This window comes from Perognathus longimembris, chromosome 23, assembly GCF_023159225.1.
Source record: "Perognathus longimembris pacificus isolate PPM17 chromosome 23, ASM2315922v1, whole genome shotgun sequence".
Classification (NCBI taxonomy): domain Eukaryota; kingdom Metazoa; phylum Chordata; class Mammalia; order Rodentia; family Heteromyidae; genus Perognathus; species Perognathus longimembris.
In genome coordinates, this window is record NC_063183.1 from 29,964,227 (window position 1) to 30,025,174 (window position 60,948).

At 44.5% G+C, this 60,948-nt stretch overlaps 1 protein-coding gene across 1 annotated transcript; it reads left to right on the top strand.

Annotated features, from left to right (window-relative positions):
* Positions 1-18,193: 18,193 nt before the first annotated feature.
* On the top strand, positions 18,194-37,036 carry Slc30a4 (solute carrier family 30 member 4). The gene is made up of 7 exons (XM_048332598.1): positions 18,194-18,687; positions 26,638-26,784; positions 28,734-28,887; positions 30,846-31,044; positions 31,676-31,781; positions 32,818-32,952; positions 33,522-37,036. Exons 1-7 carry the CDS (start codon positions 18,234-18,236, stop codon positions 33,674-33,676), a joined length of 1,350 nt encoding a protein of 449 aa, XP_048188555.1. The 5' UTR covers positions 18,194-18,233; the 3' UTR covers positions 33,677-37,036.
* The last annotated feature ends 23,912 nt before the right edge of the window (positions 37,037-60,948 follow it).

Consider the following 60,948-nt stretch of genomic DNA (forward strand, 5'->3'; position numbering starts at 1 on the left):
AGCTGAGGGGCCTCAGTGCCTCGTTCCCAACCCCTCCCCCAATCAGAACGCACTATTCACATTTCTGTGCTTCCTTCTCTCCCCTGGTCTCATTCTTTTCCCTGCAAAAAGAAAAGAAAAAGAAATCAGAGTCTTTAGAGGAGAAGTGAAGTCCACCCTGCCGATATCCTTGGCAAATATCTGACGGGCGAATAAGCAAATGCCAGTTTGATTTATAGAAGACAGGTTAAACATGAGGGGAAGGTGTAGTCCATAAACATGTGCAGAGAGCTGGGGGTGGGAGAAGCCAAAAGTAGAAATGTTGGGTGTAGGCTGCAAAGGATGTTCGTGGAAGGAAAGCCGGAGGTGGTGATGAGGAGGAGTTGGAGCCATATGCTGATGCAGTAGTGGAAAGATTTGTGCAGATATCATATTAGAAAAGGTTGATTTCCAAGCAGACACAGAGGACAATGAGGGGAGTGAACATGTCTGTGGATTTTTACATAAGCAGTGGGTTTCAATCCTACCCTGACCCTATCCCAACTCAGACCTTATCTAATTTTATCTTCCTGCCCCACTGTTCTGTTCTTCAACAAACAATTTTTTTCTCACAAAAGTGAAAACATCCCTAGGAAGCATTCAGGGCTCATCAGTGACACTTGAGTTACCAGTTAAACCAACACGTGCAAACAAAATCGACTAGGAAAACAGTGTGATGGTCAGTGTTGCTGTGTCAATATCGCTAGACTATAGCTCCCAGTTATTCAATGGAACACTACCTTAAGTATTACCGTGAAGGCATTTTGCAGCTGGGGAGAGAATTAAATCCATAGTCAGATGACTGTAAGTACAGTAGGAGACTTGCAGCCCCTGCACACGTGGACATTAGTGTCTAAGCAGCGGTCTTCTCATCCAGTGTGACTCTCCGTTACTATATCACACAGGGAGATGGCTCAAAGGAGACCCCAGCTCCAAACCTAAGAGCTAGAAAACATTTAGAAGAAAATAGAGCCGCAAATCTTTATGCCATTAAAAAATGATTTCTGAGATACCATACCAAAACACAAGCAACGAAAGAAATCATAAACTAAACTCAGCTGAAATATGATGGGAAATAAAGTAAAATAGACAATACCTGTCGTGGCTTGGTTAAAGCTTCTATGTGTCTCTAAGGGTTCATGCCCCGGAAACCTGGCCTCCATTGGGGCACATAAAAGGTGCTGGAATCATTAAATAAAAGGTAATTAGGGCATTGGAGGCATTGCCCTTGGGAGGATTTAATTTAGTTCTAATGGGACTCCTGAGAGAGAAAGAGAGAGTTAGTTAGGTTTTTTCTTTTGGTTGGTTGGTTGGTTGGTTTTGTTTTCTCAGAGCTGAGGCCCTTGCCCTTGCTAGGCAAATACTCTTACACTGAGCTAAATCCCCAACCCCAAGAGTTATTTTTTTTTAAAAAGCAATCCTAGCCTCCGAATGGCTCCGGCTTCTTGTCTTGCCATGTGGTCTATTATTCTGCATAACTCTGCCAAGAGGCCAGTACTGTAAGCCAAAAAATGGATGGGGCTGCCTAATTTCAGACTTTCAGCCACCAAAACTGTAAGCTAAATAAACTTCTTTTCCTTATAAGTGACTCAACCTCAAGAATTTTGTTACAGCCACAGAAAATAGACTAAAACAATACCAAATGTTGGTGAACTAGAGTGACCCTTTCATACTTCCCTAATAATACAAATAAAGTACTTACAGTATGAGCACTTTGAGAAAATTGGAAGCTCCTTAAAACATTAAACAAGTACGATATGACATCACATCACAAGAAGAACACAACATAATATAAGCCATAGCCACATCCCATAATTCAACAATTCCACTCCTAGGTGTTCACCTAGGAGAAATGATGAACACCGACACAATTCATTGTTGCTTTGAAGAATGCGGTTGGTTCAGTAGGTCCAGAGCAAGGAAATTCTTCAGGCAATGAGACAACAAAGAATTCCCGTGCTTCATTATTGGAAGCAGAGTCAAGTTCTCTTTTCGGAAATTTGTAGCTTTAACCCAGCTACCAAGAATGATTAATAAAGTTGTTGGAGAAAACATATTTAGAGCAGGCACTATGTTGGATGGCTTAGATCTTGTTTAGATGCGAGTCCCTTAGAAATGTTAACAGTAATGCTGCCCTCAATTTGCAAGTGAACTACAGCTCACACCTTGCTCGCTATCAAATAGTACATGATTGTCTAGGAAAGAAGTCAGTCGGGGCTGGGAATATGGCCTAGTGACAAGAGTGCTTGCCTCGCATACATGAAGCCCTGGGTTCCATTCCCCAGCACCACATATATAGAAAACGGCCAGGCGCTGGGGATATGGCCTAGTGGCAAGAGAGCTTGCCTCGTATACATGAGGCACTGGGTTCGATTCCCCAGCACCACATATACAGAAAACGGCCAGAGGCGGCGCTGTGGCTCAAGTGGCAGAGTGCTAGCCTTGAGCAAAAGGAAGCCAGGGACAGTGCTCAGGCCCTGAGTCCAAGGCCCAGGACTGGCCAAAAAAAGAAAAAGAAAAAGAAAATGGCCAGAAGTGGCACTGTGGCTCAAGTGCTATCCCTGGGCAGAAAGAAGCCAGGGACAGTGCCCAGGCCCTGAGTCCAAGGCCCACAACTGGTGGCAAAAAAAAAAAAAAAGTCAATCAGTCTCGTTTATCTTTTCATTTTCAATATCTAACACATATACAATATACACATGGATAAATGAACTAATGGATTATAGAAAGACTTGGCCCGGTCAGAATTTCAATACTCTATACTAACTTTAAGAGCTCTGTTGGTTTTAGTAACTCTGTTCTGTGATAACTGAGTGGTCTTAAAAAAAAAAAAAAAACACACAACTCTTTTCTATTATTTTATTTATTTATTTATATCTATCTATTTATTTATTTTGTCAGTGCTAGGGCTTGAACTCAGGGCCTGGGCTCTGTCCCTGAGCCTCTCTATACTCAAGGCTATTGCGCTCTACCACTTGAGCCACAGCGCCACTTCCAGCTTTTTCTGTTTGGTACTGAGGAATCGAACTCAGGGCTTCATGCATGCTAGGCAAGCACTCTACCACTAGCCACATTTCCAGCCCCTCAATTTATTTTTTAATTCACGTTATTTATTCAAATAATGAGTTTTATTGTGATTTTCCATACATGCATTTAAGGTACTTTGATCATATACATATAACCCATTGCCTTCACCCTCCTACTGATAGTGCCTGTTAAATTTTTTCATATCTTTTAAGAAAATCTAAATTCCATATATGATAGAAAAATTCAATATTTGTCTTTCTTGTTCTAGCTTATTTCTCTTCATATGATAACCCTTACTACTCACTGTCAATGCATGCATGGAAGTGTCATAATTACTTTGCACAATAGACACTCGTTTTTTTTAATTCATTTTTGTTACCAAGTAATAGACCAATCCCCTACAATAAAAAAAAAGCAATAGGAGATTCTAACACCTGACTCTAATAGACAATATAATTCACACTTGGGTTCTTGGGTTCTTCCATGAAAAAGAAGACACTTAGAATGTCAGGTGAGGTGATACAAAGGGCCCAAGACAGTTTCTCCTATAGTTCTGGTATCTTGGGTAGAATTCTAGCCTAAAGGGGGCACCGGGCGCAGGGAGAGGTCTACTGACCGCACCATCTACACAAGGCTTGTCTAGCACATTGGCTCAAGCTAGCTGGTGGTGTTCCATGGAAAGTAGTGCTCCACAGGCGAACAGGACACAAGCTGCTTCGGTCTTCCGTGACTTCGCTTTAAAATCCACATGGTAACACTTCTGTCAGACTTCATGGGTCAGCCAAGGGTTTAGTCCAGATTCAGAGAGAGGAGTGTCAAAAATTAACAACCATCTTATTAATCACTACATCCCTAACTGGAAGATCCTTTCAACAACACTGTATCAGCCATGGGCACAACTCAAGTAGGAACCATACATGAAAGGAAAAAGGGATACAAATTGGATGGAAAGAGGAAGTGAGGCAGAGAATTTCCTTTTTTTTTTTTAAGGTTCATAGGGAGGTTTATTAGTGGGGCCATAGTCCCCACCGGAGAGGGAGCTACATGGTATCTGCACCTTATCCAGGTGGCAGCTTCTCTTTCTGGGGGAGAATTTCCATTTTTTGAGCCTCTAACCAGTAGATATTAAGTATCTGTTTTGTTACTAGGGCAAATAAAATAATAATCCTTTCTACTTATTTGTAGAGTGCTTATCATTTTCATAAGCTCTCTTATAGATTATGGCCTTTGATTTGGGCAATAGTCCTGAAGAAGGATTATGAGTTGCCTCACCATAAACTTTGTGTCCCATGGTCATTTTCTTAGTCACCAAGTCATGAAAGGATTCTGAGTATTAGAGTTAGTCCTGGGTTAGTGCCTCGCCCAGGACTACAAAGTAGGGGGGGGGGAAGATATCTGGGGCTGGGGATATGGCCTAGTGGCAAGAGTGCTTGCCTCTTATACACGAAGCCCTGGGTTCAATTCCCCAGCACCACATATATAGAAAATGGCTAGAAGTGACGCTGTGGCTCAAGTGGCAGAGTGCTAGCCTTGAGCAGGAAGAAGCCAGGGACAGTGCTCAGGCCCTGAGTCCAAGCCCCAGGACTGGCAAAAAAAAAAAAAAAAAGCTATCTGGTCACCCAAAACAAGTACTGGATTAAAGGGGCTTAAATTTCACATTTTCTTGGTGATAAATGCTCATAAAAACAAGCAGAAACAATAAATCTGACCATTTAAAAAGAAACACTCAGCTCAGTGATAACATTATGGCATGAGAGTGGAATGATTCAGCTTACAAACTTGCCTTTTATAACAATACTTTGGAGCAGAGAATCGAGCAATTTCCTTACCGGTCAGTGTAAGATTGACCTTCATACACAAAGCAAAACAACTGTACTTGGGTTCTTTCATGACAATTAAAGGAAACACTCAGAATCACGTCTGCTTTGGCTCTGCAGAATACTCTATATACATGTATTCAGTGCATACTCCATGAAAAAATTCAAATAGTATACAGAAATGCAGAAATGAAATATGCATCCTTCTAGTTTGGGATACTGGTATACACACACACACACATACTTGAAATAGTATTCTAGCCATATCATTCTGAAAAATGTGCTATTAACTGCACAATATTTTATATGACTAAGCAGTCATTCGTTTGGTAGCATGTTTTTTATTTCATTGACATTTCCTTTCTCTAAGTCTAATTTTTATGACTCATGGAAGTAATATTTGTACAGAAGTTTCCAGAATGAAGAGCAGAACAGTCCACCACCCACCCCCACCACTTCCACACCTATTCCTCAGAGGTTTTAACTATTTTTTCTTCGAAGTTCTACCATTGAATCTATCTCTATACATATACACACATATTTATTGATCATAATTCTTTTCCTTGACTTTTTTTTTTTTTTTTGGCCAGTCCTGGGGCTTGGACTCAGGGCCTGAGCACTGTCCCTGGCTTCTTCTTGCTCAAGGCTAGCACTCTGCCACTTGAGCCACAGCGCCACTTCTGGCCATTTTCTGTATATGTGGTGCTGGGGAATCAAACCCAAGGCCTCATGTATAGGAGGCAAGCACTCTTGCCACTAGGCCATATCCCCAGCCCAACTTCTTAACTTTAGATATTATCAACTGACCCATCACTATGAAAAACTAGAAATGTCTGGGCTGGCTTGGTGGCTCGGATCTTTGCCAGGTAGAGATCAGGAGGATGGTGGTTCAAGGCTTGCCTAGGCAAAAAGTTAAGTAAAACCTCATTTCAATCACTGCACCAAGCACGGTGGCCTGAGTCTGTAGTTCCTGCTACATAGGGAACAGGGGTCGAAGGATTTCATTGGAGGCTGGTTCCAAGCAAAAATGCCAGACACTACCTAAAAATAAATGAAGCAAAAAGAGGACTGGGGACATGGTTAAAGTAATAGAATGGCTGCCTACCAAGTAGAAGGGCCTGAGGTCAAACCCTAGTACCCCAAAACAAAAACAAAAACAAAAAAAAGAAAGAAAAATATCTGGATAAAATTAGTAAGCTCAACACAAAATGAAATATGGCATTTGGTTACAAACAGTCTCAGCCTGCTGTTAATAATGAGTCATTTGTTGTGGTAACATAATGTGGTTGCTAAAAAAAAAAATGTTTTACTTCTGCACAAATAAAGTGGTTTAGTAATAACTTGGATTTAGATACAGATGGACTCCACCCCCGCTCCCAGAAGATGGAATACTTCAGTTCCCATCACAGTCTCGATGCCAATCAACTCTGTGACTGAACTTATCACTTAACCTCCCTGGTGTCCTTGTTTATCATCTCCTCAAGGAGAATAACTGTCTGACAGATCTAAAAGTAGATTAAAGTAAATCATGCCTGTGAAAACAATTTGCAAACCACAGTGGTGCTCTTCTTGCATTAGCCATCTCTTGTCATTCCTGGAGGCTGGCGCTGGCTACACAGTCCAAAGAGGCTGAGATGCCAACTCGGGAATTCTCGTCTGGCCCTGCCTGTCGTCTTAGCCCTTAAGAGATCTGATAGAACGGAGGGGGCTAGCAATTAGGTTATAAGTTTTCTCATGAGAGTTCTTAATACAATTGCTGGAGAAATGGATTCCTGATGTCATTGGCAACAGCAATAGAAACACCACTCCCTTGGCCTGGAAGATAACTTAAGTGCCTGACACAGGGCCCGGGATGCCACGGGAGAAGCCTAGGGGTGTAGACAGCAGATACCTAAGTCTTTGAGGCAGTGCCTGGAATGAGATCTTGGGAGAAATGAGCACAAGGGGGAGAGAGTAGCTCCTGGTCGCAGTTAGAATGCCATTCTCTTTGTCTATCTGTGTGTGTGAGACAGAGACAGAGAGAGACAGAAAGAGAGAGAGAGAGAGAGAACACGCTGGGACTTGAACTCAAGGCCTCATGTTCCCACTTGGTTTGTTTTGGGTTTTTTGCCAGTCCTGGGGCATGGACTCAGGGCCTGAGCACTGTCCCTGACTTCTTTTTGCTCAAGGCTAGCACTCTACTTCTTGAGCCACAGCACCACTTCCGACTTTTTTCTATATATGTGGTGCGGAGGAATTGAACCCAGGGCTTCATGTATACGAGGCGAGCATTTTACCACTAAGCCATATTCCCAGCCCTCATGTTCCCACTTGGCTTTTGAGTTCCAGGCTTCAAATAGTAATCCTCAGATCTCAGCCTCCTGGGTAGCTAGGATTTAGGTGTACGCCACCAATGCCTAGTGCGTTCTCTCTCTCTCTCTCTGTCTCTGTGTGTGTGTATATATATATATGTATATCCCATATATATGCCCCATACATATGATTGAACAACATCTATAAGGCCTTCTCATATGTATAAGTCTACATATACTTGTATACACACTTACACATTGTGTACACACACACACACTATGAAAAAAAGAAGTAAAAATATTTCTGCAAAATAAAACACTTTTCCAAAAAGTATCCTGAATCTACTGTAGCAATTCTAGTGTGCTTCTGAGATACATGGGGGGCGGGGGGGGGGGGGCGTGTGCTACTTACTCAGAGAAGGTGAAATTCAAAGGTGACATCTATGCTGGAAATTTCCTAAATTGATTTTGAAAAGAGTAAATGAGATCATCAGAGAACTCAGAAAGTACCCACCTGTGGAGAAAGGAACTGAAAATCACAGTGGACCACAAGAGAAGCAGTCTTTCATGTAAGAGCAAAATTCTGCTGGCTCTACCTTGGTTTCTAAGAACCTCAGGAATCCCCCCCACCCCACCCCCGCCTTACCCATCATTTCCCACGTTCCAGGGCAATGTCTTCATACGAATCCCTTCCCACCCTTTCTTATCCTATTCTCACATACCCCAGCAAATGCCTCTTCTACTAACTGCCCAGTGCATGAAGTAGTACACAGATTCTTAAGCAATACTGACTGGATGGATGGATGGATGGATGGATGGATGGATGGATGGATGAATGGATGGATGGACGGGTGGGTGGGTGGAGACTGCCTAGGTTCTGTTGGTAGTCCAATGTGACACGGTAGGACCTTTAGCTGAAATGATCGGAACAATAGGTTGCTCATCGATATTAGAAAAGTGAGAATATGACATGAATACTGTAATGGGTCCTCCAAGGGAGGGGACCACAATGTAATGGGGTCCGAGGGTGGGGGGATCCCCCATCCCTCCAAGAGTCCACCACCCAGAGACAGTCTCAAGTAAAAAGATGGATTTATTGAGGAAGTAAAAAGTATACTGACCGGCCAGGGTCACGGCCCAGACTCAGGAGCTAGAATCGCAACCAGCCACACTTGGGGTTGGGTTTTAAAGGCAAATACCACATGGTCAAGCCTGCGACACACAGGTGGCCAATGAGGTTACAACACTTACAGAGCAAGCCAGGTCACACGCAGGTGACCAATGGATTTACAATCTGCCTCATGGCAACTGTTTGAAGTAACCTATCATTTTAGATAGGGATTTAGCAGGGATTTGGCGGGGCTCACACAATGCAGGTGGATAGGCCCACTCATGGGAGGGCACAGGTTTAACATTGAACATTCCACTATTCAGGTAGTCAAGCAGTTTACACAATCTTATCACAGCGAAGGGGAACTTCCTTGGATAGGGTGGGGGAGATCTTAGTGAAGATGGAGTCGGCTTCTGCTCTCTTTAATCTGAGATGGAGTCAATCTGACACCCCTCAATAGCGAATGATGGCACTGGCCAGATCTGACCTCCATATTACAAATTCCTTCCCGCCCATTACCATCATGCCTCAGGTCATAGGAAAATGTCAGAGTGGGGAAAAAAAATAATGGATATCTGGCTCAGCAAACCTAATGTAAATCTTGACTCGTCTGTTTCCTAATTGTGTGACTTTGACCCAACTATTCACTTATCTTGGGCTGGAGGTGTGGCTCAAATGGTACAGTGCCTGCTTAAGAAACTATAGGCTCTTGTATCCTAGTATTGCCTAAATAAATTAGACAAATAATAAAAAGAATTTTCATTTACTCTATATACAAAATGGTAATGACAATGTCTAGTATGCAGAAGTGTTATAAGGATTGAATTAAATAATGTATGTAAGGTTCCTAGCACAGTAAGCTCAAAATATTATAATCTTAATTGGTATATATATATATATATATATATATATATATATATATATATATGTGTGTGTGTGTATAAACTGGTCAAGTTCTGTGAAACAGAACCTGTTTGTGAAACAGGCAGGCTAACCACTTCGATAAAACTGAGTTTCTGAGGAGGATGCTTTCTTTAAGGAAGAAAACAGACAATTTAATTTCCGAGGAAGTCAGTAGTAGGTAGATAAGGGCATCAATCTGGAGACCTTATGAGGACCTTTGATCGGTTCCAAAGGAGAGGCTGACCATGAAAGGTACAGGACACTGGAATGTTGTGTGAAGCAATAAGGAACTAGCTCAGAAGCACAAACAATGGGTGGGGCTTTTTGCTTCCAGCTGTGGGGCGGGGGGGGGGGGGGGGGGGGGGGGGGGACTAGAGGCCAGGAAGTGACAGCTCCTGGGCATGTGGGCGAGGCCATGGCTTTTCAAATTGCAGTTTCTCAGCAGAAACAGCCTGAGCCTGGGAAATGTGGACGTGTGGTCTAGAGGTGTTAGGCAACTATGAATTTGGTATCCATGAAAGGAAAAGTTGGGAAGGGGACTAACACCATCCAGCAGTGTCAGGGACATTATCTCATTTCAATAGTCACAACCCAAGGACACTAGTTCTTACCATCATTTTACATAGGACACAGATGAAATCTTATCATTTATCCAAGTTCCATCTGTCATAGGCATCAAGTGTAGGACATACAGTGGTGAATAAAGGATATGCCGGCTGGCTCTCAAGGAGCTGAGCTATGAGGAAGAGAGTTGGGGGCAGCCATTCGTAAAATAATGCAAGTCACAAAGATAAACGTCACACAGTGAGATCTGTGTGCAGGTAATCAACTACTCACTGGACTTAGAATGTGCTACCTGGAATGAAATAGGTAAAGGAACTGTGAAGGAGACCATTCCAAACAAGCAAGCGGCGTGTGGAAAGACCTATGGCAGGAGACACCCAAACCGACAAGTTTATTATGGCTGCAGCCCGGAGGACAGAGGCAGTGTCTGAGCTGAGGGTGGAGAGTAAAGGTTAAGACACAGTCACCTCTGCTTTGAAAGCTCCAAGGTAATTTTAACAGGAGCCACTAAGAGTCTTAGACGGCTAGAAGCAGGGTATTCTGGGAGATCACAGGTCCCCGGCTACATCCCACCTAAAACAATTGAGCAATATAAGTATCACTTAAATAGTATTGTGAGAAGCCATGATTAAGAGAACCAAGAAGAGTACAGAGCCCGAATCCCAGGACACCTGTGCTAGGAAGGAGCCCAGCAACATGGTCGTAAGTATCCTGAGGAGAGAGTAAACAGAACTGTTGACAACATTTCTAACTAGCTCTGGGGATACCTCAAGATCAGCACAGGATAGTCCTGGAGTCAGATCCAGCCACTGCCTGTTTTTTGAAACAGCCTGCAGCTAAGAATGGTCTTTACTTTTTTTTTTTTAATTAAAAAGGAGACTAGTATTTTATGACAAGTGAAAAAATACATGAGATTCAGATCCTAGTTTCTTTATATATTTTATTGGAGGAAAGACATATCTCATCGATTTACTCACTTTCATAGCTGTTCTCATTCTACCATGTCAGAGAACCGTCAGTGACACTCAGATACCACCCCAAAGCTGAAATGATTATCTGGCCTTTTATGGAAAAAGCTTGCCAGTCCCGAGGCTGCATAATCAGAACAGCCTAGAAATCTAACCATGTGATCAGCAAACTGTGCTTCTATGGTAGCAAAGATACAGCAATGCACTTTGGGGTAAAAATAACCCAAAACGATTTGTGAGATAAAGATAGGACTCTAGGTTTTGAGAGATTACAACTCAGGGCTATACCAAGACTAAAGGCAGCAGGAGGCATAATAAGCAAACTTTGGGCCCTCCATTGTAACAGTCGGTATGCAGTGAATGTGACTGGTTGCCTGAGGTTTGTGTCTGATGGGAGATGGGTGGGAATTTCTGAGATGACTAAAAGTCAATGGAGAATGAAAGATACATACTATTTTGTGTTTTCATTTAAAAAAAAAAAAGATAGCCAGGCACAGTGGTGAACACCACTAATTGCAGTTACTTAGAAGGCTGAGGAAGGAGTATCACTTGAGCCCATCAGTTCAAAGCCAACCTGGGTGACACAGAGTAAGATCCCGGACTGGAAAATAAAATAATATTGATATAGATAGCAGCAATCTGCATTTAGTTGGAGAAAAAAAAAACTCACCACAAAGATTCAGAATGCACGCAAGACTAGTAGGAGGGCAAGATAACATCTAGGTTTCTCTTTAGCTCCAGATGGCAGGTTTCATAAATGAGATATGTCAGGCATTCGAGTAATATCTGTTAAAGAAAAGAAAGAAGGAAGAAGAGAGGAAGGGAAGGAACAACAAAGCAGAGAAGGAAAGAAGAGAGAAAAGGAAGAGAAGAGGAATAAGGAAGGAGAGGCAGACAGGGAGTGTAAGAGATGGGCCAGAACCCACAAGGGTTGGGATTCAGACTTAAAGGCTGAACAGGAGTGAGCTAGATGAAGAAGATTACATCGAACACCTCAGCAGGAAAACTGGCACAACAGGAAGCAAAGGCCTTTAAAGTTCTCGCCAACCTTTGCTCGAGCTCTCAGGTAAGTTGGCTCCTGCTATCACTTGTTCCTTGAAGAAGACCTGAGGGGCAACAGGAAAAGTATCTATGCCCAGGATAGTTAAGATATCAACCTTACAGGGATGGAGGGAGGAAGGGCAAGCAGATGCAGTCATTATAATCAATGTACATTATATTAAAACCATGTAACGTAAGGGTAGGGAGTGGAGGAGGGAAATGAGGGAGAAGGAAGGAAGAGGTGACATTGTCCAAGAAGCATTTTACTCATAATCTGACTTATAAAATTGTAACTCCTTTGTACAACAACTCCTACTACTACTACTAATAAGCATCAGCCTTAGTAGTACTGTTTGCAAAGATACAAAACTGACCTAGGAGCTGATGACTCTAACAGGGGCTCTGGTGCCGTGGGCATTGCACCTATATGACCTCTTCCATTTCAATATAAGAGGGGTCACATTCAGAGTCTCCAGAAACAAAGTGTCTTCCCACGTGAAGTTCCCCCCCACACATTCAGCAACGGTTCAGCCATTACCAAGCTTGCAGAATCTGTACTTATTGCCAGGAAAGCAAGAACCCAGTAAAAACCCAAAGTCCCAAGTCCCAGGAAACCCCTTCACAGCCCCAAGCAAATCAGGCTGGACACCTGCCAGAGAGGTTCCATTGTCTGTACAAAGGGCCTCTTATCCCCAGGTCTCATTGGAGCCTGGTCCAGAGTGTCTGTAATGTCAAGCCTTCTACTCAGAATATTCAGAGTGACTCTCTGAGCATGGGTGTAGACAGCAAGGACTGCAAGGAGGGGTGTCACTAGGGACAGGGTTAGGATAGAGAACAAGGGACAAAGGTGAAGGGGTTTCCAAGAAACATCAGCTGTAGTTTAAATTCTAAGCTCTAGGACTCCTAGCTCTATCCCAGTTGCCTGTGTGTGTTTCTGTGGATACATTCAACAGTACCTGGTACCAGGAAAAGACTTCAGCATTTACACCGCATAGAGAGATAAGGGGAGACTATTAAAGGGGAGGCTGCTTTAAGCCTTATTTGTAAGTGAGCAGAATATAAGTCATTATACTCTAAATATACAATGAGGACAGTACATCTTTGTTCCTCAGCATAAAATAGCTATAATAATTACAGTAGTTTATCTCTAACTACCATTTGCTACCATGATAATGAAGCATGATTGTTTAAGTATAAATCATACACCAAGATCTTTGTGATTAGAGGCAGTAATTTTGACTCTATCCCATGTGCTCCTATAGTCAACTTAAAACATACTAAGGGTAATTGTAGGTTTGGTTTCAATCTGAGCTTTTTAAAAAAAATTGCTTTTCTTCAGGAAACACAGGCAGATGAACTTGTTACATTTGATTCTAAGACAACCAACATGAAATTTTTTTTTGGGGGGGGAGTTAATACTACCATTATTTATGAAGGAATTCTGGGAAAAGCTCAAAGCACTTGGCAGATTTTAATCTAATTAAATCTCACAATAACTTCTGGAGTATGTATGCACAAAGGACTTCATTGTTTAAAGCCATCGGTGTTTACAGGCTACAAGAGAGTCACTTGGGCAGTTGCTTCTTTGTCCTGGCTTAATTTGTAAAAGTTACAACAATGTTCTTTGAAAGAGATCTAGTATAAATATTAACTGTTAGTGAATCAACCATCACCAACCATTTAGAGGCACATTGTCGTAGGAAAGTCCTAATGCACCATTGAAAGATATTTATGTTGGAGGAAAATGTAAAGTTATGAATGAATGCTCTATAATTAAGATATTTTCATATGTGAATCCATGAGTATTTTCAGGGCTGCACAGCTTAGGATAGAAATGGTAACAGTCATGTTAGCAAGATCTTAAATGGCTCACAATGTGTCATGAATAAAACAAAAGCAAGCGTCAGCCATCCTACATGTTGGATGCTTAACCGCCAGCACTGCTCATACTTTGCTTTGTAGTTTCATTCAGGTGGCAGAGTCTCCAATAACTACTGGTAGTTAAGCTCACAAGGAAATGCTTAATGCTTGCAATGTCTCTCTGAGAGAGAGAGGACAACTATCATTTTCCATTTCTGGTTACAGACAAGAATGGATCAAGAAAGTGTGGTATATAGTCACAATGGAATTTTACTCATCCAATAGAAAGAATAATATTGTACCATTTGGAAGGAAATGGAAAGACTTGGAAAAACCTATACTAAGTGAAGTCAGTCTGTCCCTTACCTATATTCTTCCTGTTTCTTCTCTTGGGGGAACGCACTAAACTGAAACTCAGTCTACTCAGAGGATATGAACTATTTCATGGAATTAAGGACCAACACATGCATAGTTGCACATCCTATCATGCACCCTTGTCCATATACAGCCAGCAGCTCCCGTCCCCTCTGAAAAGGCTAAGGGAGTACATTCCAAGATATCATACGGGACCTGTACTGCCACGTGCCCTGAAAAACAGAAAAGCATTGTGAGGATAGGGAATACACGACATTTGTACATGTCAACTTCAGTTATTTAAAAAAAAAAACAACTGTTAGGGGCTGGGGATATGGCCTAGTGGCAATAGTGCTTGCCTCGTATACTTGAAGCCCTGGGTTCGATTGCCCAGCACCACATATACAGAAAACAGCCAGAAGTGGCGCTGTGACTCAAGTGGCAGAGTGCTAGCCTTGAGCAAAGAGAAGCCAGGGACAGTGCTCAGGCCCTGAGTCCAAGCCCCAGGACTGGCAAAACAAAAACAAAAACAAAAAACTGTTAGACATTTTATTTTCACTTGTTTCCAAGGGAGGGGGGGATTTCACAGGATGCTGCTAAGATCTTAAGATGCTTGCAAATTCTTTATCTATGAAACAAGAGACTCTGTCTCTCTTAGTACCCTTGCTGGAGTCTAGATGCTTTTTTCTGGAGATCATGGGTAAGGAAAGAAACAGAGGGAGACAGTAAAGAAATGATTGGATTTGAGCTCTGAAACCATCTGGAATCCGAGTTCCTGCTGTGTTTCTTGGCTGCATAACCCTGGGCAAGACACTTCACCATCCTGAGACTGTGTCTATATCTTCATCTACATAAATAGCTGGCTTTGACTGAGCACTTCCTATATGCTAGGAAGTGAAGTTTTGCATGCCTTGTGTGCATAATGCTTTTTGTTCTTTACTGCAGCCCTGTGAAGTGGGTAAGTTACCATCCCCAAGAAAACTGAAGTGAAAAGAGGTTACGTACGTGGTTTGCGAGAAAATCTATGACGGTGAGTGGTAAAGGCCGGATTCAAACACTCTGACTCCATGATCCACGTTTTTACTCACCACATTCTTCCCAGTGATGTTGTAAGAATTAAATGAGCAATGGGAAGTTAGGTCTCCCGCACAGTGTGTGATACATAAACAAGCCATCAGTAAATGTTAGCTGTGGTATAATGTTTAGCTTTGTTATTTTTTGTTTTGTTTTGTTTTTGCCAGTCCTGGGCCTTGAACCCAGGGCCTGAGCACTGTCCCTGGCTTCTTTTTGCTCAAGGCTAACATGCTACCACTTGAACCACAGTGCCACTTCTGGCTTTTTCTATATATGTGGTGCTGAGGAATCAAACCCAGGGCTCCCAGTCCCAGCTGTTTTTTTTTTTCCCCAAAGAGTTATCTGGACCAGAAAATAGTCTTTGTTTGGTATAGGGTATTTTTATGTCGTAGTTAACTGCCCCAAGGTATGTGCCTTTCAATTGAACTGGCAAGCCTTAGCAATTACCTAAACTATCTGTATATTATGGGTCACCTAGTTGAGAGATGGGCTAAATGGCTGGTGACATTTTCTGTCTACCATGCAGAAAAAGTTCTTCAGAATGGAAAGAAGTAGGAAGTCTCATAAAAGAATGTATCCTGAGTGAAGGCTAGCAGAATTACAGGCAGTGCTGAGATTATAAATGGGTCATGTTTCAGAAGTTCGTTTGTCTATTGTTATAAACTCCACAGAGAAATAAGGTTGCAATTGATGGTTACATTTGCAGAAGTCTGTTGGAAAGCTCAGTGATAAAAAAAAAAAAAAACCATGTCATCAGTTCAAGGGCAGGCCTAGAAACAAGAGCTCATGTGATGTTAAAACAGATGAAGAGGAGGAGTAGAGAAAAAGTAAAGAGAAAGAGGAAAGCAACTTTCTTAGAAGAAACAAAAGATTGATATACCGTGTATTTGCTATCTATAGTTGTGTGCAATATTACTCCAGAACTTGTCATCCTCAAACAAGAAAACTTTTATTATCTCATGCAGCCTGTCTGTCCCCTACAGGTGGATCACCTGGGGAGTTCTAGCCCAGGACCCCTCCTGAGCTTTCAGTCAACACTGCCTAGGGTGAATTCATGAGAAGACTTCCCTAGGGCTCAAGGGGTCCACTTGCAGTGGTTCAAGAGCACAGCTGTTGGCCTGAGTTTCTCCTCCCATAGGCGGTTTGCGATCCTCATTCGGTGGCAGTGCTCCCCTAAGAGTGAGGAGGCAGCTGCACTGTCTTTTATGACTTAGTCATGTAAGTCACAGTCACTTCTGCCATATTCTATTCATTAGGGGTCATGTGCTATTATGAAGTGCTACGCACACTCCACAGAAAGAGGGTTGCGCTCCGCTTTCTGAAGAGTACAGTGATCACAGGATTTCTATCTTTTAAGTCACCACACAGAGTTTTTGTTGTCTTCCCCTTCCCTCTCTCCAGGACGCAGTGAGACAGAAGAGTAGAAACAAACGGGAATGCAGAACAGTGGACCTTTTCAACAAAGCTTGACGTAAATGCCCCACACAATTCAGGCTATTAATTTGCCCTGAAAACAGCCATCACCTTTTTTTCCTTAAATGAAATTTTACTTGAAGAACATAAAGGAGCATGATGACACTTTGAAGTATGTGCTTTATTCGTTTATGTCTCTAAGTAGAATTCAGGCACTTGTACAAAAAACAGACCATCTACTTCAAAACTAGATGGATTAAGATGGTTGGGTGTAGGAAAGCAACCCAGAGTAAACTCACATCCACTGATAGCCAGTGTCTTGGTTAGTGAAATCTGGGGCACTGGCATTCTCTTAGGATGCATGGGGTCTCTGGTGCAGGTTTCTTAACTGGATCCGTGACCCCAGCTTTGCAGGAGTATGACAGGCAGTAGTGAGAAAAGATGGCTCTGCGATCCAAAAGCAGTTAATGCTCTTTTTATTATTTTTTTTTGAGCTGGTCCTGTGGTTTGAACCCGGGGCCTAGATACTGCTGCCCCTTCGTTATTTTGCTCATGGCTAGCACTTTACCATTTGAGCCACAGCTCTGCTCAGTTAATGCTCTTGGACTGGAGCCATACAGTATTCCGAAGCGTCATCTAAATCCCCCAGAGGAAAATGTTTCACGTCACCTCTTCACTGTATGCTTTTTTTGTGACATGCAATTTGGTAAGACTTGCAGACTGTTGCAAAAAAGAAAAAAAAATACAATATAAATAGGATAAATAGGAACTTGCGCTTTGTGAAATGAATGATCCTGACAGCACTGTAAGACGAAAACATCAAACTCCAGGAGGGGAAAAACCGCCTGGCTTACCGTGGGGTTACATTTTGCCATTAAAATTTAGGCTTATGTTCTTTGGCTGGTTCCAGGACTTGAATTCAGGGCCTCACACGCGCGCGCGCGCGCGTCCACGAGGAGCCCCAAGGGCGAGGGAGGTGGAGCTGGGGGTCGGGGTGGGGCGCAGGCGCTAAGCCCCGCCCACTCCGCCTCTTCGTCCCGCCCCCCCGCGGGCGCCCAGCCATTGAGCGCCGCCGGGCCTGCGTGCCCCACCCCCACTCCCCCCCCCCCCGGTGCCGACCGACCCCTCCCCTCGCGGCGCGCCTCTCGCGGCGCACGCGCACGCGCGCCCGACCTCGCGCCGGGGCGGGGGAGGCGGGGCGGCCGCGCGCGGCGCTCCAGGTCCCGGAGCGTGTTGTGTTTTGTTTTGTTTTGTTTTGTTTACGCCCCTGTCAGGACTCGGCCGGGAAGCCGCGGCCGAACCCCTCGGCGAGGTGGCCCCGCCCAGCCCGCCGCCGCCGCTGCCGCCGGTGGTGGTGGTGGCGGCGGCGAGGAGGAGGAGATGCGCGGCGACCCCGCGGCGACGCCGTCCCAGGTAGGGCGCGCCGCCCCCGCGCACGCGCACGCGCACACGCGCCTACGCGCGCGCGCCCCGCCCACGGCGGCAGCGGCAGCCCCGGCTCGCGTCGGGGCGGGGTGGTGGTGGTGGTGCTGGTGGTGGTGGTGGTCACGGTGGGGAGCGCGGCGGAGGGGGGGGGCCGCCTTCCACACGGGTAACGGGGTTTGGTTTCCCCCTCCTCCTCTCCCCACCCCGCCCCCGCTCCCACGTCCTCCCCGCAGGATGGGGAGGGACGCGCGGCGCTGCCCTCGGGCACTGGCGCGGCCGTGAAGTAGCCGCGGGGCCGCCCGCCCCCGGAGCCGCTCTCCGCGGACCCCCCCCCCCCCCGCCCCGGGCCTCCTCCTCCACCACCACCACCATGGCCGGCTCGGGCGCGTGGAAGCGCCTGCGCTCCCTGCTGAGGAAGGACGACGCGCCGCTCTTCCTCAACGACACCAGCAGCGCCTTCGACTTCGCCGACGAGCCGGGCGACGAGCCGGGACTCTCCCGGTTCAACAAACTCCGCGTGGTGGTGGCGGCCGACGAGGACGCCGCGGAGCTGCCCCCCGCCGCCGAGAGGCCCCTGAACGGCGGGGGGACGCGCGCGCGCCCGGCCCCGCGGGCCTCCGCCGCCGCCGCCGCCTCCGCCGCCGACGACGACTCCCTCCTGGATCACGACCTGCCCCTGACCCGCAGCCGGCTGAGCCTCAAGGCCGAGGACCCCTGCGACGCGTGCAGCCGGCGCCGGGAGCGGCTGAAGCAGAGAAAGGTGAAAACCAGGTTGACCATTGCTGCCGTTCTTTACTTGCTTTTCATGATTGGAGAGCTAGTAGGTGAGTTGGGTGCTCAACTCACATTCTGTCGGTTTGACGTTGCTTTTCTCTAACCCTCTCCCCCCCCCCACCCCACCCCCAGCCATCATCTGTCCATCCGAGCCGCACTTCACTTTTGAGTGGACACTGCCAGGATTTGAGGTGTCCCCCCCGCCCCCACCCCAACACACACCTAAGCTTGTCAGTGGGTTGAGTGGCTCAGGATGGGAAAAGCCGTGTCCCGTCGTTTCCCGGCCCCCCCCCCCCCCCCCGCCGCCCGCCCCGGGATTCCAAAGTGCAACTTTCCAACCATCCAGGACAACCTAAACCTCCTCCCGGGGTGACTTGGCTGTATTCCAGTTCTTCCGGTTCTTACACACACACACACACACACACACACACACCCTGGCTCATCCCACTGTCAGGTGAAGAACATCATCTTCGTGGTGCATCCGGTCACTTTAAAAAAAAATCACAAAACAGTTCTGATCAAACACCAGGTTCGTTTGTTGCAATGTTGAAAAAATAGTCAAAAGTGGCCCGAGTCGTGGAACTCGATGTTGGTGAGCACCTGCTCCTCCCTTCGGCCTTCTTAGGGCCCCCCTCCCCCCCTTTCCGAAAGCCCAGAAAACGGTTAAGGTGATGGAGGCTACTTTGATGGCTAATGGGAGAGCCAAAATCCACAGTTTGAGACTTTGGGTTGGTTTGGTTTGATTTCCTCTACATTTTGGCTTATTTGGTCTTTATATACAATCTTTAAAAAAAAAATTGATAGCCACGAGGCTTGCAGAGTTCAATACTACCAACTAGTTAGGAAAGTTTTTTTGCTATAAGGGGAGTCTGAAATTACCGTGAAGGCTTCTCATTTTTTATTTATTGCAAATAATATATTCTTTCTATAAGATAAATTCTTAGAGATTATTTTTTTTAACCATCATATTGGTGTATAGTTGACCCCCCATAATACAAGGGGAATTGATTCCAGGATCCTTCAGGAAACTTTAAATCTAAGAATACTAAGCACCTTTTGCCAGTCGGTCCTGGGGCTTGGACTCAGGGCCTGAACACTGTCTGGCTTCCTTTTGCTGGAGGCTAGCACTCTACCATTTAAGCCACAGCACCTTTTCTGTCTTTTTCTGTTTATGTAGTGCTAAAAAATTGAACCCAGGGATTCATGTATGCTAGGCAAGCACTCCACTGCTAAGCCACATTCCCAGTTCCATATATATATATATTTGAAATGCAGATATTTGCATTTAACCCATATAGGTCTCTATAGACTTTAAACCATTTCTAAATTACTTTTAATACCAAATATAAAATGAATGCTATATAAGCATTTAGCAAAGAAAGAAAAAGAAAAAGTCATCCATGTTGAATAAAGATGAAGTGTCTTTTTAAATGTTTTTGATCAATAGTTGGTTGAATCAAAAGATGTAGTTATTAGATTCTGTTCTCTCACCTGGCTGTGTCTGATATTGAAAACATTATATAAATATTAACTCCTTTCAACAATAAAAAAGAAAGATGCAGAGCCCATAGATAAGAGGGCTAACTGCCAATTTAGTGACAGTTTATAAAGTAATATTAGAACAGGAAGATGATTCTGTCATGTTGTTCTGAGAATGGAACAGAATAAGAATAAAATTGGAAGCCCAAGCTTATAATGCCCTACTGGTAGTTCTACATAGAAAATTGTATGTACATTTCCTACCTCATTCCATTCCTCAATGTTTACTTCAGTCTCACTGATTGTTCTCTTCTCAAGACTCACTGCTTTCTTGCCATTCAGGCCTCCCACTGCTTGACACCTTTACTTCAGTAGTTTTCAGATTTTTTGACCTCACTAAAGTAAGAAATACATTTAACATTGTGATTCCTGTAGGCATGCATACATGCATGTGCATGTACATACATATACACATACATGTGCATAGAAATATCTGCATAACTGAAATAACTTTGTGCCATGTATTCTAATAACTTTTTCAGTTATATCCAGTCCACTAAACTAGTTTCATGGTTGTCTTCAAGATCAGGACTTTACGGGGATAGCCTTTTCCCAAATCTCTTGACTAGTTTCTGATCATTTGTGTCTCATCTCAGAAAGATCTCAGCTGACTATTTCTGACTATCTAGGGGGATTTCTTTCTTTCGTTCTCTTTCTTTCTTTCTTCTTCTTTTTTTTTTTTTTTTTTGCCAGTCCTGGGTCTTGAACTCAGGGCCTGGGCACTGTCCCTGAGCTTCTCAAGGAATTGAACCCAAGGGCTTCATGCATGCTAGGTAAGCACTCTACCACAAAGCCACATTCCAGCCTAGGGAGATTTCTTGTACCCTTCCCTTTTCAACTGTCAAGACCCTCAGCATCTGAGATTGTTTGCCTCCACTGTAATACAGGCTGAATTCACAGAATTAACAACAGTAACTGGGGCTGGGAATACGGCCTAGTGGTAGAATGCTTGCCTCATATACATGAAGCCCTGGGTTTAATTCCCCAGCACCACATATATAGAAAATAGCCAGAAGTGGCACTGTGGCTCAAGTGGCAGAGTGCTAGCTTTGAGCCAAAAGAAGCCAGGGACAGTGCTCAGGCCCTGAGTCCAAGGCCCAGGACTGGCAAAAAAACAAAAAACAAAAACAAAGAACAGTAACTGGCTGGGCATCAGTGGCTCACGCCTGTACCCTAGTTACTCAGGAGACTGAAATGTGAGGATCACAGTTCAAGCGTTCAAGGCCAGCCAGGGCAGGAAAGTCTGTGAGACTCTTTCTCCAACTGACCATCAGAAAACCAGAAGTGGTGCTGTGGCTCAAGTGGTAGAGCCCTAGCCTTGAGCTGAAGCATTCAGGGACAGTGCCCAGGCCCAGAGTTCAAGGCCCATGAACAACAAAACAGTAACTGACATAACTTAGTAAGTTTTTGTTGAATTGTTTTGGGGTTTTGCTTTTGTTTGGGGCCTGTCTTGGGGCTTGAACTCTGGGCCTGGCACTGTCCCTGAGCTTTTGAGCTCAAAGGTAGTAAGCACTCTGCCACTTGAGCCACAGCCCTACTTCTTCTTCTTCTTTTTTTTTTTTTTTTGCCAGTCCTGGGGCTTGGACTCAGGGCCTGAGCACTGTCCCTGGCTTCTTCCCGCTCAAGGCTAGCACTCTGCCACTTGAGCCACAGCGCCACTTCTGGCCATTTTCTGTATATGTGGTGCTGGGGAATTGAACCCAGGGCCTCATGTATACGAGGCACGCACTCTTGCCACTAGGCCATATCCCCAGCCCCATCACAGCCCTACTTCTGGCTTTGCGGGTAAGTTGGAAATAAGAGTCTCAGGGATTTTCCTGCTTGGGCTGGCATTGAACCAGCTTGGCTGGCATTGAACAATTTTCCTGCTTAAAGTTTTAAACGTTGGGCTGGGAATGGGGCTTAGTGGTAGAGAACTTGCCTAGCATTCATGAAACCCTGGGTTCGATTTCTTAGTACTACATACACAGAAAAAGCTGCAAGTGGCACTTTGGCTCAAGTGGTAGAGTGGTAGCCATGAGTAAAAGTAGGTCAGGGACAGTGCCCAGGCTCTTGAGTTCAAGTCTTAGAACTGGCACAAAAAATAAAATGTTGACTTAAGTAAAATATTGTTAAGATACAATTGCAATGACTTCCCATTTCTGAAATCTCATATTTGGCAAATGTTGTTTTGTGAAAGTTACAGTAATTTTTCTCCTTTCAAATATTTTTTAAACCTTTTATTGTTTGTTTGTTTTTGTTTTTACCAGTCCTGGGCCTTGGACTCAGGGCCTGAGCACTGTCCCTGGCTGCTTTTTTGCTCAAGGCTAGCACTCTGCCACTTGAGCCACAGCGCCACTTCTGGCCATTTTCTATATATGTGGTGCTGGGGAATCGAACCCAGGGCCTCATGTATACGAGGCAAGCACTCTTGCCACTAGACCATATTCCCAGCTCCCAACTTTTTTTTTCTTATTTATTGCCAAAGTGATGTACAGAGAGGTTACAGTTTCATATGTTAGGCCTTGGGTACATTTCTTGTACTGTTTGTTACCTCCTCCCTCATTCCCCTTTCCCTCTCCCCCCTTGAGTTGTTCAGTTGGTTTACACCAAATGTTTTTGCAAGTTCTTTCAAATATTGCCTTAGTTTCAAATATAGAATCTTTTGTTGAATAATACAAAGATAATAGTCCTTAAGATAGGCATTAACAGTATTCACATTGTGACAGAATTTGGTCATATGAAGTACATATTAAAAGTATGTCCAAATCACAGGTAAGGATCATATATAGGAAGTATGGAGTAGTGAATAACCAAGTAATTTAATGATCTGACAGAGGATACTTGATTTTGAACCTTGGTTTTTAACTACTAACACTCTTGAGATATTGGACAAAGTCCGTTCCTTGCTTTGTTCCTTCTATTCAGCAAGTACTTTCTGAGTACATACTGTATCCCAGGCCCAATGCCACATGTTCTAGATAACTAATGGAGAACAAAAGTCTTAATTATTTCTACTATCTGGAGCATTTATAACCACACAATAATAACCACACATTAATAACCACACAACTAAATTCAGATTGTCTTAAATACTGTGGTGAAAAAGAACAAGAACTATAAGATAATAGCCAGTAAGACAGTTTATGCATGAGTGAGGTTCATTTAAACAACAACAACAACAAAAAAGGCGGATTTGCCCAAGCAAAGAGAACAACATGTACAGAGATCCCAAGGGCATCATCTCCTTAAAAGAAACTTAAAAAGGAGGCCAATCTGGCTGGAATGTGGTAAGCAAGCATGGCGGACAGAGGAAGATAGGAGGACCCAGTAAGCAGGCCCTGACAGGTCACACTGCATGAGTGTAGCTTTCCTTCTACGTGTGCTGGGAATTCAGCAAAGAGTTCCAGCAGGAGAGTGAAATGATAGGATTTACCTATTAAAAAGGTCACTCTGCAACTGGTGCCAGTGGCGCAGACCTATAATCTTGGCTGCTCAGGAGGATGTGGTCTGCGGATCAGCGTTTAAAGCCAGCCCAGACTGAAAAGACCCAAGACACTTATCTCCAATTAACACCCCCCCCCCAAAAAAAAAACAGCAGGAAGTGGAGCTGTGGCTCAAGTGGCAGAGCACTAGCCTTGAGCACAAAAGCTCAGGGTCAGCACACAGACCTTGGGTTCAAGCTCCAGGATGGGCACACGCATGCACACGCACACACACACACACAAATCACTGTGGCTATTATGTGGACAAAGGATTAAAAGGTACAATAATGGGGGCAGATGAGCTGTTGAAGAAGTCAGGCAAGAAGAAGTTATGTTTTTTACTAGAATGGAAGTAGAAAAATGTACTGACAGAAATAGTCCAGAAAAAATACTGAAAAAATTGACTGCTCATTTGGATATGGATGTTGAAGAGATAGCAATGTCAGGAATAATTCTGAAGTTTCTCACCCAAGCAGCTGACTGCATGGAAACCTTGTTTATGAAATGGACAGATAATAGCCCCTTCCCAAGAGAGGGCTCAAGGGTTGTTTTAGATATTTGTTAATTTGCACATGAAACAGTCAAGTGGAGATGTCTAGTAGGCTATTAAATAAGAGTCTATGGTTCAGATGACAGGTTAAAGGAGAGAAAGAGTATGTGATATCACAGAAATGGGGAAAATTACCTACAGAGCTTAAATCCTGTGGAACTCTGAACAGGTGTCCTAAAATCCAAGAAAGTATAGCAGTACCCCTTCCTTAGTCTCATTTTCATTTTCATGGTTTTACTTTCCATAGTTTTAGTTAACCACAGTCAGCTACAGTCTCAAAATATAAAATGGAGAATCCCAGAAACAATCCATGAACTTTAAATTATTCACTATTCCAAGTATTGTGATGGAATCTTACACCATCCAGTTCCGTCCTGCCCAGAATGTGAATCATCCCTTTGTCTAACATGTCAGCACATAACTTTTATTATGTTATATTGTTCTATTTTATTTCTTGTTAGTATCTTATTTTACCTAAAAAACAGCTTTTGAACAATAAAAATGTAATAGAACGTTAAAAAAGAAAACTGCAGAGAAAAGTTAGAAAATGAAATCACATGCTTTTTCAGGGTAGAGTTGATAAGACTAGAGAAAGGGGAGGGTGGTGCGAGATTTATCTATGAGGGAAGATACTGTAAGATTACCAGTGGATATCTGAAATCATGGCTCTTACCAGAACCTAATAGGTAGTCTTAGTCCATTTTCTGTTTCTGTAACTGAATACCACAGATTGAGTCATTTATAAAGAACAAGAGTTTGTTGGGCTATGATTCTAAAGAGTGTGAAGTTTAAAATCAGGTGGCTGCATCTGGTGAGTTCCCTCTTTGTATAGTCCCAGGGCAGTACTCTATGTCACATGGATATAAAGCAACAGTCCCATCAAGTTAGAGTCCTACCCTTGTGGTCTCATTTATCCTCAGATACCACCAAAGGGGGAAGATTCAGTTTCAAACATCTTAATAACTCATAGTGGGGATTAGATATCAACATGAGAGGGACATTCAAACAAAACCACTACTGTACTTATTTTTATACATTATTACCTATGTGTTTCATTCATTCATTCATTGGGGCTTGAACACAGGCCCAAGCTTGCTAGGCACTCCCTACCACTTTAGCCATTACCCCCAGCCCTCTTTGTTTCAGTTATTTTTCAAGTAGAGTCTCTAGTTCCTTATCTAGATTGTGATCCTCCTACTTGGAATCTGAAGCATACATCTTTACACCCAGCTTTCCTTTTAAGATAGGGTGTCACTAACTTTATGCCCAGACTGGCCTTGAACTATGATCTTCCTGATCTCAGCCTCCTGAATAGCTAGGATTCAAGACGTGAATCACTAGATCGGGCCAGAACATGTCTTCTAAAACCACCTTTGTTCCTCTATTTAGAACATTGCTACATATCCAAGTTAGTGAGTTATTTTCTGTCTGTTCTTTAGGACTAGTCATGCACATTTGTGAATTCAGTTTTGTTTTCAAACTCTCCTGAAAAAGTGAGCACTTAGCTTTTCTTCAGCTTGTTGCAATTTAGATGTCATAGCTATTGATTCACTATAATAGAATTGCTGGGCTGAACAAAAGCTGCAGTACTAACACACATTTCTCTTTGTATGTATACTACCAAATTAGCAAGCGTTTTAGGAGTCATTGACTCCTTGGAGAATCTGTTAAAAGAAATGGATTTTCTTACCAGAAATGTGTGCAGTGGACCCTGTATATCCAAAGGTTTCACATCGTGGATTCTACTATGGGTCAGAGAACAAAAACAAAAAACACATTGCTGCTGAATATGTCTAGACTTGCTCTCTTGTCATTATTCCCTAAACAATGGTATATAAGAGCAATTTGACATTTATATTGAGTTATTAGTCATCTCGAAATGACTTAAAATATAACAGGAGGATGTGTGTCAGTGTTTGTAAATGCACTGTTTTATATACTTTATATACTTTATATACACTGTTTTATATACTTTATATACTTGAACATGCTTAGGTTTTTTTTTTGTTGTTGTTGTTGTTTTTGGCCAGTCCTAGGCCATGAACTCAGGGCCTGAGCACTATCCCTGGCTCCTTTTTGCTCAAGGCTAGCACTCTGCCCCTTTAGCCACAGCGCCACTTCTGGCCGTTTTCTATATATGTGGTGCTGAGGAATCAAACCCAGGGCCTCATGTATACGAGGCAAGCACTCTTGCCAATAGGCCATATCCCCAGCCCATATGCTTAGGTTTTGATTAGAGGAGTTCTGGAACCAGATCCCATGGATACTGAAGGATGACTAGACACATAAGTTATGTTTGCATAAAATGTCAGAATACTTTGATTTAACAGGATAAAGATTTAGTCCACCGATTTCTGTTTTGTAGGATGGTATATATTTGTTTGGATATGTATGGTTGGTTCACTTTTAAAACTTAACTTGTTTGTCCCTTTCTCCCTTACTCTAAGGTGGATACATTGCGAATAGCCTAGCAATTATGACAGATGCACTTCATATGTTGACCGATCTGAGTGCCATCATTCTCACACTGCTTGCTTTGTGGCTGTCTTCGAAGTCACCAACCAGAAGATTCACTTTTGGATTTCATCGCTTAGGTAGGTAATTGTTTTGACCTATAATGTCTTATACTAAAACCATAATGAACTATAATCTTGATTAGCTGCAGTCTTTATATAGTTTTAACTTGTTTGAACCAAGCCAGCACAATTACAGATTTATGTAAGCCATTAGGTTTAACTCATTAATGAGCACTAGCTTCTTCCTTTTCACCTTAAGAATTTCAACCAAAGCTACTGAAAAATGGATTTTAAGTATTGTAATATGTGTAATGTGTACAAGGCACAGGTATGACTGACCTTTACTGCAGCTTTTGTATCAGCATCTTTCTGCAGTGCACTCACGTTTTTATTGGCCTATTTTGAGCAGAGTTAAATAGCCAGGCACCAGGGGTTCATGCCTTCAATCATGTCTGTAACTACTTAGGAGGGTGAGCTCTGAGGATCAAGGTTCAAAGCCAGCCCAGGCAGAAAAATCTCTATAAACTCTTTCTTTGTTTTCTGTTTGTTTTTTGGGTTTTTTTGCTGGTCCTAGGCTTGGACTCAAGACCTGGACCCTATTCCTGAGCACTCTACCATTTGAGCCACAGCCCAACTTCTGGCTTTTTTGTTTTTATTTTTGTTTTCTGTGCTTCTTCAGAGATAAGAGTCTCTTGAACTTTCCTGCCCTGGCTGGCAGTGTGTCTTTACTATCAACTAGCTCGGTATTACTGAACTTTAAAGATTAAAAATGTTCACTAGTTTAGTAATCATAAAGAGAAACTTAATTCTTACTCAATTTCCTTTATTGTAATTAATGTTTGAGAATATGGCTATTTCTACAGTAAATTACTGTTTTTGTCCTTTGCCCATTTTTCTTGTAAGTGGTTTGCTTCCCCATTGATTTTTCTCTTTTTGTTATCATACATTAACTTGTACAAGGAGTTCTTTGTAATATTTTCACACATGTAAACAGTGTTTCAGGTCACTGTCCCCTCCATTAATCTCCTCCATCTCACTCGCCCTCTTAAAACAGTTCCAATAGGTTTCATCACTCTTATTTTCATACATGTAACTAAGTTACATGGACCATGTTCATCCTCATTCACCCTCTTTTTTTGCCCCTCCTCTTGCCATTGCTGCCACTCCCCCATCCCTGTCTGCCATTCTTTTTTTTTTTTTTTTTTTTTTGCCTGTCCTGGGGCTTGAACTCAGGGCCTGGCCTCTGTCCCTGAGCCTCTCTGTGCTCAAGGCTAGCACTCTACCACTTAAGCTACAGCACTACTTCCGGCTTTTTCTGTTTATGTGGTGCTGAGGAATCAAACCCAGGGCTTCATGCATCCTAGGCACTAGGCAAGCACTCTACCACTAAGCCTCATTCCCAGCCTGCTACACATTTTTTAAAAGTATATTTTTTTAAATAGGAAATTAGCATTGTAAAAAGAAAATTCTACTGTGCATCTTTTAGCCAGGTACTGGTGGCATAATCCTAGCTACTCAGGAGGCTGAGATCTGAGGATCACTGTTTGAAGCCAGCCCAGGCAGGAAAGTCCATGAGACTTTTATCTCCAATAACGACTCAGAAAAAGCCAAAAGTTGCGGCACTGTGGTTCAAGTGGCAGAGCGCTAGCCTTGAGCACAAATAGGCTCGGGGACAGAGCATAGGCCCTGAGTTCAAGCCCCAGGATCTGCAAAAAAGAAAGAAACTGGTCTGTGGTTATATGCATTACAAGTATTTTTCTCAGCTTGTCATTGTTCACCTGTATATGGTCTGCAAGTGTACATAATTGAGCTATGAGTGGAGAGTGAGAAGGGATGGGGATGAATTAGTACAGGATCCACATCATTCAAGCTGCTGATAACTCTTTTAAATGAGAAAGAAAGTTATATTGAAAATGGTATAGTGCTTTTACCTACTTAGAAGAACGACAATAAAAGTAAAAGACTGCTGTAGTTGATAGGAAGTGTAAAAACTGTGCTGAAAGTATATGTTTTATATTTCCTTCTAGAGGTTTTGTCAGCCATGATTAGTGTGCTGTTGGTATATGTACTTATGGGATTCCTCTTATATGAAGCTGTGCAAAGGACTATTCATATGAACTATGAAATAAACGGAGATATTATGCTTATCACCGCAGCTGTTGGAGTCGCAGTTAATATAATGTAAGCTTGGGTTTTATCACATAATATTTCCAGGTATTATAAACTTTGAGACTATTATACATACATTCATTCTGACTGTGAAGTGATAGTGTCATAGTTTAAAATGTGTATATAGTCCCGTTTTTATAAATGTTAGTGTTCTTACAAATGTTAATAAAAGTCAAGACATAATAAATTCCTACTTAGCTTGTTCAGGTATACTGGAGTTTGACCAATAGTCAAGATTTAAACAGGATAAAGTTGTTGTTTTTGTTTTGTTTTGGTTTGGTTTTTTTGGCCAGTCCTCGGCCTTGCACCATCCTGGCCTGAGCACCATCCCTGGCTTCTTCCCGCTCAAGGCTAGCACTCTGCCACCTGAGCCACACGCCCCTTCTGGCCGTTTTCCATATAGATGGTGCTGGGGAATCGAACCGAGAGCTTCATGTGTAGGAGGCAAGCACTCTTGCCACTAGGCCATATTCCCAGCCTAAAGTTGTTTTTTTATTTAACATTTGGCTAGATCTTTTAAGCTGCCAACTTATTTTCCTAAAAGTACTAAAATTTTAGGTTATATACTTCATTATTTAGATTGGAGAATCAGCCAACTTTTCTTAAAAAGGCTAGAAAGGAACTGTGGGTATAGTTTGGTGGCTGACATCTTGCTGGTATATGCAAACAAGGTCTGTGTTGTAGGAAGTAGAGCTGACTCCATCTTGACTAAGGAAACGGTAACAATTGTTAAAATGAAGTAAAATACTAGGTCAACCTGACCCCCAAATTCTGCTTATGTAAATGGTTTGCTTAACTTGTTTGTTGCTTGCTCTACCCCCCCCCGCCTCCCCTCCCCCCTCATGTCAACCTCCTACATCTGTGCCACACTTTTACCTTTATAAACCCCAGCTCGAGGACTGTTGTGGTTCGCAGTTTCAGCTCCCGAGTCTGTGTTGCATCCCTGGCTGGTCAATTTTTTTTGCTTCCCCAATAAATCCATCTTTTTGCTTGAGACTGTCTCTGAGTGGTGGACTCTTGGAGGGACGTGGGATCTCCTCCCTCGAACCCCATAACCGTCTGTAGTCCAGTCTCTAGAACCAACAAAAAGAAAAAGAAAAAACCCACATGGTAAATATTTTAGTCTTTGAAAGTTATAGTTTCTTTTGAAGCTATTGACCTGCTGTCACAGAACAAAAGCAGGCACATTCAGTAGGTGAACAAATGACCATGGTTGTATTCCAGTAAAACTTTATCTACAAGAACAGTAAGCCAAATGTGCTTTTCTGGCCATAGTTTAAGCACTCACTGCCTAATGGCTTCTAGTCAAACTTAGAATTAAATCAAAAGCCCCTACAACAGCCATTTTGTTGTTGTTGTTGTTGTTTTCTTGCCTGTCCTGAGGCTTGAACTTAGGACCTTGCTTAGCCTTTTTGCTCAAGGCTGAGCTCCACTGCTTAAGGCATCCATTCACTTCTGGCTTTTTGCTGATTAACTGGACTTAAGAATCTTTCTGATTTGACTGCCCTAGGCTGGCTTCAAACTAAGATCCTCAGATACCATCCTCCTTTGTAACTAAGATTTTAGGTGTGAGCCACTGTCACCAGCTCAGCAGCCTCGTAGAACCTGGTATGTCTCCCCAGCGGACCTTCCAGCACTTTTTGCTTGCTGTATTCAGGCCACAGTAGCTGTTTTGGTTTTGGTTTTTCAAGTACATGGAGCAACTTTTTCATCTTAGGGCCTTTGTCTGCTCTCTGCCCTGAGCACTTTGACACTGTTAGTTCCTGACTTTGTTCAGGTCTCTGTTCAAATGGGGGTGGAGATATGTCTAGCTGACCCCAGCATCTAGAACAGTACCTGATACATAATAGGTATTCAAAGATTTATTAAGTGAATGAGTTCTTTGCTGTCTCATTCATTTCTGACTAGTAGCAAATATTTCAATCAACCCTTTTAGGGAAAATAATAATGTTTTCTTTTATTTTTGACAGAATGGGGTTTCTGTTGAAACAGTCCGGTCACCATCACTCCCATTCCCATTCCCTGCCTCCAGCCTCTCCCAGCACAGGTTCTGGTGGACACAGCCACGGGCAGGACAGCTTGGCAGTGAGAGCCGCATTTGTCCACGCCCTGGGGGATTTGGTACAGAGTGTCGGTGTGCTCATCGCTGCGTACATCATACGATTCAAGGTAACAAAGTCACTTCCTGTCAGCACTGAAACTGAAGCTGGTTTTCTTTCATCAGCATGCTGCATACGAGTGCCAGTTCTCTGCCTGGGTGTAAGCTCAATAGCCATGCAGTGTATTACACCAGTACAGTTTATTTACATTGGTGTAAGCTTACCTGGCCAGGAGTGCAGTTCTTTTCTTAGCAGTAAACACGATGGTATCACCTCATCAGGTCTTATCTAAATTTGGCTTTGAATGGCGCCTTCTCACTGTCGGCCTTGTCACTGAACATGGTCTAGACTAGAATCTAGATCCAGTCTTGGCTCTGCATGCCCCTCAAATCTAAATTTGAGTTCCCTCTTCTTTAATCCTTGTAACTTTGATATTTTATGATTCTGGGTAGAAGACATAGAAAAGGTACAAAGGGGAATAACATAGCAAGCAATTAAATTTCTAGAAATAGGTCCCATGAGGAAAATCATTTAAACAACATTAAGAAAGAGTGGAGATGTTTCCAATTACAGTATTTGGGTTTTAAGAGTAATCTCTAGTCTACTAAAGAAATCCAAAGAACAGGGGATGTGTGCCTTGCTTTGCTTTATAGACTGCTTGTTTTCTACATTGAATCGAATGCCCTCATCTGTTCTTTCAGCCAGAATACAAGATTGCTGATCCCATCTGTACATACATATTTTCACTACTGGTGGCTTTTACAACATTTCGCATCATCTGGGACACAGTAGTTATAATATTGGAAGGTAAGAACTCACTACTATCTCCTTTGTGTATGTATTCATTGGAGATTGGGCGCTCGAGGGAAGGGACGCTGGGTAGGAGTTGTCCTTTATATTTTGCTTGTATTTATATGGCTCTGTAACACTACCATATGTGTATTGAGCATTTATGTACTCATGAATTCTCTCATACATTGTCTCTTAGGCCCTGATTATAAGTAAAATAGGTAGGCAGAGAGTACATAAATTATTCTCATTTATAAACAAGATTATCCAGGCACCAGTGGCTCATGCCTTTAATCCTAGCTACTCAAGAGACTTGAGATCTGAGGATTGAGGTTCAAAGCCAGCTTGGGCAAGAAAGTCTGTGAGACTTTGTCTCCAATAAACTACTAAAAAAAAAGAAGTGGCTCTGTGGCTCAATTGGTAGAGTACCTAGAGAGTATAAAGAGGCTCAGAGACCACACCCAGGCCCTGAGTCTAAGCCCTAAGACTGGCAAAAAAAAAAAAAAAACCACCAAAAAACAAAATATAAACAAGATTATGGTTCAGAGGGGTAACAACTGAGTGAGGTCACACTGCTAATAAACTGGAGCTAGGACAAAAATGCAACTTTTGGTTCTTAATGTGATTATGTCTTTTGGTTTATGTAACTCCTTAATCCTATTTAATGTGTGACTTTGTTGTACTGATGACAGACTTTATTACTGATAGCATGTCTAAGCATGAAAATGAAAGTTCTCAACAGTAGACTTACTATTATTGGATTTTTTTTTCTCTTCTTAGTCTGTTCTAGCTTATCTGTTAAACTAAGTATTCTAATTCGATTGGCATTCTCTTCTAGTGGGAAATTATAGCTTTTTTAAGGTATTATTAGCGTCGTATGTTTCCTATATTTTTATAAAAACGTGTATATAGTTTATGTTAAGGTATTAATATAGTTTAAAGTGTTGTTTAAACTGAAATTGCCAAAGCCATTTGTTTTCTTTGAATGTAGTTTAAAACTTTTTCCTTACAAGGTAAGAAATTTACTTATGAATTATATATTCTGAACTAATAGGTGTACCGAGCCATTTGAATGTAGATTATATCAAAGAAGCCTTGATGAAAATAGAAGATGTATATTCTGTGGAAGATTTGAATATCTGGTCTCTCACTTCAGGAAAATCCACTGCCATAGTTCACATGCAGCTAAGTATGTTGCTGATAGCAAATGTAGGTCTGCCTGGGGTGGGTGGAACTTCTGTCTTTGGAATTAAGCATGTGACCTTATAATTAAGTAGCATGACTTTTCTGCTGAAAAGATTTGAGGGAGGGGAAAAGCCCTTCAAAAGGTAAAAATACAAGTCACTGTTAATAGCAAAATAGTAATTTTTTTTATCTGTTTGGGAGGACAACACAAATTATCTTGAGATTAAAGACTTAAAGAATTTTTACCATGCTCTTGTACATAAGTAAAGCTAGGCTCTATGTTTATTTTTTTAAGTCATATCAGAGTGATTCTTTTTTTATTTTTTATTAAAATAATACAGATATATAGTTTAAGTGCATAAGAGCTTTTCATTGTGCCACTGTTCTTTCTCTACATGAGATGAACTGGAGAGATTTTAATAGTGAACTCACTTCCCTAGCAGGAAAATCTTAGGTAGAAGTAGACTAATGACAGTATGCTCAACAGTATAGTAAGGTTGTTTCTTCCCTGTGTCTTACTCACCAATACGTAACTGTACAATAAATAGTAATAACATTTTCTTGACATTGCAGTTCCTGGGAGTTCATCTAAATGGGAAGAAGTACAATCCAAAGCAAAGCACTTATTATTGAACACATTTGGCATGTATAAATGTACTATTCAGCTTCAGAGCTACAGGCAAGAAGTAAACAGAACTTGTGCAGACTGTCAGAATTTCAGTCCCTGATTGTACACGTTTGGGGGCCTACTGCCTTATTTATCCACAGTCATAGACTTGAGAGCAATAAATGCAAACCTCCGTGAGAAAGTGAAATTGCTAACAGCTGTGTCCATAGCAAGCACCAGTCTCAAAACAATCACTCCAGCCTGCCTATCTGAGACTCTGTTCAATGTAAAGTGAGTCGTTACCATGATTGTTGGATGAAGATGTTTTCAAAATACTGTTTACAGAATGAGATGTTACTCTACAGATACCTCATGGAAGACAATCCAATACCATACTTCATTATTTGGACAGAATATATGTCTTCAAGGAAGCATCAGAATTCAGTATTTGCATTTAAACATACTTTTTAAAGGCCATTTTATATCAAGCCAGTGCTAGCAAACTCAGTTGTATTTTTTAAATTATGTAATCTTGACATCCAGCTTCTAGATTGCTGCCTCTTTTTACCAAAATTATTTCTCAACAGATTTCAGAAAGTACTAGTAATTATCCAGAGAAGGGAATAAGCATGTATTCCTATTTCAGAACTCTTCATTTCACAAATAAGTTTTAATGTTATAGTTATACTTAACAGTTTTTCTAGATATTACTGAGTCTTGAATCTCAAAGTTAGTGGGTTTTTTTTTTTATTATTTGTTATCTTGTCAGAACAGAATCCTCACAAATTATGGTCATTGTCATTAAGTTATTTAGAAAATACTTAAAATTCTGAATGGCAAAAATTAGGCTTAACCTCAAGTTACCATGTGATTATTTAAAGCAAAATAAAGAAGGGAAGATGAGATATGGAATATCTTCCTAAAATCACTTTCATTGTTTGTAAAATTGTCTTAAGATCAATTAAGAGACTAGCAATGATCATCTGTCCCTTTAAGAACTGCCAACATTTTGTATTGTTTGCTTGGTGCTGTATGAGCCTCTGAGAGTAACTACAGGGTTACAGTTGAGTTTGACCCCTTGAAAGAGAGTATCTGGTTTATGATAGGGGTTAGAGATCTTTGGTGGAAACCCCAAGATAGAAATTTGAAGTTTTCCAGAGGGGTTAGAGGAGATAGTAGTTTGAGAAAACAAATGGTAACAGTTTTTGACTGTGTGTGTGTGTGTGTGTGTGTGTGTGTGTGTAAGAGAGAAAGAGAGCAGGAGAGCACACTGGGATAAGGATGGAGGCCAAATCTGCCTTGTAGAGACACCATAATATTTCCAAACTGAAGACAACCTAATTGGGAACTGATGTGTTAAAGAGGTAGCTGCGGATATTCATGTTTCATTTTGCAACCATTTTTTTGAGTTGATTTTGTGCACACTAGAACTCCCTGTTCAATATGATTCTTGGCTCCCCAAAGAGTCGGAGTAGAGTAACAATGTGCCAGCCAACTTCTGAATTAAATTTCTAGGTGGATGTTCCAGATGACTTATAAATGAGGAACTGGAAACAGAATTCACCTTCTTACCACATACTTTATCTAAAAGCAAATAAGGAGGCCTGAATTTGCCTAAAAGGTTGCTGGGAAAAGATAGTATTAGAGTTGATGGTATCTGGGAAAATTCAGTACAAGATTTGAGGACAGATGTATTTATTTTGCCTCTTGTACTCTGACAAAAACCCACAGAGAAAGATGTTAACTTAGCAACTACAGACAGGGACTGCATAGCTTCTGACAGCTCTGATGATGAGCTATAGCACGTGGTGGTTCCACCTCTCAGCTGCGCCCTGGGAAACTTGTTTCTTACCCTGTGAAAGCAGGGGCTGAGTTAGACAAACACAGCATTACTAATTTTGTGCTTGCAAAACACATCACAGCAGTTCTTCAGTACAGTGTTTCCTAAGTAATATTTGTATACATGAATCTGAGTTATTTGCATACTTTTATCTATATTTCACAACTCTGGCCAGGTACAGATCCTTTTTGTTTCACTGATGAACTTGCTTCCTTGAGAAATGTAATGGGAATGCAGTTGAATAAGAAATTTCTGAGATATGATATGCAGTACTGGAAGCTATTGTAATTCCAACACACATTTCCTCTAGCTATGCTTCATGTACTGTGAGGCCATATTTTTACAACTATAGTCTCCATGGGTACTGTGGGCCAACTCACTGGATGTTTTATTTTGCTGACTTTTTTCCTTGGATACTTGTGTCTGTTCTCTACTACCAAGCTTCCTGCACTTAGGAGTCTTCTGTCTCTCCTACCCAGGTGCCCCAACTGGCACCTTGAGTAGAATCTTCCCAGAGTGGACACAGGCCAAAGCAGACACAAATACATGAGCTGAGCTTATTTTTCAGAGTATGCACTACTAGGAAATGTGTTTTTCTGGTGAGAGAGGGCCTTAAAAAAAACAAAACAAAAAAACCTAACCTGGTGATTGTTCCTGACTTAGATTGCTATAAACTGAACTTCATAAAGCTCATGAGTGAGACAGCTGTACCCCAATGTCAGCAAGCCCCGCTACACATTGTCTTTGAGATAACCATTTGATTATAAAAACAAAACATAGTTGAGCTACGTGACTGGCTCATCAGAACAAGAATTGGAACCCATTATAAAAAGTCTTAGGCGGTTTTGCTGTTCACTACCTTGCATGTAGTAAATACAAAGTTACAGAATTTGGCCCTAGATAAAAGATTATTTCCCTTGGTTCAGGAGGCAAGTCTGATCTGATAATTGGGGAAACTTAATATCTCTAGCCGGAAACTGTTTGCAACTCTTAACTCCAGATAAGTCATGTGAAACCTGTCAGCCAGGGCTTTAGATCTGGTTTCTCGGTCACGAGTCGAGTCTGGTGGCTCGTTGGTGCAAGAGCGTGAAGATGAAAAGTTGTGGGAGTTCCTCAGGGTTGGGCTGTGTTGTGCGCGTTGGCCAGCCAGTCATTGTGCTCTCTCGCTTACAAGTGGTTTAGCTCCTCTTCCAATAATCACATTGTAAGGACCAACAGCTATTTCCTGATTTTCTTTTAGATTGGATAACGTGTGGAGGCTTTCCTAGCTAAATCTGTGATAGTGTCAAATTTAATTATAACAACATAAAATTGAAATGTGCCAGTATGTCAGATTTTCCACATTCATTCTGGAAGATGCTGTATATTTGGAAAGCTTAGCCTTCTCTAAATAAATGTTATTAAATAAGCCATATCACAGTATAAGAAGTTGTATATACTTTTCCATATTCCCCTTTAGAAGCCAAGTAATTTACAAATGATTGATTTTAGAAAGATTTTTGAGACTGGGGTTTTATCCATGTAATTAAGATCAAACTATATGTACTGTATTTGCGATTTCAAATTGTAATTTCCTATATGTTTATTAATAAAGTGTCATTTTGCCATGTGGTTTATTAAAAAAATGTACAGTCCGTTAAATCTTTGTTCTTTTCCTTAATTGTAGTAGGCCTTAAGTCATACTCTTAATAAAAAGCATTGAACATTGTAACTACCTAGTTTTATGATCTCAACACCCCCTTACAAGTTTAACCAGTAAGCCTGAGAAGAATTTTCCAGATAGCGAGATACTAAAAAGCGCCTTTCTCCCTTGCTGTCAGTCGCTTGAAATGTTCCTCCACTATCAGAAAACAGGGTGGGAGGGAAGGACAGAAAACAAGCCAGCGGCACATGGTCTCTGGCTGCTACCGCAGGGCACAGCTGAGGAAAGGAGCCAAATGTAAACTGTTTGCTACTTGGAACTTCGCACGCCGTGTTTACCAACCCCTGGGGTAGAGTTGTACCACTATACGGCCCAAACAGCATCTGCGGATGCAGAAACTTCCTGAACCCATTTAGAGTCTCTGAGGCCTTCCATCACTAGCAGTTCTTTTCCACCTTTGACCTTGACTTCTTTTTTATTCATAACTTTTTGCATCCGGGGCAGAAATAGAGCAGAGTAGTAGCAAGATTCCAAATACCCAAGTCTAGTTAGACTCTGTCTAATATCTGCTGCCAGAGAAATAGCCTCAGAAGACCATGATCGCCCCAGTCGGTAAGTATAGGTCTCAACATAAAAGCGCATTCACTTGATTTTTCTTTTCACAAAAAAGGAAATGAAAATATAAAGGGATAACTTACATGGTTGTTGCCAATTGAGGGCTCAACTGGTTGTCAGGTTGTTAGAATAATACCTTCTTTGACGTTTTCCAATTACCTAGAAAATTACAACTACATCTGAGAAAGTGTAACACAATATGGTGGTAGTGACATCTTGGGAAATACAAGTTTTTATTGCCTGCCTGTATTTCTATGCTGATTTGTCATTTATTTTTATCCATGTGAGATACTAAGTTCTAACTTGGAGGAACAGCCTTGCATGCTGTTATTTAAGATACACTTTACGCATTCGTATATTAAAACAGTGTTGGGAATATATGTATGGAATTGGCAGTACTAGGGACTGAACGGGACCTCCTGCTTGCTAGGTGGGCACCCCGCCATTTGGGCCACACCTTCAAGCCCCCCTTTTGCCTTATTTCCTTTGCCATATTACTTCAGCAGTTGGACAAAGGGGTTTCAGTTCAACTCGTCCGTTTACAAACGCTATGCATCTTGATCACCACCTCCCCATCTCTCCCAACCCCATCCGTGCCTGAGGTATTCTCAAGATAGGCTCTCACTTTCCGCCTGGGGAGGCCTGGAGGGCACATCCCCCACGCCCAGCTAACTGAATGAGATAGAATCCTCTGAGCTGCTCTGCCGGGGCTGGCCATGAACTGTGATCTCCTGATCTCAGCCTCCCAAGTAGCCAGGATGACAAGCTTGCGCTCTCATACCCTGCTTCTGGGTTATTGTCAACTGTGGTCCCCCAAGCAATTATGAAACAATACTAAGCATAGGTAAGAAGTGTGAAGACTTAACGATAAAATCTCTATAATATTAGGAAGTTTAAAATGTCAACCTTGGGCTGGGAATGTGGTTTAGTGGTAGAGTGCTTGCTTGCCTAGCACGCATGAAGCCCTGGGTTCGATTCCTCAGCACCACAGAAACAGAAAACGCCAGAAGTGGCGCTGTGGCTCAAGTTGTAGAGTGCTAGCCTTGAGCAAAAAGCTCTGGGGGCTGGAAATATGGCCTAGGGGTAGAGTGCTTGCCTTGTATACAGGAAGCCCTGAGTTCAATTCCTTGGCACCACATACACAGAAAAAGCTGGAAGTGGCGCTGTGGCTCAAGTGGCAGAGTGCTAGCCTTGAGCAAAAAGAAGCCAGGGATAGTGCTCAGGCTCTGAGTTTAAGCCCCAGGACTGGTTAAGGACAAAAAAAAAAAAAAAAAAAAAAAAGCTCTGGGACAGTGTCCAAGCCCTAAGTTCAAGCCCCAGGACTGGCCAAAAAAAAAACAAACCAAAAAACTCAACCTCTGTGAAATGGTCCCAAAGGTATGCCTACACAGCAGTCTGGTTAAACAGGTTTTTCTGTGTGACTTTCACAGAACTCTACAGACTGCAAAGTTTGGTCCAAGGCTATTCCCAGTACACACCGAAATCACATGGTGTGAGTTACTTCATAGCTTCTATGTCCCCAGTCTTGAACTTTTCAAAGATTTGTTCCGGTTTGGTTGTCAAATTCCTATCATCTGTGTTTTGCCTGCCAGCATGTACAGAGTGGTTTGTGGGGTTTTATTTTGTTATACTTTTGTTCACTTTAACAAAATGTTGACAGAGTAGGAAAAAAAAATGTTTATGGGTTGGTTTTTCTCCAAAATATATTGAGCTGTTTTTCATTGGTTTGTTTTGTGTTTAGCGTTTGTTTTTGTCAGCCTGGGGCTTGAACTCCGGCCTGGAGTTCACAACAAGGGGCTTGACCAGGGACAGGCCTGACTCTTTCTGCTCAAGGCAAGCGCTCTACCACTTTAAGCCACAGCTCCACTTCCAGTTTTTAAGTGGTTAATTAGAGATAAGAGTCTCATGAGGACTTTCTGTCCCGGCTGGCTTCGAACCTCAATCCTCAGCTCTCAGCCTCCTGAGTAGCTAGGATCATCACAGATGTGAGTCTCCAGCACCCAGCAATATTGAGCTATTTCTTGGTGTTATAAAAAAAAATAGTAGGATTATTTGAAAATAGGAAAAAATTTAGAGACTTCATGCAATCTTGGGAAGCTCTGGAGAAAGCCACCTTCGTTCCCTCCAGGGACCTGGGGTGTACAAGGTGACCTTGCTCTGCTTCGTCAGCTTTCCCAAGCATACCTGCCAGCCGCTTAAATCATCTCTGAACAGAGTTCACCGTGAACCTTTGGTCACAGTCAGGACAGGAAGGAGGACCGGGGTGTGAAGGTAAGACCTAGTCCCTGGCTAAGGGACTCCTTTGCCATCGTCACCTGAACCGGCTAGAGGGAAACGTCTCCGTTCCAAGTTCCTAGCCAGCTCACGGTTTAAACTTCAGTATTTTCAGATCACCAGCCCATCCCAACCTCCCTGGGCTGCTTTATGTAACAATATTTCCCAAAGCCTGGGATATTTTTTTTAAAAAAACCCTAAGACAAAGTCTTACATAATTTACAGTGTGTTAGCCAATGGTATATATTTGGTTCCTGAAGTCTTTCTCGTCTCCAAGATACCATCATATGGAAAGGGAGACATCTCAAAAAACAAATGATTTTACTTGGTGGGAAATGCTTTTTCTTTTCTTCCTACATTGCGTGAGAAGTATGTCAGAAAGCCATCCATTTTACAAACACTCAACTAAGAATTGACCTTTGAAATGCCCTCTTCTCTCTGCCATTCAGCATGCTATGGAATTGGTGTTTAATCCTGCAGGTTTTTCTTTGTTTGCTTGTGATGGGGCTTGAACTCAGGGCCTGGTCACTGTCCCCAAGCTCTTTTCCTCAAGGCCAGTGCCCTACCATCTTGAACCACAGCTCCACCTCCAGTTTTCTGGTGGTTAATGCGAGATAAGCGTCTCATGGACTTTCCTGCCCAGGCTGGCTTTGAACCATGATCCTCAGATCTCCGCCTTCTGAGTAGCTAGGATTACAGGGCGTGAGCCACCAGTGCCTGGCTCAGATTTTTAAGTTACACGGGAAATAAACAGTTCATGGAAGGTATATCGGGCCATATCTTTCCCCTACAGACGAGAGAATTTGCTACTCTACCAGTAGGGAGGATGGCTTCAGACACTGTCACCTGTAGAATAGGACTCATTTTCTGTGTAATGACATCACAGTCAGAACAAATCCCTACTTCACAGCTACATTTCCTCCTACCACTTCTAGCCTGCCTCCCATGTATTGCCTTTGACAAATTATAATCCATCTTCTTTTTTTTTTGCCAGTCCTGGGACTTGAACTCAGGGCCTGGATCTCTGGCCCAGTGCCCATCTGCTGGGGTGTGGTGTTCAGCTTCGTGTCGCCGCTGGCGTTCCATGACACCCACTGGTCATAGCAGCTGCCTGAATCTTAATGCATCCCTGGGCTTAGGAAAGGGAAGCTATATGGAGGAGAAGGGGTGGGCCCTAACACCAGGTCGTTAGGAGGACAGAGTGGGGACAAATTGTTCAGAAATGCCACAGCGAGGATGTGAACGCACTGGAAACAAAAGCCTAAGCTGCTAACTAATTCATAGAAATGTCCAGAAAGTTCCCACAAGCCTCCGAATTCGAGGTTCAAGCCGACTCCATCCGGCAAGGGAAATGGGTGCGGCCTCGTTGCTAGCTGGGCCTATTCATCGCTTGGTGGCTCTGAACCACAGAGATGTTTTCTTTGTGCCATCACGCAGGCATCCCCAGCAGGCGGCCTGGGACCCCTGGGGACTGACTCTCCTCATCAGTGAGGACTGGGAAAGTTCCCAAACTTCAGCTCAGTGTTTGTGGCTCACATCTGTAATCCCAGCTGCTCAGAAGGCTGAGATCTGAGGATCCCAGTTCAGAGCCAGCCCAGGCAAGAAAGTCCCTGAGGCTCTTAGCTCCGTTTAATCACCAAAAAGCTGGAAATGGAACTGTGGCTCAAGGGGCAGAGTGCCAGCCTTCAGGGCAATGCTCAGGCCTTGAATTCAAACCCCAGGACTGGCATCATACAACAAAAGCCCCTGAGGGGCTGGGAATGTGGCCTAGTGGTAGAGTGCTCGCCTCGTATACATGAAGCCCTGGGTTCGATTCCTCGGCACCACATATATAGAAAACGGCCAGAAGTGGCCCTGTGGCTCAAGTGGCAGAGTGCTAGCCTTGAGCAAAAAGAAGCCAGGGACAGTGCTCAGGCCCTGAGTCCAAGCCCCAGGACTGGCAACAAAAACAAAACAAAATTTTTTTAAAGCCCCTGAACTTCTCCAGGCTTCACTTCCTCCGTCCACCAAATGGGGAGAGTATTTATCTCTACTGAGTTTTTATTGGGATGGACTGGGCTCTATTTGGAAAGGGCTATGACACACAAAACTATGGTTATCATTCCGTTATTGTTATTATTTGTGTTAATTATTTTCACAATTTTTTTAAAAAAAAAAAACAGCCTTGCCAATGGCTCAAAGAGCAAGATAAACTCTCATTCTCTGTTCCTTTTCCATGTTTCTCTACCGGGGAGAGCCTTACTCGCCCCAACTTCTTCGGCTCACTAAAGCTAACGCCTCCTTGGGAACTCTCCACCAGAGGCATTCCCTCTGTGAAGGTTTTCTTGCCCTCACTGTGCGACTTTGGAGGCCCTGCCCCAAACCCTGCTCCATCACAGTACAGAGTACCTCCAGGATTATCCCAAGGTCCCGGAGGCTAAACCCAAGACTTCTCTTTCCATCTCCAAGAGAGGAGTTACAGGAGAGATGGGTAGGTGCTCCCACAATTGGAAACTTAAGTACTCATGCAATATTTATGCCCAGAAGTTGTTTTCTTTTTGGTCATAGGGCTTGAACTCCGGGCCTGAGCGCTGTCCCTGAGCTCTTCTGCTCAACGCTAGCGCTCCACCACTTTCTTCCAGTTTCCTGGTGGCGAATTGGAGAGAAGAGTCTCACGGACTTTCCTGCCAGGGCTGGTTTTGAACTGTGATCCTCAGATCTCCACCTCTTGAGTAGCTACCATTACAGACTGTTAGCCTCCCATTGAAATGCTCCCATCCTCAGCCTCCCAAGAAGCTAGGATCACAGACACGGGCCAACAACAAACATCTGGTAAGTTATTGACAGAGGCTAAATTATAACTTAACTTCTTTCCTATAATGTAGCGATCATTGGAAAAAAAAATAGCATAGCTATCATCATATCACATGTGCTCTCCTATGAAAACATTCCACACTGGCTACGTCTCGATTACAAACAAACAGAGCTTTACACATAGGGTCTGGATAATTTTACTATAGCCACACGTGTTTTTATGGTGGTTTTGTGTGTGTGTGTGTGTGTGTGTGTGTGTGTGTGCGCGCGCGCGCGCGCCAGTAGTGGTGCTTGAACTCAGGGCATCCAACTGTTGCTTAGCTTTTCTGCTCAAGGCTGGTGCTCTGAGACTTGAGTCACAACTCCACCTCCAGCTTTGTTACTGGTTAACTGGATATCAGAGTCTCTTGGATTTGTCTTGGAACCGCCATCCTTAGATCTCCGCCCCCTGAGTAGTTAGGATTACAGACACAAGCCACCAGTGCCCAGCTACAGTTGTTTGCTTTATCTCTTGCAAAAACTACAACAAAAATTAGATACTTTTCCAAGATATCCAAATTATATAATCAATGGTGACTAATTGCTGCAAATGGACATCAGGTACTTTAAAAAATATTGATGCAAGTTTTACATTTATTTAATGTTTCATTTATTTATTATACCAGTACCAGAGCTTGAACCCAAGCTTTACCCTTTTTCTTGGCCTTCTTGCTCTCAGCCAGAAGAATGGCTCAAAATCATGTCTATTCTCACTGTTAAAACACAGAACCGGGCTGGAAATATGGCCTAGTGGCAAGAGTGCTTGCCTCCTATACATGAAGCCCTGGGTTCGATTCCCCAGCACCACATATATAGAAAACGGCCAGAAATGGCGCTGTGGCTCAAGTGGTAGAGTGCTAGCCTTGAGCAAAAAGAAGCCAGGGACAGTGCTCCTCTCCGTCCACACTGATCCCGAGCCTTTCTGATGGTTTTTGCAAAGAAAAGATCTGGAGGGAGGCCCGCTCTCACTACCTCCTATCAGGAACACTTGGTTGGTGAGATACTCCAGAGAGACAGCCTAGAATGAGGCAAAGCAGAGCGTTTGGATTTGGCCTGTGGCAGGTTCGATCTCAGCTCTGCTTGCGTCACGCTGGGCCTCTCTGGGCCCTTTGACCCTCTTCCTCTCACAGCACGGCTTTCCAAGTCATCTGAAGTAGCATGCCTAAACAATACAACACCCTCTCCCCTCTACTCCATGACGCGGATCCCAGTCTACCGCACCACCACGTCTAACCGAGTCTCAGTCAGGTAGATTCTCTCATCAGGAACACATGGAGGGATGGAGAGAGACAGCAATCAGGAATTCTATGCTGTTGCTTCATCGATGTTGGATTTTCTTGAGCAGGGGAAAACCTCGTCCTGAGTTTGAATCCAGGTTTAGTTGAGGTGACCTGGAGTCAGTTACTTGACACCTTTGCCTGGCTGTTGTACAAATGGCGACTACAGCTCTGGTGAGTTCCCTGGCCTCTCCCCTCTGAACAGACTCAAAGTCATAGACTTCAATACATAGGTGGCCCAGGCAGTTTCTGAGAAACAGGTTGTAGAGCAAAATCCAGCTACGGCGCTTAGGAAGGGAAGGCCCTTGCTTGGTTCGATCCCCCACATCTGTAAGTTGGGCCACGACCTAAAACCAGTTTCTTTTTTTTGGCCAGTCCTGGGCCTTGAACTCAGGGCCTGAGCACTGTCCCTGGCTTCTTCTTGCTCAAGGCTAGCACTCTGCCACCTGAGCCACAGCGCCGCTTCTGGCCGTTTTCTGTATATGTGGTGCTAGGGAATCGAACCCAGGGCCTCATGTATACAAGGCAAGCACTCTTGCCACTAGGCCATATCCCCAGCCCTAAAACCAGTTTCTTGAGAGAGATCTAGCTAGAGATGTGTCTGTCTGTGTTATGTCACCGTGACGGAATGAGAGCGTAGATTACTGGGTGTTCCCAATGAGCTGAATCCACCCCACCCACCCCCACTGTGGTGCCATCGTGTCCCCAAGACAGGAACAACCTGTAACCGGCACCATTGGGTTTCTGTCCCACTGACCCGACACAGGAAATGCTCCACACACGCGCCTGCAGCACCGGGTTCACCAACAGTTACACCCCAATCCCTCCCAACCCACCCACCCTGCATCTGGCTCTCATGTTTGCCAGACGCCTTAAAAGGGGAAGGAGTGGCCTGGTGCCAGGAGCTCACACCCGTCATCCTAGCCACTCGGGAGGCTGAGCTCGAAGGATCGTGGTTCAAAGCCAGCCCAGGCAGATAAATCTGAGAGACTCTTTTCTCCAGTTAAGTCGCCAGAATCTGGAAGTAGAGGTGTGGCTCAAGTGGTAGAGTGCCAGGGACAGTGCTCAGGCCCTGAGTTCAAGGCCCAGGACTGGCAAAAAAAAAAAAAAAAGTGACAGAGTAAAAAAAAGAACAGTAAAACTTCAGTTTTTATCATCCTAGCTACACTTCCAGGTACCTAGTAGCTACCCTAGTGGACAAGGCAGATCTACCGCGGTCGCATAACTGTAGCACGTTCTGCTCTTCAGTCAGTGAAAAGCAGAGCCCTCAGACGCCAACTGCACAGCTGAGAACTGCACGGAACTAAGTCTGCTTCCAGTGTTCTGCTCTGCCTCTGTGTTCATCCACCGGCCTCTTCCGGGCTCAGCCTGGCTCCTCTGGGATTCAGGCCCCCAACACCTGCAATCTCCCCCCTGCTTACAAAACACCACCACAGTGTCTTGATGCGGAGTTCCCTTGCCTTCCTCCACCCCGCCCTCCACACAACACTCCAGATCTCCCTGTCTCCACAGGACCCAAATGCCTTCCCCCAGCTGTGCTCTTTTTTTTTTTTTTTTTTTTTTTTTTTGCCAGTCCTGGGCCTTGGACTCAGGGCCTGAGCACTGTCCCTGGCTTCTTTTTGCTCAAGGCTAGCACTCTGCCACTTGAGCCACAGCACCACTTCTGGCCGTTTTCTATATATGTGGTGCTGGGGAATCGAACCCAGGGCTTCATGTGTATGAGTTGAGCACTCTTGCCACTAGGCCATATCCCCAGCCCCAGCTCAGGTGTTTTGAAAGGACACTCCTAGGAAGCAGAAGTCAAGGACGAGGCGCCATGAATTGACACGGGATATCCACGGTGGCCCTGTCCATTTTCTGGCCACCAGAAAGAGTCACAGCACAAAGCACACACACAGCCCTGCCTTTGGGGGTATCCTGAGGTGTTTACATCCCAAGGTTGGGGGGGATACAGTACCCTTGATTTTCTGAAATATTAAATAGAAATAGTCACAGGAGAAAGGAGAAACAGCCCATATTCTGGGAGGAGGAAGCATAACTATAGAAACAATAAAAATAATAAGTAATAAATAATAAGATTGAAAAGTAATTGCTGACAGATTAAAATTTGCTAACAGAATATCTAAGATCAAATGTAGATCCATAAAGAAAATAGACTTCCTCCGCTGGACGCTGGTGGCTGACACCCACAATCTTAGCTACTCAGGAAGCTGAACGCTCAGAATCACAGTTGAAGCCATCCCAGGCCGGTCAATCTGAGACTCGTGTCTCCAATTAACAGGAGAAAAGTCAGAATTGAAGGCGGGGTCCAAGTGACAGAGCACCAGACTTAAGCAGAGAAAGCCAAGAGAGAGTATGTCTGAGTTTAAGCCCTGGTACTGGCACAAAGGGGGAGGGGGGAGGGAGGGAAGGAGGGAGGAGGGGGGAGACAAGAGACAGTGACAACTCACACTGGAAAAATAAGCCAGGGCCACCTTGCCCAAGCAGCATGTGTGAAATTATTGTCCAGAATTTCAAAGGGAAAAGTTTAGCCTCACCAGTGAGTACAGGACTGGAAACGCAACCATGTAGGCATTGGCGTTGTTTTTTTTGTTTGTTTGCCAGTCCTGGGGCTTGAACTCAGGGCCTGAGTACTGACTTTGCTCAAGGCTAGCACTCTGCCATTTGAGCCACAGCACCACTTCTGGCCATTTTCTATATATGTGGTGCTGAGGATTCGAACCCAGGGCTTCATGTATACGAGGCAAGCACTCTTGCCACTAGGCCATATTCCCAGCCCCTAGGCATTGTTCTTTTCAATGGGAAATTAAGCAGCTCATAAAATCCTGTGGGCAGGCTCTGAGGACCTACTTTTGATGCCTTGGGGGCACACCAGCAATCATTTTTTTTCTGGAGACAATCTATCAGTTGTATAAAAATGGAGCATGTCAATAGTTGAACTTTTTGACCAAATTATTCAAGGAAAAAATGTTCCCCCGGGGAAATAATTCACTAAAGAGGGGAAGGGGAGTGAAAATAAAATGTTTGCCTAGGACAAATGTGGCCTGGGTGAGAGGAAAGGGAGGCTCGCCCCCTAGTGGGGACAATCTGAATCACCATCCTCAGTGCTTAAGACCTTTACATAAATGCAGATTTATTTTGTGCCTGACTTCCTACGATCAACATTGTATTTGTAGAGTGTGCCTGTATTTTTTTCTGCAGTTATTCCAATCACCTACTCTTCATGGATATTTGACTTGTTTCCATTTGTTGGATATTACTATTAAAGTCTTCTATGTCTCTTGGCATATATATATATACATTCAGTTTTTTGTTTTGGGTTTTTTTTTTTTTGCTAGTCCTGGGGCTTGAACTCAGGGGCAGTGCTCAGGCCCTGTCTCGAGGTTAGTACTCTACCACTTGAGCCACAGCGCCACTTCCAGCTTTTTCTGTTTATATGGTGCTGAGGAATCAAACCCAGGGCTTCATGCATGCTAGGCAAGCACTCTACCACTAAGCCACATTCCCAGCCCTACACATTCATTTTTATTGAATATAAATACCAAGGAATCAAGTGGCTAATCATGCTGACTTATCCATGTTTAACTTTTTTTTTAAGATTATATGGCAATTTTTCATAATTGTGCTGATTTGCATTCTCTCTAGCGATATAGAACACCCTTGGCTCCAAATTATTTTTCAAAAATGCCATTGTTTAGACTTAACTTTTTCCAATTTTGGAAGGTATGTAGGACATTGCACCGTGAATTTCCATTTACCCATCCCTTTGTAAACGAAAAGGTAAAATAAAGGTGCGCCCTCTAGTGGGTAAAATCTTAATTCCCTGGCAGTTGTTTTTTTTTTACAGCCTATGAGAGTGGCCACCAATATAGTACTGGGCATATGGGTTTCCTGGGCTTCCTCCCAACGCTTCTTTAAAATGTTGACATTCACTGATCACTCGGGCGTAATCTCTCACAAGTTGCCCTTCATGCCTCTTGCTCATTTTCCTACAGGTTTTATATGACCAGGAAAGAACTTGCCATAAGTTCTGACACCCATCTTTTACCTGTTACATGTGTTGCTGTTCGTGGCTTTTCCCACACAGCTTAAATCCACACATTTTCATGGGAATAAATGGTAAAGTTATGCAAGTTCAGTGTTGTCCTCTTCAGAATCAACCAGCAGAGGGAGCCCTCGCCTCGTGCCTAAGCTTTCCACCCACCGACTTTCAACTACCCTCTCCAAACATCTTACAAGGTAGCAACGCTAAAGACACATTCAGCCTTCACCTATTATAAGCAGATGGAAAACAAGAAGACTGAGCTTTTCAATGGAAGTAATAGAGTAATCTTTTCAGAGAAACTGCTCAAAATACAGGAATAGAAAGGTACTTTGCCAGAGAGACAACCTCTAAAGGAAGTTCACTAGGGGAATAACGATGTGCATAACACACACACACACACACACACACACACACACACACACACTGTTTACTAAAGGCAGGTACTGGCAAGGTGTAGTGCTGTATTCTTCTAATCTACCACCCAGGAGAACAGGGAAAAAATCCTACGTTTGAGGCCAGCGTGAGCTACAGAGAGACCTTGTCTCCAAAGCGGGGGGGGGGGGGGGGGGGGAGAAAGGAAGCAGCTATGGGCACACAGACTGAGGGGAAAGCAGAGGCTTGGTCAGGAGACAGTAGGCATTTTCCCTCCTCCCATCCCATCTGCCTTTCTGTTTTATTTTCGCTGTCTTATATCTTGTGATTCCGCAAAGCTGACTGGACGTGTCTTGGAAATCCAGATTGACTTGCCTTCCCAGGGAATTTGAGAGCCCGGCATGGTAGTGACTGCCTGTATTTCCCGCTTCTGGGGGAGCTGAGACGGGAAGATCTCGAATGATCCAAGGCCTCTAAGGCAAAAGCAGGAGAACCTATGTGCAAACCTAAAAGCACGTGTCTAGCAAGCCCGAGGCTCGGGGTTCAATTCCCAGGAAGGCTGGGGGGGAGGAAGAGATGGGGTGTGGGGAGGACAGGACAGGACCCTTTGCTTTGGACGTGAGCGCCTGTTTCATCAGCAGCAACCCAAAGCCAGAGGCTCAACTCCGTTCCCTGGAGGAACCAGGTCAGGCAGGGCTGTCACCACAGTGAGTCACCATCTCTGATGAACCAAGGCCTAGGACGAGGACGGCTGCACTCACGAGTTTGGTGGATAAACCCATCGTGGGTTTTTTCCTTCCCACCATTCGGAAATGACTCCAGGAAGAGCTGCAGACTCTCGCCTTCCACTGAGCACCTTCCACTGAGACCAGCGCGGGGACACCGAGGCTCAGAGCCAAATGGGCTTGCTTGGTTTTGCTTCATCGGGAGGTTGAGCAATGTGGAAATTCTGGGCCTCACAGAATGTCACACCTTCGAGGGGAAGGACATTGCGCCATGAAAACCCGCTGGCTTTGGGGCTGTGTGGTTGGTGTCCAGAGGCTGGGACCAGGGTGGACACAGAGACCACTCGGGTGTGTGTTCTAGTCCTGCTGTGCTCTGCGTCTGGGGAGAGTCTCAGGCCTGCTGCCATTGCCTGCCGTCCAGACCCACTGTATGCGCGAGACCTGGGCAGGAAGAAAAGGACAGAGTCGTGCAAGCAGCGCCCCCTAGAGTTTGGGGTTTGCACTGCTTCCTTTCTCTCCTTGCCCAAGTAGAAATGGTCATTGGCTGTGTGTGTGTGTGTGTGTGTGTGTGTGTGTGTGTGTGTGTGTGTCGCGGGGGGAAGGGGGGAGGGGGGCTGTACTAGTCACAAGAGCTAGTTCTTACATTTTCAGTTCCCCAAAGCCAGTGTTAAACCATTATTACCTTACTCATTAAAGTATGAAAAAGTTTCTAACACAACCACATGTAATACTGGACTTTGTTGCTGCTGTTGTTTACCTCGGGGCCTCATACTTGCTAGGCAGGCTCTCTACCACAAATTCCAGCCCCGTTTTTGTTGTTTTGTTTTTTGCTTTACTTTAGTTTTTGCTCGGGGCCAGCTGGGAACTGCAATCCTCTTTATCTCCACTTCCTAAGTAACTGGGATTACAGAGACAAGTCACTATGGCTGGTTGGTAAGTTTGAAAGTGTGGCCGGATGCCGGTGGCTCAAGCCTGTAAACCTAGCTACTCAGGAGGTTGAGATCTGAGGATGGTGGTTCAAAGCCAGCCTGGGAAGGAAAGTTCATGAGACCCTTATCTCCAGTGAGGCACAGAAAACCCTGGAAATGGGCCTGTGTCTCAAGTGGTAGAGTGCTAGCCTTGACCAAAAGCTCAGGGACAGTGCCCGAGGTCAGAGGTCAAGCCCCAGGACTACCAAAAAAAAAATAGGTAACAGAAAAACTGATGGTCAAAGCTCCTCCCTCCCTAATCACGTACCTCCTCGTATGGTGACGTGGAGCATCTGCTACGTGACTGGAGTTGGCAATTGACCCCGGTGGGAATGTTTTGACCCCAGAAATCAGCAAATGTCATAAATGAGCATGTTCCCCCTCTGATGCCTGCTGTTTGGAATTTGGTGAGGCTCCTGACACACCCAGAGCTCCTAGGATCTACACATACCCGGGGCCCGTCCAACCATGGCCCATCCGCGTCCTGCTGCCAGCTCGGGGCCTGTCCCCAGCCAGACGGGAGGGAGGAGAGTGCCCAGGAAATATTCCGGACCCCACCCAGGCCACACCGCTGGCGCGGCGGGATGAACCAGGAGGAAAGGAGAAAATGGGAGGAAGTGGTGGATGAGGCTGATTGTGTTGCAGTCAGCCCTTGGAGGACCTCAGAGGGAAGATGCAGGAGTTTGAACTGTGAGCTGAACATTGGGGACTCCCATAAAGGGTTAGGCCATCTCCTGCCCCCCCCCCCATCCCATCCCCACCTGCTAGGATTCATGGGATAACTGGGAGGAGGGTTCTGGGAACAGAGGGACAAGACTGTCAGGAGGTGGGAGGTCAGGTCTTCCCAGTCCTTCCTGAACATTCCTTCCTCTGCCTCCGCCTGTGTCTCCCGGTAGTCCCTGGTCATCCTCTCCACATCCCAAAGCTTCCAGCATCTTCCAATTCACACAGACGGCAGGATATCCCCCAATACTGACTCTTCCCCCCCCCTTTCTCCAGCCTCAGGGAGAGGCAGCCCTCAGGGGGCCTCCAGACCTGCTGGCTTCACTGATTAACTTCAGGATCGGGTCTTACTCCCAGCCCGTGGCGTCGGAGCAGTGACTCACGTGCTGTTCTACTGTTCGGGTTTCCCTCCATGCTGAGCTGGCGGGAGTGCAGCACCGCGTCCAGCCTCCCTTCTTTGGAGATGAAGTATCTCAGATTTTTCTACCTGGGCCGGCCTGGGCCCCACAATCCTCCTTAATCTCAGCCCCCCCAAGTAGGCTGGGGTACCAGGCACGCTCATGTGTAGGTTGAGAAGGGCGTCTTTCCGACTTGCCTGCCTGGCTTAGCCTCCGACTTCCACCCCCCACCCCCAGTAGCTAAACAGGGATTCTTTGTGATCAACCAGTGTGTGTCCCCCGAATTTGTGTCAGCTGCCCTAGCAAATTAAGCCTCCAGAGGGGCTTTTGGGGAAACCCTTGGCAGCTGGCTGTTCACACACATTTTAGATCTGTTGTCGGTCTGTCTGTCTGTCTGTCTGTCTGTCTGTCTCTCTCTCTCCCTCCCACCCTCCCTTCCTCCCTCCCTCCCTTCCCTCTTTCCTTGGGATCCCAGGATCTCATCCCCTGGTCTACTGCCTGCACTTCACAGATGAACTTGTGAGACAGTCACTAGCCAAGGTGTCTCTGTAGGCGAGGGCAGAATGAAATCCAACGAATCAGAAAGGACAGACAGACGGCTGATGAGCTACCAGGGCTGAGCTTACCTTTGCTTTCACAGGCCACCCCATCTTTTCAGGGGATTCAAGCACCAAAGTCATGGTCCCTACACGACGCCAATGGGGACCGTCCCCTCCCTCTGCTGAACCCTTCTCTGTCTAGGAGACGAGGCTTGACTGGACTGACAGACACGGTGGGAGGGGGAGGGGGGAGGGGGGAGGGAGGTGCCGGGATGTCACCACAAGGCGACATGCCCAGAGGTGCTCCGTCTATGCTCGGGGTAACGGCCCCGACCTCTTGGTCCAGCGCCCAGGCCGCCATGGCTGTCTGGATCCTGTGCTCTCCTGATGTCTCCTAGCGTCCTCAGGCGGGGTGATGCCCTTCCCGTGCCCTTCCCGGCTTCTCCTCTATGCTGCCCACCCCCCCCCACCCCTCCTCTTCGCTGCCTGCTCCCCATCCATGGGCTCCGAGCCCGTTCAGCACCCGGTCAGGGATCTGGGCCTTCCAGCAGCTTCTCCTCTTTAACTTCAGACGTGGGGAGTGCCTCCCCCACCCCCGTCCATACTGTTCCGTGAACAAGGAAGGGGGAAACAAATGCTAAACAAACCCACGGACTTGACTCCTTCCAGACCTTTCCTTCTGACTCACTCAGCCACCAAGTGTTGACTGAGGGCTGCTACGTGCTGCACACCACATAAGAAGCCGGGGGGGGGGGGGGTGGAGGGGGGCTTGGCTCTGCCTGCAGGGGGTTTGCAGGTGGACGATTCAGTGAGGCAGGAAAGCCCTAAGGCACCTGAGACCACGGATTCTAAGCAGATGAGTGTACACAACCCCTTGACAGTCCATGCCTTGATTTCCCCTCTGGTCCTGGGCTTGAGCTCAGGGCTTGGCATTCGTGGCCCTTGACCTTGTTTGCCTACGGATGGAGGTTTTCCTTTTCCTGGGGATGCAGACAGTCGTGACAGCAAGCTGGCCCTCGTGGGCAGCGGGCTCGGGAGCCTCTCTCTGCTCTACACGGGGAGCAGGGAAGGAGGAAAGTGGGCAAAGCAAGACTCACCTGCAGCTGGAGGGGGAGGCGCTGCACAGCTGTCCCACGAGCTTCCTCCTGTCGCCTGTCTGTGTCACCCTCTGCTGGGACCGACAACTGTGTGGTGTCCCCGCGGCCTGGAGTTGCCAAAGACTCCTTCCTGGGGAAATTCCACCATTTCCATGGACGAGCATGTGGGCCTCTCAAGGCCATAGGTCACAGCGAAGACAGAGGGCCCCCCGGGGAGAGTTTGTGGGTGCAGACCTGACACAGGATGACAGGAACCAGAAAACAACACACACACACACACACACACACACACACTCCAAAAGGCAGACTAGGCAGGAAGGGCAGCAGGGGCAGTAGAAAGGGAAGTGGAGGCTCCTGACTGTACCCCATATTGCTGCCACTCTCATGGCCACTAGACCAGAGGGGCTAAGGTTCCCCTTTTCAAGGCCAGCCAGTGACCCAGGGGCAAGCGCTGAAAGCAAGTGGTGGGTGATCTCACGGCCCTTGCCCCCTGGGGGACCTCCCAGGGGTAGAGAGCCTGAGGGGCCCCAGTGGGACAGAGGTTGGGGTACATCTGGGAGACAGAGGATATGTGCCCTCATTAACTGCGTGTCCTGAGCCTCCTATTGATTGCGGCTCTGTGAGCTTTAAGGGGATGTAGAGAGGAGCCTCAGTCAGGCAGTTGCTACCCCGGGGCCCACAGATAGCTCCAAAAACCTGAGAGGCAATGGGAGGCTATCAGGAGCCACAGATGGGGGGCTGTCCAGCAGAGAGGCGCAGACAAGGGCAGGGGCGCCCTTCCCCCTGGCCAAGCAATCCCAGCCCACTGCCTTTTCCCACTCGTTCACCTGAGTCCCCCCAACATGCAGAGCATGTGGCCTGGAGCCCTCCGGTGCTCTGTGGATGGCGGATAAGGGAGAGCCCACCTTCTCCACGGACTGCTTTCCCAGCTCGTTTGTGAAAAAGATTTTTCAGCAAAATGAATCATATTAATTGGAAATTTGTCCTGTGTTGTGGGAAGGGATCATGTCTTCCTCTTGTCTCAACTGGCTGGGTGGGGGGCAGGGCAGCTAGGTAGATGGCTAGTAGAGGACAAATAGATTAGCTAGATAAAACGAATAGATGATAAGATAGATAGGTCACAGATAGACAAAATGCTAAGGAAAATGTGGTAAAATGTTTCTAGTTTGAAATCTGGATGAGTAGTATGGAAGCTCTTTAAGCTATGTTCACAACTTTTCTGTTAAAAATTACATTTACTCACTAAAAGTTATTCAAGACGTGATAATCCAAGCACTCCTGAAGCTGAGGGAGAACTGAGAGTTCCAGGACAGCCTGGACCACAACAGTAAGACCCAGCCTCAACAAAGAGACAAACCGGAGTTCCAAACTAAACCCAAAAGGACACATATGTGAGATAAAAAGCAAAATGCTTACCTTTCATGTACCTTCAAACCTACTTCTAGTTTTCATAAATGTAATTTTGTCAATTTCATATACTCATATACCCTTTAGGTTTTGTTCTCCAATCAACTTTTCATACACACACTTACATATGTTAGAGTCCTTCTTTCCTTCCCTCCCTCCCTCCCTCCTTCCTTCCTTCACCCTCCCTCTCTCCCTCCCTCTTTCCTTTCCTCCCTCCCTCCCTCCCTCCCTTCCTCCCTCCCACCCTCCCTCCCTTCCTTCCTTCCTTCCTTCCTTCCTTCTTTCCTTCCTTCCTTCCTTCCTTCCTTCTTTCCTTCTGCCCTCCCTCCCTCCCTCCCTTCCTTCCTCTCTCCCTCTTTCCTCTTCTTCCTCTTCTCCTTCTTTCCCATCTCCCTCCCTCTCTCCGTCTCTCCCTCCCTCTGTTTCTCTCTCTTCCTCTGTCTCTCTCCTTTTTTCTTGGTTTTTCTCACCATTGGATCACTAGATTACACATACCAGAAAAGGACTGTGGTATGAAACTTCACACAAGTATTCACCACTGAGTACAAGCAGAACACATTTAAGAAGCATCTCTAACATCCTATGAGCTCGATGATGGTGGGAGCAATTATACCAAAGTAAAGATAATAGTATGGGCCAGTAGTGAGACAAGAGCCCTGAGGCGGCTGCTCTGGGGTCTCAACTCTCTCTGGAAGGGGTGGGGAATGTTTGTTTCCTGAATGTTCCTTACTTGTCCCTCAAAATTTATGTCATTATTATGACTCACTTCCTATAAATCTACGCTACTGTGAACAAAAGCTCCTGCATTTGCTGACCGGCTGGGGTGGCCGAGTCAGAGCCAGACCAAATGATTGTGTGGGCCAAGGAAGCTGCGATTTCCTCCAAGACAGAGTGGAGTGAGGCCATGGGGGGAGCATCTTGCCCCCCCAAGATGAGAACAGGCAATGGCGAGGCTAAGCGATGAGCGCAGGCAGTCTGTGAGTCAGACTTGAGAAGCAGGAAGTGTGGGCACTGGGGAGACACGGAGCTGTCCACACCCGGGACAGAATCCCAGCTGTCGCCCGTGTGTACTGAGCAAAGCACCCTCCCCCTCAGTGCCACACTCTGCTCGTCCAGAGGAAGAAAGCATTTCGTCTCTCTGCAGAGCATCCTGGACGGAAACTCACCTCACCACCCAAGTTTGTTTTCAAAGAAGAAACAGTGAGGCAACTCTTCAGGAACCCTAAGGCCACACACGGATACCTTATTAGCTTACCTACCAGGCAGCAACTTCCCGGTCCTTCCATGGGGAGAGCCCTGGGGATACCCCCCTCGCCACTCCAGTTCCTCTGTTGCCAAAAGCCTTTGGTTACTCTGGAGAATGGGAGGACTGTGGTTTAATGCCAGCGTGGGGTAAAAGTTCCCAAGACCCCCAAACAACCAATACAAATCTGGGAACGGTAGCACACACATTCCTGCTACCTAAGAGGAGGATCGGGGTCCCCGCCAGCCCTCACAAGAAAAACAAATCCTTGGGCTGGGAATATGGCCTAGTGGTAGAGTGCTTGCTTTGTATACTTGAAGCCCTGGGTTCGATTCCTCAACACCACATATATAGAAAATGGCCAGAAGTGGCGCTGTGGCTCAAGTGGCAGACTGCTAGCCTTGAGCAAAAAAGAAGCCAGGGACAGTGCTCAGGCCCTGAGTTCAAGCCCCAGGACTGGCAAAAAAAAAAAAAAAAAAAAAAAAAAGAAACCCTATTGGAAAAAAATAACTAAAGCAAAAAGGGCTGAGGGTACGGCTCAAGTGGTAAAGTTCCACACCTTTCCTGCCTGCTGACCAGCTGTTTTTCCATGTAGCTATACAGACTTAGTACAGTGTCACAAATTCTTCCTGACCCCATGATTTATAGTACGAACGTTATGCTCCATACCCCAAGCTTTGCCCTCAAAAGAAAAGCCCTTTCTCTCCCTCAACATTCTGTGTAAAACAGGTTCATAGCAGCTTTTAAATTACAGTCTTAGCTACAGATTTTTTTTAATTTTTATTTTTTATTGCTGCTATAAATGTGATGCACAGAGGGGTTACAGTTACATAAATCAGGTACATAAATCAGGTACTGAGTACATTTCTTTTTGGACGGTGTCACCCACCCTCTCTCCCAGTTCTTCCCTCCCTCCGCTGTGGCTGCCAGAGCTTCAAAAAGTTTGAGTCAGTCGATCCTTTTAGTCCCCATTGTGCTCTTATAACAGAACACCCCAGGCCGGGAGATTTATAAAGAGTCAAGGCTTACTTTGAACAGTTCTGAAGGTTGGGAAGTCCAAGGTCAAAGGTCTTCTTGGCGTTGTACTGTCTCATAGGGGGAGATGGGAGAGGGAGTAGTGCATTATGGGAGGGTGGGCAGGTGACTGAATCCATTCATGCTTGTATCGGGATCCCACGCCACAGATAAAGCAATCGTCCATTAGCATTCCACAGGTTTGTAGTGACAAACTTCCATGAGATCCAACCCAAAGAAATTGTTCACATTCCAAAATCTCTTTGTTCTCTGGAAAATAGCAGTCTTCATCTCCTTGAAATCTGAAGTTGGTCTCTGTCTCTTGCTGTCTCTGTCTGAGTTGCGTTGGTGTGGGGGGCATGTCTTGAACTCAAGACCTCACACTCTTGCTTAGCTTTTCAACTCAGGACTCTAACACTTAAGCCACACATCCACTTCCGGCTTTTTGCTGGTTAATTGGAGATAAGAGTCTCTCAGACTTTTCCTGCTTGGGCTAGCTGAAAACCTTGTGCCTCAGCTTCCTGAGTTTTGAGGATGCAATCTCTTATGGTGTCAAATTCTGAAGAAATTTACATATGCCTTCTTTATTGGTTCTACCAAGGTGAACTTACTGAAAGCTACAACTTCAGGGAGACAAGATGGCTCCCAACAACATAGAATATGATGACCAGAAGGCTACACAACTAAAATGAGATCAGAGTAACTGGATGTTACCATGGTAGTTACCATCTTCAACACAGAGTCCTTCTAGCTAGTGGGGAAATGAGGACAGTTGTTTTTTTTTAAGTAAATGATACCACAAGAGCACTTCCTGGAAGGATAGAAATGATAGACAGCTTGTTCTGAAAGATGGTTTCATGGGTACACACAATTACCCCCCCCCCCCCAGCTTCCTTGAACAGACCCATTAAGCTCTGTTCCTACTCTTGTAGCTAAGCTACATTTCAATTATGAAGATAACAGGATGGTCTGACCTTAGGGTTGAGTCATTTATTGTGTAGTTCTGCTCTGTCTGTTCCATGGTTAATCCAAAGCTAAATGTGAAGGAACATGATTAGAGCAATTGTGCCTCTGTTAAGTATTTCAGTCTCACAGAGAAATAGAAATACACTTTTAAGGGAAGTCTGACTCAATCTGCTCTTGTGTCCAAGCTCTTGTTCTCATTCACCTTTTGTTCATTACGCTGTGGATGTCTATTATGAATTACGTGCTTGCCTACCTTCTGACTCCTTTGTTTTTCAGACCACTTCTTGATGGTTGGTTATGCTGCAGGTTGAAAAACTGCTATTACTTTCATCTGCTACTTTTCAAAATAAATATTTTTACTCTTTCCACTTTTTTTTTTTTTTTTTTTTTTTTTTGCTGGTTAATCTGCTAGATTTGTCTGCCTTAGCCGGCTTCCAACCTGATCCTCAGATCTCAGCCTCCTGAATAGCTAGGATTACAGGCGTGAGCCACCGGTACCCACGAGCCACCTTATTCCTAAAGTTAAAGTTATTTGTCCTATTCTCCCACTGATTGTGCAATGTGGTTAGAAGTCCCAGGTAAAATCTATTTCCCAAGATCGTGATCTTGGGAAATAAAAACAATAATTTAAAAGCAAACTGTATCATTAAAAATGGAAACAATTGAAGCCTGAGACCCATTGAGTGGTTGATATAGTGAAATCATCTCCAAAATAACAAGCAAGCGATAGATAGCATTGGCCTATGTTACTAACCCACCTTCTTTTTGTTCATAAAAAAGCTGCAGGTAACAAAGGTATTGTAAAAGTCAGATTCATTTGTATAATATCATAGGGCCCAAGAAATAGTATCAAATTCATAAGGGAAAAAAATCACAGATATATTACGTGATATAAATACAAAAAATTTCTCTTTAATTTTTAAAGAACATGCTATCTCTCCAAATAAGGATTATTTATTTATTTTTGCCAGTCCTGGGGCTTGGACTCAGGACCTGAGCACTGTCCCTGGCTTCCTTTAGCTCAAGGCTAGCACTCTACCACTTGAGCCACAGTGCCACTTCTGGCCTTTTCTATATATGTGGTGCTGAGGAATCGAACCCAGGGCTTCATGCATGCTAGGCAAGCACTCTACTGCTAAGCCACATTCCCAGCCCAATAAGGAACATTTTATATTTGTACTGTCACACCAGAAAATTGGCTTTTAGCATTTCTGTGAGATTAATAAAGCATAGGGTTTTAAATTTATTGATTTTCACTTTCAAATTAAGTAGGATGACAGGAGGCATGGCTCAAGTGGTAGAGCATCTGCCTGAAAAGCCCTGAGAGTTCATTTCCCAGCACCAGAAAAAATAAAAGTTAATAGCATGCAGTTGGAAAGTTATACAGTAAAACACAACCAACACAAAAACCACACCTGAAATCTACTTTTGTTTCTAGAGAATAATCATATCATTACTTGAGCCAATTCTCTAAGCATGGGAAAACATGTTAATTCCGTTCTCGTTTCTATGTTAGGTACGTGCTCTGAACTTCATTCTTCCTTATTCAAACCACAGAGGAGCTAGTAAACACAATGGAGAGTGATTACTAAAATGCAGACAGGGGCTGGGGATATGGCCTAGTGGCAAAAGTGCTTGCCTCGTATACATGAGGCCCTGGGTTCGATTCCCCAGCACCACATATACAGAAAATGGCCAGAAGTGGCGCTGTGGCTCAAGTGGTGGAGTGCTAGCCTTGAGCAAAAAGAAGCCAGGGACAGTGCTCAGGCCCTGAGTCCAAGGCCCAGGACTGGCCAAAAACAAACAAACTAAAATGCAGACATTTGCTTCTAAGGATGCATGCAGGCATAGACCTATGCATATTGATTTCATTCCTAAGGCTTTTCTGGATGAGAGGCCCTCTAGGTGAGTGTACGGGAGAAGCTGTATCTAAGGGCGATCGCGTGCGCTCTTAAAGGTTGACAACTGGGAAATTATGAAGCAGGGTGAGTCAGGAATGCCCCGAGGCTAGTAGGTATGAATTCCAAACAAGCAATTCTTCCATTTGGGGAAGAATGTTAGCTTAAACACATGAAGAGCCTGCTAATCATTCTGAAAACATTTACATTGCTAACATTTCCAATGTTGCTCATCATTCTAAAAACATTTTTTTTAAAAAGAAGGAAGTACTTGTTGAACAACTAGTGCATAAATGAAGCACCATGTTAGGTACTCTCCAGCTATTTTACAGTCTTTACAACTAACTTGCCAGGTACTAATTAACTCCATTTTATGGAGAGGGAGTCTGGGCTTTCTGTAAAGCAGCGTTAGTCATGGCAGGGCTCCAACTTTAGAGACCAGTGTATTCTCTCCATCACCAAATCTCCCCTCAGATAGGAGAGGATTTCATCAGCAAAAGAAAACATTATGGGGGCTGGGAATATGGCCTCGTGGTAAAGTGCTCCCCTTGAATACATGAAGCCCTGGGATCGATTCCCCAGCACCTCATATATAGAAAAAGCCAGAAGTGGTGTTGTGGCTCAAGTGGTAGAGTGCTAACCTTGAGCAAAAAGAAGCCAGGGACAGTGCTCAGGCCCTGAGTTCAAGCCATAGGACTGGCAAAAATGTGTGTGTGAGTGTGTGTGTGTGTGTATATGTGTGTGTGTATCACATCAGGCCATAAAGTTGAAAGGTTTCTGGGCTTTGGTGTAAATACAACACAGGACACCAGTCTCCCCAAAGAGAAGAATGTTTCCTCTTCTCTAGACACCACCGAGTCTTGCCTGGTTCTCATTCTTCCCCAACCCTTTCTCCATGGTCTCTAGGATTCTCGTTGCTTGCAGTCTCCGTCACCATGTTGCTCTTGGCTCAGTCTTCATTGCCAGCATTGTCACCCATGTCCTGGTCTTATTGCCCTTAACCTGCACCTCAGTAGAACATTCTAGAAGGCTTCCTGGACCCTCGGGCATTGTCTTCTTCCATTCTTTTTTCCTGCCTTCCTATCTTGGCCACCCGGGTAAGAATCCCCAGCCTTGAGAGCTTCCCAACTTTTCCTCACTCACTTGGTTTTTTCATCCCCGCTGCCATTGCTTGGGTTTGTCCTGGCTATCACCCACCTGTCCACTGGGCCAGTGTCTGCAATTAGTCTCCAATTGTGTCCAACCAAAAGTCCCTGTCAGTATCCATCCACTAACTCCACTTGCTATAGACCAGTCTCCATGAAGGAGACCAAACTACCTCCCTCTGCAGCTAAAAACCCTGCTCTGGCTCCTTTGTAGTATCAAGAAAATAGCACAGAAGGCCTGACACGTTTCACCTGATCCCACTCTCCTTGCTCACTTCAATAGCAAAATGTCCATGTAATAAACTGCCCTAAGGTTCCCAAATAGACATTGTGCTGTTTTAGGGCTCTCTGCCTCAGTAAAGATACACTTCTA

Excerpts from the sequence above, each read along its gene's own strand:
- Slc30a4 (XM_048332598.1), top strand. The coding sequence starts at position 18,234 with ATGGCCGGCTCGGGCGCGTGGAAGCGCCTGCGCTCCCTGCTGAGGAAG. Across the intron at positions 31,782-32,817 it reads AGTAGTTATAATATTGGAAG|GTGTACCGAGCCATTTGAAT; the intron begins GTAAGAACTCAC and ends CTGAACTAATAG. Across the intron at positions 32,953-33,521 it reads CATAGTTCACATGCAGCTAA|TTCCTGGGAGTTCATCTAAA; the intron begins GTATGTTGCTGA and ends TTGACATTGCAG.